The following is a 72,089-nucleotide window of genomic DNA, read 5'->3' as shown; positions in this document are numbered from 1 at the left end:
GCCTTAGAACTGCAAGGAACTGAACTCTGCTCACCACCAGGGAGTCTGGAAGGAGGATGTCAAGTGTCAGATGCCATCACAGCCCTGGCTGATCCCTTAACTTAGCCTGATGTGACCCTGTGTATCACGTCCAGCTAACCTATATCAAGACTCCTGACCCAGGGAAGCCAGGAGGTCTAAGTCTGGGATGCTCTAAGCAGCTTAGTTTTTGGTATTTGCTACACAGAATTGGAAATTGTACTTCTGTATTAGTTAGGTTTCCTGTTGTTGGGCTATAATACCCGACCCTCACAGTTTAAAGGAGGTGAGGTTTCATTTGGCTCACAGTTCAGGGGATTTTGTCCATAGTCAGCTGGCTCTAAGGCAAAAATAACATGATGGAAGGGCATGGCAGGGCAAAGCTGCCCACCTCAGGGCAGCCTGAAAGCAGAGAGAGAGAAAGGAGGAGCCGAGGAGGAAGTCATGACCTTGCTGAGACATCTCTTCCCATCAGGCCCCACCTGTCAACAGCATATTTAGCTATGAGCTCATCCATGGAGCAGTCCACTGATAAATATGGCACACCCATGATCTAATCACCTTCCAAAGGCCACCTCTGAACACATGAGATTTTTGGAAATTATTGAAACCATAACACCTTGACTGTCTTAAACCATGTGCTTATGTTGCTACTTGTGGAGCTGTTGATTTTAGCTGTCATGTGTTGCCTGTCTCTGATGAGTGAGGCATTAGTTCACTTACAACACTTGATTTCTCCTCATTTCTCCTCATTGTTAGGGTTTAACAGTGGTCTACCTGACTTCATCTTTGCCCCGAGGATGAGTCTTAATTGGGTTTTGCTGATCAAAGCTTTCTCAGTTTTATCCTTACAGGTTGGAGAGGACAAACAGTTCCATTTTCTAACCCTTTAAGTCCTGGAATTTATGATCTCTTCAAACTTTCTTTCAATTCTGCTTGCAAAGTGGCCATTTCTTTCCAGAGCTTCATTCTTTCTTACTGTGCCTGTCAAAAGTGGCCATTAGCAAATGCCCAGTGTTATGGACATCCTGTGCCTCCGCTGCTTGGCTGATGCTATAAGTTCACTTGTCACACATTCTGCCTTGCTGGTTATCACAGGAGATAGCTTTGGTAAATGCCTCATCACTGCAGAGAAAACGCTTCATATCAGTTTTCCTGCCATCTGCCACTCAGCCTGCAAGTCCATGCACATGTTCTGTATTTTATCATGGTGGCACCTCACCTCCTGTGTAACAGCTTTCCTGCATAACAACCAACACGAGAATCCCCATGGTCCATGAAAATAAAGACATCTTTCTCCTGAGGTGACTGTGGGTTAGGGGAGGGTGCTCATTCCATACGTCTTCATTTCAGGGTCCAGGCTGAGAAAGCAGCCTCTCCCTGCTGGCAAAGTGTGTGGCATTATGCATCAGCCTCTAGACTCTGTTTGGAAGGGTCACATACCACTTCTGCTCACATTTTATTGGCCCAAGTTAGTCACATAGCCAAGCTTCACATCAAAGAATCAGGCATGAATATTCATTCCTTTTTTTAGTAAGGAAGTGTCCACCTCAGACACCACAATCAGTGTCAATAGACTGGGAGAAGGTCTTTACAAGTCACACAACCAATGAAGGATTAGTTTTTCAGTATCTAAGCAATACCTATAACTCAATAAGGAAAAGGCAGGAAATCAATAGAAATATAGGCCGAAGACATCAATAAGCAATTTGCAGAAAGGAAGCCAAATGCTTGTAAGCATGTGGAAAGATGATTATCTCATTAGCAATCAGAGAAATGCAAATTAAATCAAGATATTCATCCAAGTGTCAAATGTTTTGAAGGTGAAAAATATAAAATATTGAACTTGGAGAACTCTGTTTTTGAGTGGAAAGTGCAGGAGGAGAGATGTTCTGGGAAATATTTTGGAGGAATAAATAAAATGGAATAGAGAGTGAATGAGGACTGTGTCCTGGATTCCAAAGATCTTGCTTTCTGGAATTATTGTCTCATCATCTTTCCAGTTTCACGGATCCATTCCCATTCAATACTTGGGTAGTGAGCAGAATCCCATCCCACTAGATCATAAGATACATGAGGGCAGGACAGTTTTGCTGCAGTTGCATCCCCCGCACCTACATACTGCTTGGCACCTGTTATGGATTTGGTAAATGCATGTTTCAAAAATGCACTTCTTGCTTAGGGCAGTAAAATATGAATTTTTCCCATGGACAGCAGTATTTTCTGAGAACTTTTGGAAGCTATTTTATCACCTGATAAAAACTTCATCGTTCTGTTTAATCTTTACTTGCACATAGTGACTCACACAAGGGCAGAAAGGGATCAAACTGTCCTGGTTTCACTTATTGATCACAATTTACTAAAATAGAAATATATTTTGGGAAAGTTTCTATTTGAGGTGGAAGGGAACTTTGTTAACACCAAACCTACCAGTTAGCCTTAAAGCAGTAGTTTGAAGTGGTTGAGTACTTTTAGGGAATGTCAGACAGCTTTCATACACTCATCTCTTGTTGGTTGGTCATGGGTGAAATGGGGAACTTCACAGTCAGAAAGTCTCAAAACCCGTCTGGAAAATAGTGCAGTGTTTTTAATACTGTCTTAAAGAGGAGCACTGGGTGAAGAAGAAAGTCTGCCCTGTTTGCTTCTTCACGGGAGTTCTGATCTTCACATCTCCTTGTCTCCAGTTCCTTCCAGCTTCCAGTGCAGACTCTTTTGCTGTCCAGTACAGAGTCTTCTGCTTTCCCAGACTCTGCAGAAGGCTCCAGGCCTCTGACTTTTGATTGGGTCCCCACCTCTCCAGCACCAGGGGATCATTTTGCATTCTTCCAACCCTGATTTCACAGGTGGCCACCGAGAGCGACTTTGCCTCACTCCCAGGATATGTGTTTCAGCTGCAGCTTCAGAGAATGCCCTGAAGACTGACATCTCTTGAACCTGTTCCGGTCACCTGTCTGTCTAGGTGAGGACCAGAAATGGGGGAGAACTGGCTTCATTCTGGTCAGCGTTGTGCCCATGGATTCTGTGCACTTGCCAGAGCTGTCAGCCAACTCCACCCTCACACTGCATTTTGTTTCCCCTCACCACAGGACAGCCAAGATGGAGCCAACCTACCAACTGAACTGATCACGGATAAGGTCAATTCCAGGAAGAGAATATAACCCCAGAGGGTGGGCACTGCCAGGGAGAAACAACAGAGTGGGCCAGCATAGCTGGCCCAAAGAAAAGCCCTCTTTCTACTGTAAACTTCAAAAACAGCATGGCGCTGAACCCTGGAAATGACTCCTGCGAGGGAGGCTGATTTGGAAAAGAAATCCAGTGCAGCCCCTACTGTGTTTGGGAGGGATTAATCAGGAGCCATTTGAGAAGGGGTAATTGTTTAAGACTGAGACAAAGGGCAACTACAGAGCAACTTCACTTCAGGGTTTCCAGCGTTATCCTCCCACAGTGACTGGGTGTGACAGCCAAAGAGGAAGTTACAAAGAAGAGTGTGTGGGCTACACATAGACACTCTAAGAAGTTTAAACTCAGGCCAGGAAGACACAGCGTCCCACCTTTCATGGGGAGAAGCCAGGACTGGAGTGTGTGGCTTTTGAAGTGGCTGCATCTGAGGTGATGGCATTAAGTCTGGGGATCGGCTTGACTTCCCACCCTGCTGCCTACCCCAGCACAGAGATTAGCAGTCTGACTGCTTCCCCTACCTACCAGTGTGTGCAAAGATGTGCTCTGGTGCAAACAGTTGCCACAGCCATGGTGTACAAACAGAGGGGGCTCTGGGAATCAGGGAGTCACATACCCGGAGTCTGTAAAGCTAGGGTAGAGAGATCCATGGCTTGCCGGGTTCTGTAACTGCAGATCCTGGGAAAGGAAACACTCACTCAAAAACACAGAGAAAGTTTTTTTGACTCTTTTTTTTTTTCTTTTTTTGAGGTTTGGGTTTTATTTCTTTTTTATTTTTTTAAATTTTTCTTTCAGATATGCTTTGTTGGATTTTTTCCTCATAACAACCCTGTGAGGTAGGCATAATGATTCCCAATTAACAGTTAAAAAAAAAAAACAAAGTTGTTAAGCAATTTACACTTGATTAATAGCTACAAATGGCAGCCAGACTACACTACAGAAAGTACATTAGAAAGATGATATGTACATATATATAAACACACACATTTACCCACAGGATATATAGAATTTCAGGGCTTAAAGGATTTTTTAAGAGATAATAATGTTTGTGATATCAATAGCTGTTATCAATATATTTGCAAACTTACACATTTAAAATTTCCAACTAGTTCGTAGGACACTGAAACTAAGTGAAAAATTCATAGAAATAGGAAGAAATTATTTGATAATAAAAGAATTTTAAAGAGAGCAATAATTCTATAAGTGTGATTGTTATTTGATATGCCTGACTATTTGAGACAAAAAGAATTCACATTTATTTTTAAAATATTTAAAGCAAATTTGCACATATTATTATATTACTATAAATTGTATTTTTCATGATAAAACTGATGTATGAAATGCTAAAGCTTTACTAAGTGAAAGAATTTAAATATTCACCATTTTAGTACCAAAATAACTGTCCATGTAACATTATATTGTAAGGTAATCTCCCTATAATTGACAAACCAAAATATCTGTACATTTCATGTCATTATAACATCACAATTTTTTTTAAAAAATCTGGTAAAAAAATACTTTAAATAATTTGTCTGGAATAGTTCCCTAATTTGAAAACTGGAATATTCTGTAAAAGTGAGGAAAGCAACTGACACTTTATTTTATTTTATTTTTTTTTATTTTAAAGATAAAAGGAGGGAAACATTAACAGACATACAACATTTTACAACATATCACAAGCACAATACAGACAATACAGAGTTACAAACAAAGTGGTAGGGAATTAACAATGGTGGTTGTATTACATACTGATATCTTCAAAGTGGCTTCTCGTGAAAACAGATATAGACATGCAATACTGGTCAACCAAAGACTCATTGACAGTTTCTTTCAGCATAGAAATAGAAGACAGAAGAACAACCATGTTAACTATCCTGTATATACATACATACAAAATTTCTCCTTCTTTCCCTTCTCTTTTCCCACATCCCAGAAGCCCTTTACTCTTCATTGGTTTCCTATCATTTCACAGTGTCTATCATACCTCCGAGTTTAAATTAACTCTTTCAAGTTTTACACTAGTGACACAATGCGGTGCTTGCACATGTATGTTTGATTTATTTCACTTATGAGTATGGTCTCTAGTTGTGACCATTTAAATATAAAGGCCTCGAGTTTATCTTTCTTTATAGCTGAGTAATATTCCATTATATAAAAGTACCACAATTTTCTTATCCAATCCTCGGTGGATGGACATTTGGGTTGCTTCCACATTTTAGCAATTACAAATTGTGCTGCTATGAACATAGGTGCACATATATCACTGTGATATGATGTTTTTAGATCTTCTGGGAAAATACCCAGCAGGGGGATAGCTGGGTTGAATGGGACCTCTAAACCTAGTTTTCGGAGGAATCTCCAAACCGATTTCCACAGTGGTTTCACCAGTCTGCATTCCCACCAGCAGTGGAGAAGGGTTCCTATTTCTCCACGGCCTCGCCAGCATTTGTTATTGGTTGATTTCTTAATGCTAGCCATTCTTACTGGGGTGAGGTGGAATCTTAGTGTTGTTTTAATTTGCATTTCTCGAATGACTAATGATGTTGAACATTTTCTCATATATTTATTTGCCGTTTGTATCTCCTTGTCTGAGAAATGTGTGTTCATCTCAGCTGCCCATTTTTGGATTGGGTCTTTGAATTTGGAGGGGCTGAAATTTTTTAATTCTTTATATGTTCTAGATAGAAGCCCTTTGTCTGAGGGACAATCAGCTAAAATTTTTTCCAAGTTTGTGGGTTTTCTTTTGACTCTGCTGCAACTGACACTTTAAATTATTGATTAAAATTGTTTTATATTATCTTACTTCAAAGTAATTCAATTACATAAGATCCACACTCTCAAGTTTATTAACTTATACTTTTTTTTTTTGGTACCAGGAATTGAAGTCAGGGCCTCACATTTGCCAGGCTGGCACAAGTTAGACTTTCTTATTTTCTCACCTATTTCACCATTTATTTCCTTAATTGGCCCTAATGCATTATATCTTTCTAAAGATTCTACTTGAAACCTGGATGTTACCAGAACATTACTGTTAGAAGTCTAAATACATATCATTAGGTACTTAAAAATTCATATTATTTATGCATTTCTATTATTTTTTGTTTTACAAATTTATAATTATAATGGGGTAAGTAAAAGCTTTATTAAAAGCTTTCTTAAGATTTATTCTTAATCTAGTATTTACTTCTGAATTCCATAATGAGTAAATGACTATTAAACAACTCCTACCCTTCAGAATAAGAGAAGTCCTCCTTTGCAAAACAATCAAGTAGAGCTATTGGGTATCTATTTTAAAGAATAAAAACAGTCTCAAGCAAACTACACAAATATTTGAATGTATAATTTATCAGAAACTCCATTTATTTATTACATAGGAAACGTGTTTTCACTTAATTCAAATAAAACAGAAGTCTATTCAGTAAAATGGTTATTTCTTTTTAAAATACTTTTTTCTTTTTTCCCTTTCTTTTTTATTTTTTCATGTATTCTTTATTTTGCTATGTTTTTCTTTTTTCTTCTTTCTCTTGTTCATTGCTGTTACTTTTATCTAATTCTCTTAATTTCTTTTTACCCCTTAAAAGGATCCTTTAATCTGACTTTTCTCTCCTCCTTTTCATCTTCCATGGCTTACTTTTTCAAATTTCACTTGTCATTCTCCTGTTTCCCACACCTTCTATTTTTACTATTACAACCATTAAGCTTTATGAATTGTTAGATAGTTAACTCTATGCTGATACTGTTAAATTATTTTCTATTTTTAATGGAGGTACAGTTATTGGATTCAGTAGATATTTACTATATGTCAATATTTAATTTATCTAGTGCTAATACTATAATTATAGATCTCTTTTCTGTGCTTAAGGGTGGTACATTACTGATTCTTATGTAAATATCCAGTTTGCCTTTGATGTTATGAATGTTGCTGATTTTGTTGCTGTTGCCAGGGTGGCATAATTGCTGCTATTAATTGGTTTTCTTTGTATGACAATGTTTGGGTTGCCTTTGCATGATTATCAATATTGCTGTCCATTGCTGGAGAACTGGATGGCAGACAAGTTGCAGTGCATCCCTGCCTCCCAGATTAACAGGGGCATGGATCTTGGCAAAAGTTATAGTTAGCCACACCTAGAATGCATCATTGAAAAGCAGACACTAATGAAAGAAGTCTCCATACTAGCAACAAGGTTTTTCCACTATAATCAAACCATAATCCTCAGTGAATGTGTGCACATGCACGCACACACAAAAATAGAGGAGACAATGCAACAGAAAACCTCCCAAAACTCCCAACTCTCCCATGGAGAACTAATTCATGGAGCACTGAGGGGAGGAAATCAAAAGCTGAACAACTGTATTATATGAAAGGATAAAAGAAGACAGTAATAACAAGCTGATTTAAATAAAATGATACAAAACATGATTTAGCAAAGAGGTAGAGTCCAGGAAAAGGTACCAAACAGAAATTCAAGAGACTAGAGACTTTATTGAAAGTATGGACAACAGATGTGACCAATGTGAGGTCAGAGTATCAGAATTAGAAGACAGGGCTGATATTGATGACTAATTGTTAAGAAGTAGCTTGAAAACAACAGAAGAGCATGAAAAATTAATCCAACAGCTCATAGATGATACAAAGAAGAGTAAACAAATGTTATTTGGAATTAGTAGAAAATCAGAAGACAGCACAAATGTCATAAAACTCTGTTTACAGAAATAGTGACAGAAAACTTTCCAAATATGGAGAAAGAATTTAACATACAGTAATTGAGGCAAATAGAACCCCAAATAGCCATCATTAGAAAAGAATTTCTCCTGACACAACACGGTCAATATCTCAGAAGTCCAGTACAAGTGCAGGATCTTAAAAGGTGTTAGAGAAAAGCAACAAATCATTTATCAATGTAAACTTATTAGAATTACTAAAGACTTCTCAACACAAACCTTAAAGCCCAGAAGAATGTGCAGTAAAGTGTTTTAAGCCACAAAAGAAAACAACAGACTGATATATCTTAAAGAATCTTCCAAAAATAATGGAGAAATAAGGTATTAGCATTGCAGAGAGCACATCCAAAAACTCATGATCACCAAACCACCACTTGAAAAAATTCTGAAGGATATCCTAGAGAGGGACAATGAAGTCAACAATGCCAAGAAGTCTAACAGAATGAATACACTAGGTGCAGAAAGCAGTTAAAGAGAAGAGGAAAAAACAGAAATCTGAACAGGAAAATAATGAAAGGACAAGAAAAAGTCAGTGCTTTTCAGTAATAAATCTCAATGTGAATCGTCTCAATTCCCCAGCAAAAACACAGATTAGAAAATTGGATCAAGAAACAAAATTCAACGGTTTGCGGTATACACATTTAGTCTAAAAAGAAATTCAAAGATTAAAAATTAAAGGGTTGGAAACTATATTCCATGAAATGGGCACCCCAGGCAAGCAGGAATTACTATCCTGTTCTCAGGCAAAGTAGACTTCAAGCCACAACTCGTCGGAAGAAGCAAAGAAGCTCATTACATATTGGTTAAGGAGAAGATCCAATTGGAAAAGATAACAATTATAAACAAATATGCACTGAACAAAGGTCCACCCAACTTCATAAACAAATACTAATGGACATAAAAGATTAGATAAACATCAACACAATTACAGTGGGGGCCCTCAATACCACCCTGTCACAAATAGACAGGCTGTCTTAGTTTTGTTGTTGCTGAGACAAAATACCTGATGCCCAAAGTTAAGGGAGGAAAGGTTTATTTAGCTCACAGTTTGCAGAGGTTTCAGTAATATTCAGCAGACTCCAAGGCAGGGTGGCATCGCTGAGGAGAAACAGCTCATGGTGGGAAGAATGTTGCAGAGCAACAAGGGATGACCACAATTCTTTCTATTCCTTATATCTTATGCAGGCTACTTAGGGTGGGTAGCACTCAGGCCCTTAATGCTAGTACCTTTGATCCTAGCATTGCACCATGAATCAATCCCAGTAACATACATTCTAGATCTAGCCACCTCTAAAAAACCCCACCTTTGCTCAGGAGGAATGAACAACTGCATGACAGAAAGGATAAAAGAAAGAAAGAAGGAAGGGAAAAAAAATATATATACAAGGATAGCTGGGATAATTGTACTGCTGATGCCTATTGGTTTATTGAAAGGAACAGTTAATTCTTAAAATTTTTTTCACCAATTTTGCATGCTTATATCTGGCAACCTGAGCAACTAATTTGAAGACAACAATATGCAATATAACAACCATTGATGAATTCCTACCATCTTGTCTTATAAAATTCTGCATCATTTCTAATGTTTTTTTTGTTTCATTTTGTTTTTATTTTTTATTCTCTTTAATGGTTTGATCAATCTTGTATTCTTGCATCTGATAATCTGAGTAACTTTGTCAAAAATAACAATATGTAATACAACAATCATTGTTAATTTCTTATCATCTTGTTTTAAAATTGTGTATCATTTTTACTGTTTTTGTCTTTGTTGTTGTTATTATTTTTTTCTCTTTAAAATAAAAAAACCCCACCTATGACTGTATGAGGCTTTGGGAGGACATCTAGATATAAGTCCTAACATAGGTCAGTGAGATGAACATCAACAGAAAATATCACAGTTGAACAAAATCTCTGAACAAATGGATTTAATGGATATCTACAGAGTGTTCCACTCAGCAACAGGGTGCACACTACTCAGTAGCACATGAAAATTTCTTCAGAATGAAGCACTTATTTGCCCATAAAACATGTTTAAATAAGTGCAAAAGAAAAATAATTATCATATGCATATAATCAGATCATAGCACAGTGAAACTAGAAATCAGTGGCAAAAGCAACCACAGAAATTATGCAAGTGCATGGAAATTAAACAGTATAGCCTTGAATAATCAGTAGATCACAGTAAAATTAAGGAAGAAATAAGAGAGTTCTGGGATGAAATGATAGTGCCAGTACAACATATTAGAACTTATGGGACACAATGAAGGCAGTCCTAAGAGGGAGGTTTACAGCTATGAATGCCCACATCAGAAAAAATAGAGTGAGGCACACAAGCAGAAATAAGGACAAAAATCACATGATTATCTCAACAGGTGCAGAACAAGTCTTTGACAACATCCATTCATAGTAAAAACTCTAAAGAAAATAGGTATAAAGGATCACTTTTTCTCAGTCTAATAAAAGCCATTTATGATAAACCTACTGCCAGCATCTTATTAAATGAGGAAAAGCTGAACACCTTCCCTCCAAAACAAGTAGTGAGATGAGGATACTCACTATCACCATTCCAATTCAATACAGTACTGGAAACATTAGACAGAGCAATCAGGCAAGAGAAAGACATAAAAGGGATTTGTACAAGAAAGCAAGAAATCAAATCATCATTATTTTCAGCTGATATGGAGATTCAACAAATTCCTCCAGAAGACTCTTAGAATTAATAACCAAATTTGGCAATGTAGCCAGGTACAAAATTGATACACAAAAATCAACACATTTCCTCACATTAGTGGTGGACTCATTGAGAAAAAATAGGAAAATTATACCATTCTCAATGGCATCAAGAGACATTAAATACTTAGGAATTCATCTAGCTAAGAAAGTGAAAGGCCTCTCTAAAGAAAACTACAGTACTCTGTAAAAAGAGATCAACAAGGACATCAGAAAATGGAAAGTTATTCCCTGTTCTTGTACAGGCAGAACCAATATTGTCAAAATGGCATACTTCCCAAACTGATATACAGATTTAATGCACTTCCAATCAAAATGCCAATAGCTTCCCTCACAGAAATAGAGAAAGCAATCCTACAAATTCATGTGGAACCAGAAGAGACCCAGAATAACAAAAGCAATCCCAGGCAGCAAGAACAAAGAAAGAGGCATCAATTCCAGACTTTAAGTTTTATTACAAAGCTCTAGTGATTTAAACCAGCATGGTACTGGCACAAAAACTGATATGTAGACCAATGGAAGAGAAGAGAAGGTACAGAAACAACTCCAGGCACATTTAGCTACCTAATCTTTGACAAAGGGGCCTAAAATGTGCTAAAAGAAGGATAACCTGTGTACCAAATGATGTGGAGAGTATGTGCTAGCCACATGCAGAAGATTGGTTCTAGACCCATATCTCTTGATATATACTAATCTAAAATCAAAACTGATCAAAGATCTTAATATTAAAGCAGAAACAAGCTGCTGGAAGATAAAATAAGTGGAAACCTTGAAGACAGAGGCATAGGGAAGGACTTTCTGAACAGAACTCCCATTGCACAAGAAACATCAGGAATGAGCAAATGGGGGCTGGGGATTTAGCTCAGCGGCAAAAGCGCCTGCCTGGCAAGCGCAAGGTCGTGAGTTCGGTTCCTGGTACTGGAGGAAAACCAAAAAAAAAAAAAAAAAAAAAAAAAAGAATGAGCAAATGAAATTATACCAAATTAAAAATCTTCAGCACAGCAAAGGAAATAATGAACAGAGTGAAGAGGCAGCCTACAGAACAGGAAAAATGCCAGCTCTTCCTCAGACAGAAGACTAATATCTAGAATTTAAAAAAGAACTAAAAATGAGACTCCCTCAAGTGAAAGATCCAATAAAAATGGGCAAGTGAAATGAATAGTCACTTCTCAGAAGTAGAAATGGCCAATAAATAGAATAAAAAAATAGTCTGACCATTGAAGAAATGCAAATTAAAACAATACTGAGATTTCAACTTACTCCAAAAAGAATGGCCTTCATCAATAAATCAAAGGGTCTGGGTAGAAAAAAACGTGTTCATGAGTCCTGGTAGGGAAATTGGGTCTCCAAAGGCAGACATGGTGACACACGCCTGTGATCCCAGTACTTGGGAGGCTGAGGCAGGAGTCTGCTATGAGTTTGAGGCCAGCCTGGACTATACAGCAAGACCCTGTCTCAAAAAACCAAAAATTAAAAATTAAAAAAGAAATTTGGTCTGGGAGGTTCAGAACAGAGGGTCCACCTGGGAAGACAAGAAATACAAACATAGGGTGACAGGGTAGAGTATGAGGTCTTCCCATGGCCCGAGGCAGCTAGTCAGGCAGTTGGGACCGGTGGTACTATCCCTGTGCTGGAGGGCTTCTGTTTTATAACAACTCACCCTGAGTTATTTATTCTCACGGAGGCTTTGCTGGATGCCTCTGCTCATCACCTGCACTTGCTCTGGGGGACGCTGTTGGCTCAACTGGCTGGAGAGACTCAGCTCAGCTCTGCGTGCCTCACCCTCCCCAGGCCCGGGGGCCGGTCCAGGGGTGTCCTTCCCACAGTCATGGCAGAAGCTCAAGAGGCCGAGTGGAAACACATGAGGACTCGGTCCATGCTTGGAGCTGGTGCCTGGTTTCTCCTGTGTTCTACTGGTAAAAGCACCAGCTGAGCCCGGGATCAGAGAGGAGAGTATTCCCAAGTTCCTCCACAAATTATGAAGACTCAAGAGGGGTGGAGAATCGGGTCTCTAGGTCATTCACCATAACACTCAATTTTGTGGGCACAGAGACGAAGGGACTTCCTCAGGTGGTACTGCTCTTTGGCGGCCAAGATGGGGAATAAACTCTCCCATGACCCGTCTATCTAATGTGCTGTTAAATTACAAATTTGACCTTATGAGAACAGAGGGCTGGTTATAGTTCTGTTACGGTGCCTGGTGGCAGTGAGCACTTGAATAAATCTCCAGAAAATGGATTCAATTTTTCAGAAAGCTTCAGCTGTCAAAATCTGATTTCCTGGTTGAATGAAGTGGCCTTGTTATTCAGATCCTTTGGGTCTAAATTTATTATACATGAATTTATTTAAGAAATTGATTACAATTCCCCTTCCATTTGGTGCTGCGGGTGGTATAATTGGAAGCTTAGAGAGAAGAGACAGAAATGGCTTTAAATGATTCACACACCCACCTAAAATTTGTAAAAGGGTGAAAATAGAGGAGACTTTAGATATAATAGGCTGCATTAAAATCTTATATAGGTTTAACTCTCTTTAGTCTTCTAGCATCAATGCCCATTGGGCTACCTGTCCATCCGTCCATCCATCCATCCGTCCATCCATCCATCCATCCATCCATCCATCCATCCATCCATCCATTTTGAAAAATAAACCCAAAGGGCTTTGGCTGTTTGTCATTCTTTGTCCCTTTTCAGTCGACAGTTCCTGTGCTTCAGGAGAAATCTGAGGCTCTGCACTATCTTTGCCATGCGTCTTTCCAGATGAATCCTGCCTGTCTCTCCTCGTGTCTCTTGCTGTCAGTGATGGAGACATCGATACCTTCAAGCTTCAGTGTTCTGTCAAATGTTTTTTACTTACTCAAAACCTACTAGGGTCTCCACTACAGATAAACAGCTGTGGGGATTTGGGTCAAATCTTTGGCACCAAAACATCCTGAGCACGTAGAACATAACCAGGGGCAAATGTTCCATTTGTAGCTAAAGGATAAATGAAAAACACTGGGAAATTTTGACTTAAAAGTGAACATTAACACATGTGGAATGAGCAGGAGAGGGGAGTGACCAGAGAAAGGGACATCTGTGACCCGCCGGTGTTTGAGCTGGGACACCTGGGAAGCAGTGGTTCTTTTCCTCAAGTGATCACCAGGCAGTGATGACAATGTATCTGGTTTCTGGACTAATGTGTCTCCAGGCTGCACTGCACACATGAGTTTTTCTGTTGGTCAGTGTTCTCGATTGAACACCAGCCACGGCCAGTAGTCCCTTGGCTCCACAGGCCTGAGATGCTGTCCTGATCTGAGAATGCTTGCTGCGAATGGCATGTAGCGCTGTTGGTGGTGGTGGGTGTTGCAATACAAACGTGCCTTCTGTAGCTTGCGTTCTGACCATTTTCCTTGCATCCTCACTCCTTATTCTCTTCTGTTTCTGATCCTCCCATCTCCTGGCAGGGAGCTTGTTGCTTGGCTTCTGTTCTTTCTCTTGGGTTTAATGCTCAGCCTATTCTCCTGACCTTGACCCTTCTTCCTCCTGCTGATGACTCTGCTACCATTGACTGCCTTGGATACCCAGCCCCCGGCCTGGTCCAAGAGAGATGCTCTCTAGATGCTAGTGGGGCCAGGTCTGGTGAGCAGAAAATGGACCTCACCAGTCTTTCTTGGGTCCACATGGGGCTGTCGTCTCACTGCGAGACATCTTGCACCTACAGAGATCAGCCAGGAGCCTGCAACTTCAGCGCCCTTTCCTCCTGAGGAGTCTGCTGTGCACTTCTGCTTTCACTGCACACCCTGTTATCCATACCTGTGGGTGTCCTGGACATTTGTTCCGCAGAACTAACCTCACCCAGTAGTGATTAACTGTCATTACCACTAGCTGGGAGATCCTCAAGTCAGTGCTTGCAGCTTCATCCCCTAGCTGTCCTGCACTGAATGCTCTTAATGAAATGTAATGGCTCATTTCTGTGTTGATCTGGTTGGGCCATGGTAGCCAGATATTTGGTCAATCCGGTCTGGATGTTGCTCAGAAGGTTTTTGTTTTTGGTGAGATCAATATTTAAATCATAGATTTAGAGTAAAGCAGATTCCCCTCTATAATGTAGGTGGGCCTCACTCAAGCAGTTCAGGAACTTAAGAGAGAAAACCTGATTTCCCTGAGGAAGAGGAATGAATTCTGCTCTCCGACTCAAGCTGCAGCATCATCTCCTCCCTGTATCTCCAGCCTGCAACTTGCCCTGCAGGTTTTGGACTTGCCAGACCCACAGTTATGTGATCCAGTTGTTTAAAGTAAGACTTTCTCTTGTTCTAAATGCACATCCTGGTGGTTCTGTGTCTCTGGAGAATGCGGACTAACATACGGATGAAGTACTGTGCTAAGGGCATTACCCTCCTTAGCCCTCGTGACAGCCCCCTGGGTGTGTATGATTTTCACTCGCTAGGTGGATAAACAGAGCTGCAGAAAATGTAGAGAACTTGGCTAAGGTCACACAGCTAGTAAGTGGCAGAGATGGAACTTGAACTGCAGCTTTCTTTGTGCTGAAGCCAACCATCTCCACATGAGGACTGCTGGTGCCTTTGTTGTGGCCTCTGCAGAGCACACCCAGCACCAGAGACAGAGGCTGTAAATAGGTAATTGACTAAATGAAGCCACAGACCGCTCTCTTTCTCTACCTGGTCATTTTATGAAAGATAATTTAAAAATTTTACAGGATGTGTATAAGAGCAGAGACTTTATAATATATAAAATCTATAAGATTTTGATTCCCAAATATTGCTACTGCATCTATATAAACATTTGATAAAATTGAACTGGAGAAGTCATCTGTTATAACTGAGCTGTGATTTGTTGGGTAGTAGCTTCACTATTTAGGATTGCATGAAGGATTTTTTTTCAATACTGAGGATTGAACCTGGAGCCTTCAAATGAGCTACTTCCCCTGCCCTTTTTATATTTCAAATTTTGAGACAGTCTCACTGATTTGCTAAGTTGCCCAGGCTGGGCTTGAACCTGCCATCTCCAACCTCAGTGCTGGAATTACAAACTTGCAACGCCATGCCTGGCTTTGTATGGTGGATGTTGCTTGTGTCTTCCTCCCCGACTCTGTGGCTATGTTGCACTGGCATTCATCGTGCATTCCAGCTTCTTTCTAGAATTCACCTTGAGCAGTGGCTCTCAAAGGCTCTAGTCACACAGCCGAGCCTCCCCAGTACCCCTGGCTGTGGATGTGTTGGGCTCCAGCCTTCAGAGGCTGCCGGTGAGATTTGGAGCTGCAGGTGCTGACGGGCCTCTTTCTGTGGTTATGGCTGTTGCTGCTGCCAGGCCGGTCACGGAGATGACAGGGCTTTGCTGGAGGATGAGGGAGACGTCATAGCAGGGCAGCAGCGGCTGGGAATTCCAGCTTAGCTCCTCCGGAGGAGGGACTTGGCATTGCCACGTCTGTCCCCGGCTTGGGGCAGAAGAGGCCAGTGACCCTGTGACTGCACTTCAGACTCCACGTTTCTACCCACAGAAGAGGTGGCGGTTCTCCTGGGCGTCCATGCCAGTCTCTTATTCTCAAGCTTTGTCCTGGAGCTACAGCTCAGTCTTACAACCCTGCTGACAATTTTAGAGGTGTCTGATTCCATGTTCTGCCTGCTATAGCAGTTTCTGCTTCCTGTAACTGAACCTCGACTGATGTGGTCAACTGCAGAAATATGTGGTGGATATTTGGTGGCTCATTAGTGGATTTTCCACTTTCTGCTGCTATGTACAGCTGAAGTTTGTGGCTGTTTGCCACGCTCACTGGAGAGAGCTGGGAGGGGAGGAAGCCCAAAGAGAGAAATGTTACTACAGTGAGGCTCTGAATTTGGAGCACCTGTGCCAGAGAGAATGTGTCTGGGCTGGGCCCTTTGTGGATGTTTGCTCTAAGCTTCACTGCTGTTTACTTTCATCTTGAAACCTTCTTTTCTCTCTATTTCCCTTCTTTTTCTTTTCTTTTTTCTTTCTTTTTGTCTTTTTGAGATGGGGTTTCCCTATGCAGTTCATGCTGGCCTCGAACTTACTTTGTAGCCCAGGCTGTCCTTGAGCTCACAGTGAACCTCCTGCCTCAGCCTCCTGAGTGCTGGGATTACAAGTGTGTGCTACCATGCCCAGCTGCCCTTCTATTTCTGAATATCTGCATGTTTTCTTTTAAATCTGCTAATCTGGAGTTTTCTGGTATCCAAAGATCTCTATATAAGTCCTGTAGTGCTAACTTCCAGGTACGGGGGAATTATCCCTTCAGCAAAATCATTTACTTCTCTTTTGTGTCATTGGATTGCAGGGCAGCATAGATGTTATTTTACCATTTTTATGTTTGTCATTTGTCAACTAAAAAGGTGCAGAAAAATCATTTTGGAATGAAATAAGAGTGTTATAAGGTATACTGAAAACTAAAAAGTTTAGCTCCTGGAGGGACTGTGGCTATCACACGGACTCTTTCTTCCCATTCTAAAAACAAGTAAACTGAGAACAAGGGAAATGTTCAGACACCCCTTGGTGTATGAAGGAGCTATGCCCTGTTGAACTCAACTTAAACTGAAAATATCATAAATTGAGATGAACTTTGATACAGTTAGCTACCACACATCAGGGCTCAGGGACATAGACCACTGCGCAGTTGGTTATTTCCCCTGGGGTTGTGGGGTCCCCGGGGAGCTGTAGTTGGCTGATGCTGCTCAGCACCTCACGGGGTTGCACCATAACATAGCCAGCTGGGAAACCATCAAACTTAAAATTTCAACTAATAAAAAAGGGGACCATTCAAATTTCAAGGTGCGGTTTCCACTGAATTCATATCGCTTTCATGGCAACATAAAGCTGAGAAATCAAGGGTTGAAGCCTCCAAAGTCAGGCACCATTGGTCCAGGGAAATGTCCCCAGACACACAGGGTAACTGGTGACAGAGCCAGGCTCAGAATGCAGGGCTGTAACTTTGGGGACACTTTTTCCATAGGGCAGAACTTAGAGCAAAGTCTGTGTTTTGCTGTCTCGTGTATGGCGTATCTGAGCAAGTGCACATGATAAGGGAAAGCTGGACTTTTGCTATCTTTTTACTGCATGTACACCTATTAATTGAGATGATTTTCTGATCATAAAAGAGATAGAATGTTGGGAATTTTTTAAAGCAGGACTGCTACAATGCTAAAATCACTCTTAGTACATAAACACTTCCCAGATATTTAGTACAAATGATTAATTATAGCCACTGATTTTTTTTGCTGATATTTATAGTCACCATCATTTATTTAAAGAGAGTTGGAGAGACGTCGGATAGTTTAAGAGAGCTCCAGTGTTACTTTAGTGGGTCTTGGTCAGGTTGGCTTGATTCGTGTTGGTTCTGCTCAGAATGTGCAGGAGGTGTGCAGAACTGAGCTGTCCAGAGAGGAAGCATTCCAAGGCGGTGACCATGGAACGCATCGCAAGCTGCCTAAGGGGTCAGCTCACTGTGTGGGATTTTTAGAAAACAAGAGTTTAATGAATTCCAGGTGGGAAGATATCAGTCCTGTAAAGTTGTAAGTCCTCTTTACAGAGCAGACAGAATGGTACTATAGATAATCGGGAGCTGAGGAATGTCTTTCTGATGATGCGGAGTTTTCCCAGGTTGAGCTACTAAGGCTAGCTGTAGTGGATTGACAACTGGTGGTCAACATGTAACACCCAGCTGAACTGAATCAGCATGGTGCTGGGTGTGGAGGCCCACCTGAGGATCATGTGAACAGCATAAAAGGAGAACTGGAGGGGAAGATGGTGGTGCTGTTGATTCTCCTGGACAAGCTCGTCATGCTGGCTTTCCTGATATGAACTCAGCTGTTATTAGAGGAGCTTGGGCCCTTGCTGTCGCTGAGGATGGCTGTGGTTCACTTTGGGAGGACTCTGGTCCTTACTTTGAGTGTTGTGTCCTGGCTCCAGTGCAGATCCCTCAGCCTTCTTGTACAGATCCTTCATCCCACTGGCACAGACTTTCTAGTTTCCATCACTGACCTTTGGGCCTTTCAAGTGCAGATCCTTGAAACAGACTTGCATGAGACATTGTCGCGGGCTCTTAGCCTCCAGATGGACTCGTGAGGGGCATTGCCATGGGCTCTAGGTTTTCAGCTGGACTCATGCAGGACATTGCCATGGGATCCAGGCCCTCACCTGGATTCTCTGGGTCTCTAGTGTGTGAACGGATCCCCCACACTCTTTTGCATTTGACTCTTGGAGTATAAATTATAGGTCCTGTATTAATTCCTTTTCCTTGCAAACCCTGAGTGCAGCGATAACTTAGGATGAGACACAATTCTGCTTTCAGTGTTGCAGGCTTGGCTTCCCTCCCTTCCCACTGATGGACACACATGACAATTCCATGTCGTACTCCGTTCTGGAAACAGTGCTACGAGGGCACTAACGGATGGGACCCTGATCTCAAAAACTATTCAGTTCTATTTTGGGTGATGATACTAATGTGCATGACCCAAGCAAAGAAAAATTAAATGACAATAGTTGGTAGTGACCACATGCAGCAATGAAGATTTTATGAGAGACAGAGACCAGCATGGGTCAATGGTTTTCACATTTTAGTGTCTGGAGATGGTTTTGGGGGAAAGCATGTGCTCCTGGTATTTAAAGCTGCTGTTAGACCTACAATGCACAATAACCCTCCAAACAGCAAGTGTCCTGCTCAGCTTACCAAGAGGGCTAAGTTAGGGAAACCTCAGGTAGCCAAAAGGAATGGGATTAGGTACGGCAGAGGTGAAATTTAGTCTCCTGCTTCCTTCCTTCCTTCCTCCCTTCCTTTTCCCTTCCTTCCTCCTTCCTTTTTTCCTTCTTCCTTCCTTCCTCCTTCCTTCCTCCTTCCTTCCTCTTTCTTTCCTTCCTTCCTTCCTCCCTTCTTTCCTTCCTTCCTTCCTCCCTTCCTCCCTTCCTTCTTTCCTTCCTTCCTCCCTTCCTTCCTTCCTTCTTTCCTTCCTTCCTCCCTTCCTTCTTTCTTTCTTTCCTTCCTTCCTTCCTCCCTTCCTTCCTTCCTTCCTTCTTTCCTTCCTTCCTCCCTCCCTCCTTTCTTTCTTTCTTTCTTTCTTTCTTTCTTTCTTTCTTTCTTTCTTTCTTTCTTTCTTTCTTTCCTTCCTTCCTTCCTTCCTTCCTTCCTTCCTTCCTTCCTTCCTTCCTTCCTTTCTTCCTTCCTTCCTTCCTTCTTTTTATATTTGTTCAATACTTATTTAGTCCCCAGTATCTATTTTGACCCTGGTACACAGTAGGAATGAATCAAACTAGTCCTGTAGCCATGGGTCTTATGGTTTGGAGAGGCAGGTGAGAAAAGCTAGAAAAAAATTAAAATAAAGGGTGATTATGATGATTGACAGTCCAGGGTGCTTGGGAAATAGGGAGGTGTATCTCAGCCAAAGCTCAGAATTCCCCCAAGAGAAGTATTCTTTAGAATTCAAGTTGGTGGGGCGGGGAAGGTGGACACGTAAGTACCAGCTGGACAGTGTGTATCAGGAGCTGGGGTATGGAGAGAGAGGTGTTCTTTGAGGCTGGTGATGCAGTTTGTTCAGAATTTGGAGGTAGAGAGGAAAGAAAATTTAAGTAGCTCTGGGGTATAGAATTTGGGAGCTCCTGTGCCTGGGAGTGCCTTAAATTGTGTCAAGAGTTCAGATTTTATTCTAAAGACAGCAGGAAATGCTTAAGTATTCTAACATCTTAGAGCAGTGAAGTGGCAGGATCTGACTAAGGCTTAGAAAAGTTCAGTCCAGCTGTAGTGTGGAGATGAGATGGGAGGAGAACCAAGGGCGAGGATGCCATCGTGCTGATGGGCTGGGCTGGGCAAGAGGCGATGTTGGGCCACAGAATGCAGATGTTGGGAATGGTGAAAGCAGGCAGATTTGAGAGCTATTCAATGTGCTTGGGAAATGAGAGGTGGCCCAAAGGAAAATATTCCTGTTTCTGCTTGGGAAAATAAGTATTTTGGGGTGGCATTTCCTGGCATACTAGACAGGCATACTCTTCTTTGGTGGTGGTCAGACACATGTGAATAATAATGTGGAACCATGTCGAGTTCAGTTTTGGACATGTAGGGTTGGAGCTTCCCAAGAGATGTCAGCTGGACAAGCCAACTGGTCCAGTGAGACCAGGTGGAGTGATCATTTGAGAGTCACAGAGTGGATGGAACTGTGGGATGAGGACAGAAGGAAAGTGCTCTGCAAAATGGCAATGGTTAAGGACAGAAGGGAGGTGAGGAGCTCCCAAAGGAGGGGTCAGCGTGGTGGAAGCCACGCTGGAGGAATAAGGCAGATAGAAGAATGAGTCATTTGGAGAAAGAGAGGGTGATGTTCAGGATCCTGCAGCTGACTACTGCTGCTTCTGTGCCTGTGAGGGCCTGGGGCTCCTGGATGGTGTAAAGTGTCTAGTGGAGCATTGCAGTTGGAAGCTGGGCCAAGGGAACCACGGAAAAGGGGTAAGAAAGTCACCACAAAAGCAGCTGTCACACCACCTGCAGCCAGAGGTCTATGGGAGCTGCTGAGCAGTTGGGACAGCATGGGGACACAGAGCCACCAGCATGGTGCAGGCTGATAGAGCAAATTCTGGCTGATTCCAGAGCTGGCCGTAGTGATGATGAACATATTTCCAAATAAAAAAGCTTCTTATAGATATATGTGGTATGATGAAAAGGTATAGTGAGAGTTCATATTAAAAATTTTTATTGGCATAAGAGACACATTGCTGTTGATTCCCTTCAACCTACCCTTTTTCTCTGAACACACTGATCCCATCGTCCTTGCCACTTTCTGAAGCAACTCTGAAAGTCCTCTTTCGTGAGTGTCTTTAGTTGTGTTGTGGCTCCCTAGATGTCCTGGGTCCATTAAAAATGTTTTTCTTTCATGGTTATTTAGACTTTGGGGAGGAGTCAAAGGTCACATTGGTGCCAAATTCAGGGAATATAGTGAATGAGAGCACCTCGCAGTATTTTTATTAGAGAGAAATGGCCATAAACATTTTGAATCAATTCAGGTCACTGAGGCAGCTATGGAAACACACAACTAAAGATATTCACCAAAGAGGACATCTAAAACTGCCTCAGAAAGAGGGAAGAACGTTAGGACAGGTGTGCTCAAAGTGAAAAGAAGTATTTGAGGGAGTTGAGTGGCAATGTTTCCTTACTATGATAAATCTTTTAAATAAAATTTAATCATTCACTATAGTTTTTGACCAAAATGCAGACATTCTGGGTGAAAAGATGGAAAACCTAGGACACACAGTTATCAAGGAAATTTCCGTCTCTGGAACAATGGTTATCAGTCAGTGTACCAAAAAGTCAAGGTCATTTAAGGGTGACCTCAAGTAAGATTTAAAAAAAAATAGTATTATCTTTGTAATGCAGGTATTTATACCTGTAACATAACTTGTAGTACCTCTGCAGAAAATTATTAGCTAAAAGGGGGAAAATACACTGAAAGGGTGAAGCTTTCTAAACATTTTAGATAACATATAAGTCTTGCTTGGCAAGACACTTCCATTAGCACAAAAAATAAAGGCCTTTTTTCAACAAGATGACTGTCACAAAGAAAAGCTGTAGACAGTCAAATGATTCATTTCCCCATCTGTTTGAGTTTATTCATGGGGAGATTCACCTTGTGAACTAATAATTCTCTGGGCTAAGGAAAAGCAGCAGGAGGTTTTCTTTTTAGGAAATGCCTAGTTTTTAATTTTTTATTTTTTCACTGGGTTTCTTTAGGCTTAGAAAATCATCTAAGTCTATGACTTTGATATCGGGGGAAAAGCTCTTTCAATTGCTTTAACCTTTTTTAAAAAAATGACCTGTGGAGATAAATGTGCTCATGCTGAGGATCAAGGCTCTTGCCAGTATCTAAAGTAATGGAGGCAGAAAAGGAAGCAGACTCAGTGGTTTAAGAAAATCTCAAGGTCCTGGACTGTGGAAGAGATATTTCTGGAAAGGTCAGGTCTAAGACCCATACCCTAGGAGCTGCGTGTGACGGCACATGCCTGTCACCCTAGCATCCGTGAGACTGAGACAGGAAGATCACAAGTTTGAGCTCAACCTGGGCAACTTAGAAACTCAGCCAGGCCTTGCCTCAAAATAAATAATAAAAACAGCTAGGGATGTAACTCAGAGCAAAGGCTCTGGGTTCAATCCCCAGTGTACCCCCCCACCTCCCCAGCACGCAAAGGTGGACCTCCCTGGAGGCAAGTTGTGGAGGGAACCCTGGAATTAGCTAAGAAGGAAGATTCTAGCATATTATTTTTTCTCCTTTGGGCAAAAATGTCAAAATTTGGGTCAAAATTTGTGGAGGTCAATGAGGGCAGAGAGATGTTGACAGGACAGAAAGGACCATGGTGGGCAAGGGTCAGAATACGGGCGGCCAGAAGAGTCAGAGTAGAGACCCTGAGTGACTTCCAGGTGTGGCTGCAGGCTGGAGGGTGGGAAATCAAGTGGAACCTCTGGAACCTAGTGGAACCTCACTGGATCTTCAGTATGGCTGCTCTAGATTAGCAGGTGATCCGTCTTCCCTGTGCCTTTGACAACCCTACCCTTCCTCACCCTGCCACTGCTTCTACTCCTCTCTCTGTGTGTCCTTCCTCTGCCCGTTACCCATCTTGACTCTCACTTGGGTGTGTACTCATTTTCTGTTCTTATTTTACCTCTTGTTGGGTTTCATAACCCATCTCTACTGCCTGGTCTCTGATTTTGCTCATGAATGGTTTCTCAATTTTTATAATGGTTTCTTAACATTTCAGCACCTTGAAATGGTATTAATTACAAAGCCAGGTTTTGTCTCTTCCAGGGGACTTGTATCATCTAGGAGTGTCACAAATTCTAAAATGTCTCTTATCCTACAGAAAAGGAGTCTCTTGGGGAATTGAGGGTATGTGGATAGTGGATGCAAGGAGGAGAGATGGGAGCCATGAAGCTTCATGGTGGGATCTGTGTATCTAGATCTGCTCCCTTCCGAGGATGAGACTGCAACAGCCTCCACTTACTCATGGGCTCCTTGCTTACCCCATAGGTTCCTCTACAGTTTCCAGGCTTCCTTGCAGATGAGTGTTATGGTTTATGTCTAGAATGTTCCCCAAAAGTCTTATGTGTTCAGAGGTCCGGCTTTTAGGTTTTGGGTCACGGGAGCACTGTAGTCATCCGTGGCTTAAACCATAGATGAGTTTGTGGTTGAATGTGCTGTTAGTAGGTGGGGTCTGGTTGGAGGTGGGTCAGTGGGGAAATGACCTGGTAGGGGCTATTATTGTTCCATCTCTCTCTGTCTCTGTCTCTGTCGCTGTCTCTCTTTGTCTCTGTCTCTCTCTGTCTCTCTCTCTCTTTCTGTCTCTGTTTCTGTCTCTCTCTTCTTCCTGGCTGCCACAAGATAAACAGTTTTCCTCTGCCATGACCTTAACCATGCCATTTCTGCCTTGGAATCTGCTGACCATGGACCGAATCCCCCAAAACCATTAGCCAAATTAAATCTCTCTTCATTTAAGTTGTGAGTGTTGGGTATTTTGTCCCAGCAATGGGAAAGCAACTAATCCAGCAGGATAAGCCATGGCATATGGAATTGGGAGGAGGTGCGGGTAGAGATGATTATGCTCATTTCTTAAAGTCCTTTTATCTTGGACTTCTCATCCTGTTTTCCCTGCTAAGGCATCCTTGTCTGACATGAATTCTAGGTAGTATGTATGACTTCAAGAGTATCACCAATCCATAGTGGACTCGCTAAGCAAGGAAGGGATGTTAAGAACCCCTTGCCCCCCAAGTCTGCATCTTCCTGTTGTGGCTGGCGTGTCACTTAGCTCTAACTCAGCTTATCTCTTTCAAGGTCTTTCCCAGAGATGCTAAAGAGGAAGAGCAGTAGCTCTGTATGGCTACTGCTGCTCAGGATTTGGGATTTGGAAATTCGTTTGCATAAGGATGTCATCACCTGTATCCACCATGTCATGGTCTTCAGAGCACTGCTGGGGCACTTCACAGAGGTTACACAGAAAAAGTTTTGGCTTCCTGAGAGCCCTTGGTCTTAAGGTTCTCACAAACAGCAGCCAGTGTCTCTCAGGATGGTGCTCTTTGGTGAATGCATGCTACTTTTTCACGCACTTGGCTACATGGGCCATTTCCATGAAATGCTATGCTTAGCTGTATGATGTCCAGTATAATGAAAGCAGTCAGGATGGAGTCTAAGGCTCTTCAATAGACGGGCCTTCCCAGAGGACTCCTCAAAGTCCAGGAAATTCCAAAGGTGGATTTTTTTTTTAGATAGAATCTTGCTGTATAATTCAGGCTGGCCTTGAACTTATGGTGATCATCCTGCCTCAGCCTCTCAAGTGCTGGGACTGCAGGTGTGTGCCACCATATAAGGCCCAAAGCTGGATTTTGACATCTCTTCATGCTGCTCCTTCCCGAAACTAGGGACACAGAAATCAAGGCAGTTCTATTTGCCTCCAGTGGGGATTTGGATTATATTCAGACTGGGAGATAGAAAAAGAGCATCTTGTTTAGAGTTGGCTGCTGAGTGCTTAGGAACAAGCACAGAGAAATTCTCTTAATGGAAACATTTCTTGTCCTGTCCATCTTCACATGGTAAGACCTCGAATGTGATGTCCTAGCTTTGGTGGTTTTTGCTGATGACTTTTTGGGATGGCTGTTACTGTGCTTCTGCTGAGTGGCCCCTACGGAGCTTAGCACTATCCTTAGCCTGGGTGAACGGCTACTCCAGGAGCTCAGGGCTGTGACCAAGCAAACCTGCACTGTCCTTAGCCTGGGTGGCCCCTGCAGAGCAGAGGAAACATGACCCGCACCCTCCACCTGTTTCTGCTGAAGCAGACTCTAGCCAATTCGGTCATACATGTCTCGTGAGTTCTTTTTGGTAGACCTCAGTAGCAGGTGAAGACTTCTGGATCAGCTCAAATCTGACCCCTCCTGTGGCCCTTTGCTCCTTAGTTTTCATGGCAGCAATTCTCAGAGCAGCATTGGCCACACACGAGCCATTTATGAAGGAAGCATTAATTTGCCAGCAGGCCCCAAAGGGTCCATCGACTTGTTCTGTGAGATGAAGTCCCAGCTGCCTGCCTCTTGGGTTGCTCAGTATCACTGAGCAGAGAGAGCCTGCAGGAAAATGCCAGGGTTGTGAAGTGTAGCCTGTCACCCTGTAGCTGCCACCTTGCAAGCACAGTGCCCTGAGCTGAAGATCTCCCAGGTACAGTAGTGAGGGCAATTTCCACACATCTACCCCAAGGACAAGGGCCTGGACATCCGTGGATTCTTCCTGCAAGGGAAGGGATGATCTTGTGGGTATCTTTGCTATGGTCTCAATGTTGCCATCACTCCAATATTCATACATTGCAATCCTAAGCACCATGGAGAGAGTATCAGGAGGCGGGGCTCTGGGGCAGTGATTGGGTCACATGAGCACAGCCCGTCTAAATGTAGTGCTTTCCTTGTGAAGGAGGTCTCAGGCACCTTGTTACCGCTTATTCCATGGGAGGACGCAGCAAGAAGGTGCCATCTGTGAGGGGTGGTCCCTCACCACACACTAAATCCGCTGGCACCCCATCTTGGACTTCCCAACCCCAGAACTGTGAGCAATAGGTTTCTATGCTTATTAGTTATCCACATAGCGGGAGTATTTTGCCACTGCAGCCCAAGCAGACTAAGATAGCTTGTGTCCTGAACACCCTTACATGTCACCATGGAGAGGTCTTTGTTAGCGGCTGTCATGACAATCAATGGGCCACTAGTCACGCTTACAGAAGTCATGTTTTAAATACTTTGTGAGCCTTCTTTGATGACAGCAGAGAGGCTCACAGAAGTGACCCCATGCTTGGGGTCCTGAGCAGAGGGGTCCACAGTGGGCTCTGCACTCTTGGCAGGGAGGCTGGCGTATACTTTATCTTTTATTGCATATCCAGAGTATTTTGAAGGGAAGCCTAGCCAGGGCGGTGACAACAGGTGACATGGTGGGGTCAGTGCTTGGGACTGGTCTGAGTACATTTTCATTCTGCCGGGTTTTTCTCATTTATTCCTCATAGATATAAGGAGACAAAGGTTTCAAGAAGTTACCAACTTTCTCAAGGTCAGTAATTAGCAAGTGTTGGGGACCATGTAGTATAGATCGAGTTTAGGGGACATCTAAGCTTGTCCTTCAGATAGGAAGGTGGAAACCCCATGCTGTTTTTTGGTCACAGCTGGAAGCCCCAGGGATAATGACTGCTGTGGAGCTTATAGGTCAAGGTGAGACCTGCTGAAGACACCTGGGGAAACTAGTTTTCTTATCTGCCCCCTGTCTCTTCCTGTCCTTGTCTTTGTCCTTTCAGAATGCTTTGTCCTTTCAAGAATGTTTTGATCTTCCCAGCCTGCCATACTGTTTCTGGAAACACTCACTGCCCTTCACTCATTGTCCTTGACTTAGATGCAATGAATAAATAAATACCAAGAGTCTGGGTGCCTCGCGGTCTTTTGTTCCTAGAGAGCAGCTGGTCATCCCAAATCCCTGCTATACACCCCTCTATTTTTGTCTCTTGTTCTTTCTTTCCTTTCCAGCCATGTGCAGTAACCTGGGCAGGAGACCGGAACTCACTGCAGGAGGTCTCCAATAACTGGTACTCACTGAGGCCCGAACCCATGGCGTTCTCGCCTGCCTGGGGATTTACTAAGGTCTCCAATAAGCAAGTGCACAGATACTGACTGTGGCACTGCAGTTTGGAACTTGTCTTCTGTCACCTGGGCCGAACACAAATGGCAGCCCAGGCAGTGACAGATGGCTGGCCCCAAGAACTGACTGAGGGTGCCGCCACTCTGGCAGCAGCTCACGGTTGACACTAGATACTCCTGGTCCCAATGGGAAGACATTAGTGCAGAATGTACTGGCATAGGAGCCTCAGTTACCTGATTCTCTAGAGTTTGTCCCAGTGATTAGGTGAGGCTTGGATTTAGGTTGTCTCACAGTTGCCTGAAACTGTTGTTCATGTTTGTCTTCCATAGGTCTCTCCTGATATGGCACCAATGCCAAGAAGCTGTGGCAAGGTGCTAACCTGAGCGCAGGGCTTGTCCTCAGCTCTCTCTGTAGAATCTCCCCTTGCCTGGCCAGACCACAGGACTTGGCCACTGTGTGCCATCTTGGAGTACCTTTCTGCTACTCATAGTTCTGAACACATCCTCATATCTCTTGGACTTCACCCTTCTCTACCAGGAGCCATTTGTGCCAATGCAGTTTACCACTGAAATGTATACACTTTGGCTCATTGAAAGTTTCCACGTAGCTTGCCATTTATGAGATCCCTTCAGCATGCATGGAGAGAATATACTGGCTTTGGGGCTACTCTGCTTGGTCACTTCCTGGCTGTGTGACAGCTGAGCAAGTTATTTGACTTCTCCATGTTTCTATTTATTTTGGAATGGGGCAAAAATAGTATTTACTGCATAGGGTTTTTGGAGAATGTTATGGTTTGTCTGTGTGTCCCCCCAAAGCCTCATGAGGTCTTGGGGCAGGCTTTTAGAGTTTGATTGATTATGGGTGTGAGAGCTACACCCGCCCTGGGGTGTATAGTTTGCATATGTAAGGGAGAGGAAGAGGCTGCTTGTGGACATTCCTCCCTTGTGTGTTTGTTGCTTTTGCTGTGTTCTGCCGCCATGAGCTGTAGCCCTCTGTCATGTGCCAGTCTGCCTTGTAACCTGCCAAGTATGGACTGAAACCTCCACAAACTGTAAGCAAAATAAACCTTTCCTTCCTTAATTTTGGGTGTCAGGTATTTTGTCCCAGCAACGAGAGAAAAGTAACCAAGACAGAGAAATGAGTTAGTCTACGGTCTATATTTGTTCCACAGTCAACTCAATTAATGGATTTATGGTGCTATTTAAATACTGATCTCCTAATTTGGAGTTCTTTTCCTTGGCCCAACATGATTTGCTAGTTTGACACCATAGGTCAATATGGGGAATATTGAGTTGTGGAGGATCTGGGGAAGGTGGATGGATGGGAAAAACCCATTAAAATTGGCGGGAAGAAATGCCTCACTGGGAAGCACCAAATGCGGCTGGCTGTGAATTTTCAAGCCATTGGTGGCTGGCTTGGTTCTCACCATCTGCATGTGAGCTTTACGTTGCTACTTAGCTCATCAATTTTTGAATATCTGAGTTACTTGAGAGTGATTATTTAAGGCAAAATGCTGAAAGTAAAAGCAAAATCAAGCAGAATCTCAGTGCTTTTAAAAACTTGTGGCCATTTTTTGTCTTTAAAAGCTCTGAGTTGACTTTTACAAGAGATTGTAGAATAATCTAATAGAAAATGGAAACCAAGAGCACAACCATCCCCTTAAATATTTTATGCTGCGTTGGATATGCGTTGTTCAAAGATCATTTCCTTGACATTTTCTGGGGGTATATTTCTTGAGAAATAAAATAAATATGTTTGGTTGATGCTCAGACCAATTTACTTAGAGGTATAAATAAGATAGAGATGCCTCCTGTCATTTGCACTAGAAAGTTTAAGGATCAGAGGAATATCTTCAGAGGACAGGGCAAAGGACTAATCAGAGCGTTCAGATTATACTGAGCTTAGCTGACTCTTTAAGCTGTTTAGCTGATCTTGTCACAAATTCCCATTAACAATGGGCCAGAGGGTTCCTGTGGCCAACGCCTATGCCAGAGAGGAGCCAGAGTGTTCCGAGTCATGCAGTTCATTCAGGGCAGCTGAGTGACTGAATTGGATTTTCTAGCTTGCTAGTCTCCGCAAGTCACACAACATTTCCACCTGTTCATGTAGACTATAAGGTAGCTGGATCACTCTGAGTGCCCCTGTGAGGACAGAAAGGACTCTTCAGCTGCCTGAAGTCCAGGCATTCTTCTCGAAGTCTGAAATACTTGTGTGCGACTCCTGGAGGGAGCAGGAGAGGAACTCCTTTGTTGCTGTTCCTTAGCCATCAATCTGCTCACACAGCAGGTCTACCGAATCATTGCACTGCTGCTGTGGGAGACAAGAAGGGACTGGCTTCACATAAGAAGTCGTTGGGAAGGAAGGAGCACACAGGTGTGGACAACCAATCACAGAACTCAATATGCGACTTTAGAGCAAATGGGGGAAATCCTGGAAAGATGCTAGAAGTTTGGAGAAGAGGCCACCAACTCTGGCTTCAGGGAGGCAAATAGGCCAAGCAAGGCATAGAGGATGCGGTGACATCTCCTGGCTATGGAGAGACGGCAACGTGTCTATGGCAACAGGAGGTGCAGGGGTGGGACCAAGGGAAGCACTTTCAAATACAGGAACAACCTGCAAGCCCCTTGAGAGACTGCTGGATGAAGAGAATGCATATGCACACACAATCAAATATTAGCATTAAAAAAGGGGAATTCTGCCATCTGTGACAACATGGATGAATTGGAAAGATAGGCTAGGTGCAAGAAGCTAGGCACAGAAAAGAAATACGGTGCAATCTCCCTTATATGTAGAGTCTAGAATAGCCAAACTCAGAGAAGATGAGAGCAGAGGGTTATTCACTAGGTTCTGGGAAGAGAGGAAGTCGGGGGTTGTTGCTCAAAGGGCAAAAAGTTTTAGTTATGTGAGATGAATGGGTTCTGAAGATCTAAGATACAGAAATGTAAGTATAGTTACCAGTGCTGTCCTGTATATTTGAAATTTGATTATAGAGTGAGTCTTAAAGTGTTCTACACACACACACACACACACACACATCCCAAAGTGATAACTTTGTGAAGTGATGGATGGATATATTAATTAACTTGATTGTGGTGATCATTTCACAGTGTGTATGCATAGCAAAACATCAAGTGATGCTCTTAAATGTACACCATTTTTTCATCAGTTGTATCTTAAAACTGCAGAGAAAAATACTACTAGGAGACAGAGAGAGAGAGAGAGAGAGAGAGAGAGAGAGAGAGAGAGAGAGAGAGAGAGATGGAAGCTGGGCGAGGTCAGCAGCAGGCCTGCCTCCTATGAGTTCAGGCTGGAGAGAACACGAGGCAGGGGGTGCTTTTTGAAATAAATGAAATCAGACTTGAAATACCTCATGAGTACACAATCTTTTAAAGAACTCTTATAAGTCCTTTTAAAGATGAGGAGAATCTATCATATAAATGCAGTGTAAACAATACATTTTAAATTCGGTTATCTTGTAACTTTAAATTTTGTATGTTGCTTGATTCCCTGAATTATGTGAGGAAAGTTAAACTCTCTTATGCCATCACCAAAATAGCATCACCCTTAAAAGTGCACAAGGTACTCAGGGAAGGAGAGATAAATATTTAGTAGGAGAAAGAACAGCACTGCTGTGTACTTATTTTATTTGGAGTTTTGCCTTAGAACTGAAAGCAAAGTTTTTATACCTCTTTAGCTTTTGTGTTAGTGTGCTAGGATCCAAGTCATGTCAGGAATTGGGGAGATTTTTTTATTTGCAGTCACTGGTCTGAAGAACAATACAGTGGTGATGGTTTATGAACTCGAGATGCCCAGGATGGCTGTTCTGTGGCTTGCAAGCTGGAACTCACTTTCCCTGAGGTTTTAATTCCTAAATCAGAGCCAAGCTCAGGGTCCCGTTGGACTCAGTGCCCTTGGGCAGTCACTTCCAACTCGACTTGCTGTCAAATGGAACCCACTTGACTCTTGGCTTTGAGTGCAAGACTGGTTCTTACACTTTAAAGGCATCAGAAGTGCCTGGAATACCTGTTCCAACACAGGAACACAGATCCTGGGTCCCAGCCAGTCTGATTTAGTAGATCTGTGGTGGAGCCTGAGAATTTGCTGCTGATGCTGCTGGGCTGGTAACCATACTTTGAGAGGCACCATCCTGAATTTTAACACAGCAGTCACTCCTTCTCATTGAGAAATATGTTCCAAGATCCCCAGTAGATGGCTAAAACCACAGATAGCACTAAAGATACTGTGATAAATACTATGTTCTTTCCTATAGTTTTTTTCAACTAGATACAATTGCATAGATATGTCTTTCCATAGATACATTTTATTCCATATGGATACCTATGATAAAGTTTAATTTATAAATTAGGCACAGTAAGAGAAACAACATTAACTAATAATAAAATAGAACAATTATAACAGTATCTGTGGTAAGACTGGCAACCAACATCACTATTCTCGTGCTTTGCAACCATTACTGAGTCCTGTAACAATCTCCTTGGAACAGTCACAGCAGACCTGCTCACCAAGACCTGAGTGGATGCTGTATACAGCATGGACACGCTGGACAGAGAGATGATTTGCATCCTGCGCACGGTGTCTCTCCAGAACGGTGTGCCATTTAAAACCTGTGACTTGTTCAGCAATGGAATTTTCCACTTCATATTTTGGGATGTTGGTTGACCATGGGTAGTAGACTGAGGAGAGAACCACAGTTAAGGGGTGAGAACGGTACATCAGCAAACAGCAGCTCCCTTCCCCATTTGAATGAGGTTAGGGGACAAAGAGTTTAAAGTTTCTTATGAGTTCTCTCACTTCCTTGTTCTCTGTAGTTTTTCCTTTTGATTCCCTAACTAGAATTTTTACATAACATGCTTTTTGATGTTCCTGTGACCGTAGTGCCTTAGTCAAAATTTAAGTTAAGTTTCCATAATATGACAAGAGAAGCTTGGGGTTTTAGAAAGAGCTGGTGGGTTTTCAGGGTAAAGAGGGACATGCCGGGTATTTGTTCTTCAAGGGGTGGAACTCATGCCACTGTAGCTGGTTATGGAAAGCCGAGACAATGTTAACAAGAATGACAGAAGTGTGATCAAACAATATGGTGAATATTTAAATTAAAGAGGTTGATTCCAGTACAAGATACATTGCTATTAATCCCCCTGAAATACTTCCCCTTGCTTTGAACATACAAATCCCATCATCCTTGCCACTTTCTGAAGCAATTCTGGAAGTTCTCTTCCACGAGTATCTTTGGTTGCCATAGTCCTGGCTGCTTCAATGTCCTGAATCCATTTAAAGCATTTGTCTTTCACCGTCATTTCGACTGTGGGGAAGTCAGAAGTCACACAGTGCCCGATTCAACAGATAAGGTGTATGAGAACACACTGTAATGTTGATACGAGGCTGCCTTTCCATTGGGACCACTATATTTTTGAACCTAAAGACATTAATGAAAGAGGATTTCCAGAACTGCATCAGAACATGGCAAGAGGGATGGGACAAGTGTGTTCAAAATGAGTTGGAGAATTTTGAGGGGGAATTGGCAGTATTATGTCTTTTACTATAGTAAGTTTTTAAAAATTTAGACCCACACCATAGTTTTTGTTCAGCTGTTGTTTGCTTGGGCTGCCCTATTAAAGTGCCACTCATTGGATAGCTTATACAGCAGATATGCGTTGTCTCTCACTTCTGGAGAGTTGATATCTAAGAGCCAGGTGTCTTCGGGGTTTGTTCTTTCTGTGGCTGTGAGGGGAGGTTTGTCCATGGCTTGGCCATGGCTCCTGGTTGTTTGCTGGTGGTTTTTGGTGCTCCTCAGCCTGCTGTAGCATCACCCCAGTCCCTGTCTTCATCTTCACATGGTTTCTCCCCGAGCCCGTCTCTTTTATTTTTTTGTTTTGTTTTCCGGTACCGGGAATCGAACTCATGACCTTGCGCTTGCCAGGCAGGCACTGTGCCACTGAGCTAAATCCCCAGCCCCGAGCCTGTCTCTTTTTATAACTGGAATATGACCCACCCTAGTGGCCATTGTCTTCTTTAACTACCCTATTTCTAGGTAAGGTTGTATTCGGGGTTGGAACTTTGACACATGAATTTTTGCATGCTAGGCAAGCACTTTACCACTGAGCTACATGCCCAGACTGACATAGGAATTTTCAAGGGACACAGTTCGGCCTGTGGGACCCTGAGCTTACTTACTACTAGCCTGAAGAGGCAGCAGGAGTAACCTGCAGGCATTGGTACCAGCAACCACCTCCCATGTCATTGTAGCGATCAGCCAGAGGTGCCACAGCACGCGCCTGAGGACACGCTCCCTCCATTTCCTGTCGTGTTCTGACTCGCACTTTGAGCTGTACTTTGAGATTTTACATCTCAGGCTGGCGAATCAGTTACTCCCCTCAGCTTGCAGAAAGAATTTCCTTGTGAAAAGGTGGGACCTTGTTGTAAACGATACTGCAATTAAGGGTCCTATTAACCCTTGACTCCAAGACAAAGGCTCCAGTCTTCCGAGGTGAGATGCCTGCCAAGCAGCTGCCAGGGAAAATAAAGGTAGTAAATCTGTCAGTGGTTTCAAGGTGTCTGGAGGGGCTGTGACTATTTGCAGTGCGGCTTTGATGCAGGCCAGGCCTGCCAAGGCTGGTTAGACGGCTTGTATTTTGATCTGAGGAGCTCTTGCTTGATTTCCTGTGGTGAATCTTTCTCTGTATCTGTCAAGAGGATTACCTTGTTCATTAATGTGTCACTAAAATTTAAAATGCCCCTTTTCTGCTTCTCAGGTAATTATTGCAGACAGGTTTTAGGTATATTGAGAAAAGTGAGTTTCTCAGCAGAACTAGATCCCTGAAGAATAGCGACGAGAAGTATGCTTGACTTTTAGCTCACTGGGTTCCTTAGGTGCTAGCTCATTTATTGCTGGGCGAAGATCTGCAGTGCACTTGTCTCTGCACCATTTTCTTTGCAAGGGCGTTCTGTTTGTTTTAGTAATTTCCGAGTCTGAGTCTTTGTGTATAAAATGCTAGCCTTTCATGAGGAGGGGATCACTCACCTTTGTTCCTTGAGCACCTCTTTCTTTTTGCCTCTGTCCTCCCACGTTCCCGTTCCTAGAGGTGCTGTCATCCTGGGCATCTGGTAGGCTGAGAACCCCAAAGCCCCACAGTGGTGGCCTTCTGACCTGTGACCCGGGGCTCTGCGAGCAGTGGAGAGTTGCTGACACTTGCTTCCAGCTTTTCTCTTCACCTCTTTTACCAGGTTATGACTTTCATTTTTATCATTAGACTCTTTATTATATTTTAAAGTTTCAATTATTAGAGCATATTGTACAAAGTAATGGGCTTCACTGTGACATTTCCATAGATACCTATAATTTGCTCTGAATGGGCTCGAGTCTTAATAGACTCTTTAAAAGAAATTCGTAGGATAAATAGAGTAAGTAAGACTTTCCTAGTCTTTCATCTCAAACTTTTGGGATGACTTGGAGAGCTCTATGTTGGCGTAGGTTTAAAAAAATTCCATCTTTTCATTGTACCATTTGGAAGTATTGCTCTGTCCTGCTGGAAAAGTACTGTTTGATTATGATTATGAAGTGAGGGGAACACGCTTCTCAGAAATGGCCTCCCGGGCATATCCGTGTGTCACTATTTAGGGTGGGAATGTCCCCCAAAGACCTCACAGACTCATGGGTGGGGCTGTTGGGAGGAGATTGAGTCACAGGGCATTACAGCTCCCTTGCTGTTAGGAGAGGGCACTGGAAGAGGTGTGTTACTGGGGGTGTGACCTGGAAGAGTGCATCTCCCTCCCCGGCTCCACTCTTCTCTGCTTCCTGGTGGCCACTGCATGAACAGCTCTCCTCTGCTCGGGCCTGCCCACCGTGCCCTCTCTGCTTGGGACCAGCTGACCATGGACTGAAGCTTTGGAAACGGTGAGCCGAATTCAATCTCTCCTCCTTTAATTGTGAGTGTGTCTCAGCAATGGGAAGGTGACCAAGCCACCGTATGTTACATGGGTAAGGACCCAAATCTTCTTTCAGGTGAGATGACCTAAAAGAAAGCCTCAAGATTCTTATATTCAGGTGCTCTTGGGATATGTCACCACCTCTTTAACTTCCTGCTTGTCTTTATAAGAATTCTTCAGAGAAATGACCATAAAAGTGTGTAACTCAATTAAGACCAAATTGTATCCATTTTAGAATGATTGGCACACATGGTTTTTATGGCTTCCTTGGGAAAATAGTTTAGGTTACTATTGTAGTCAATGGTTTGCAAGGGAATAGATTTAATACAGGACACATACATTTATGGGATTATCTTATTCACCCAAAAAGTCAAATGCAGAAGAGTGCAAGAGATCTTTCTACACATGAGAGACCCAAAGAATCCAGCCGAGGGCTTAGATCTTCCACAAGTCCAGCCAGACGCTTAGAGTCCAGGGCAATGTCTCCTGCAAGTCTGCATCAAGGATCTGCACCTGGAAGTCCCAAATGTCTGTGGTGGAAGCTAGAGAGTCTGCCAGGGAGAAGGCAGAGGCATCTGCACTGGAGCCGGGAAGTGACACTCAGACGAAGAGCAAATTTCCTAGAAGAGAGCAGCAGCCATTGCTGGGTGACAGCATGGACCAGAGCTTCTCCTCTGGTGGCAAGAGCCACGGTCGTATCAGGAAAACAGGCCACAGCAAAGGGAAATCAGCAGCTCACAATCTTCTCCTCCCATTCTCCTGCTATGCCATTCAGGCAACAGTCCTTAGGCGGGTCTTCCACCCTTAGAATCTCCTGACTCAGTTCACCTGGGCGTTCTCACTGAAACTGACCATAATTAATCCAGCACAATTACTGTCGTGTAAATGATTTGGCAATGATAGTTCAGTAGTAAATTAATTTTTTTGAGACAGGGTCTCACAATGTAGTCCATGCTGGACTTGATCTCACATCATCCTCCTGCCTCAGCTTCCCAAGTGCTGGGACTACAGGCATGTGCCAACATGCCCAGTAACAGTAAATTAATTTCAGCAACCTTTTCTCATTAGTAATTGATTTAAATGCCATTTAGTCAATATCTTCTGCAAACTCTTTGGTTTTAAGGAAGTGACTCAGTTGTATTACTTTAAGTATTTGAGATTTTCTTGTAAGATGCACATGGGAGTCTAGGATGGGTTCCCCAGCCATGCTCTTGTGTTCTTATTCCCTTCTGTTCCTCAGCCTTTGAAGCCCCACAGCACCATCTCCTAGGCATGTCTGCAGGCTCAGAGAGCACTGCATCTTAAAGCACAAATTATGAAACCAACTATAAATTTCCAACTCTAAATTGCATCTCACTGTCCTTTTCTGAGTTATGCATTTTCCACAACTCCTACGACTGGGATTCCATGTGAGGTCATTTGCCAACCTGGTGATTTATTCCTTGGCCAAGTGTTCATATCTGGCTGTACCACCTTTGGTGAAGGGAGAGTTCAGGTCCCCACATGCGACTCCTTCAAGCTCTCTCTTCTGCAGAGTTCAGGCATCATTTGGATCCACGTGGCTGGAATCCAGTCCGGGGTATTTGCAGTGGAGGAATGCGAGAAAGTGCTTTCAAGGTGATTTCTGCTCTGATTCCCTTTCATAAAGAAAATAGACATTCAGAGACTTTCGTTAGAACCTGCCTTCAGAAAGGGAGGAGATCATGTGCTCCAGAAGGGAAAAGAGAAGTGAAGATGTTTTTCAGAGCTGGAAAATAAGCTGTGGTGACTTAGGGTTGATAGTAGCCAGAAGCTGGCCCTCGAAGTGAAGCGAAGCCCATCTGCAAGATTGCTGCAGTCTCTGGCTGGTGATCAAAGGACACAGCCCTGGTTAGGGAGTCTGGACTCCTGCAAACATGACCATGCCACAGTAAGGGGCTCTTAACAGAAACTGTCAACCTTTTGGCCTTTAAATGAAGGGAGTTTAGAACTTAGAAATTAGAGTTAAGGGCAGTTTCCCCATTTTTGCAGCACACACTAGACCTTTGGTTTGTGTCCACTGGTGTTCTCCTTGTTTGTGGAGAATGATTTATTTCTTCATTCTGGTTTATTCTTAAACCATCCCTTGGGGTAGAGCTTGCCTAGGTGTAGACGGATCTACTACCTTGTTGGACTTCTGCTCTGGTTCCTTTGCGGTACCTGGTCATGGTGGAGATACCACAATAGAATAATGAAGTGACACCTACATTTTTCCGAGGACTGTCTCGTAGGTAAACAGTGAAATTCCTCTTGGTGTAAGCCTTGCATTGGTCCTTGTAATAAGGAACTCCAGTTTCAATCATAACACTTTCAGCGGCTCATCCTCCTATGAGATGTGCGAGGTAATTGGCTGAGGGCTATCTTCTCATTACTTTGGGCAAATTAAGAGAACACCTTGGAGAAGCCATCGCTGAGCGCTGACTCCGGGCAGAGTTAATAAGCTGTTCTCGTCATCCGTGTTCTTCCCTGCTGTTTGAATTGTGTGGCTGGTGGCGCCGGTGTTGGCAGCAGAAAGAAATATGATGTTCGGCTAATGGCTTGAGAAGGGGAAGGAAGGACTTGGGGTCACTGGTGGCACATTTCATTTTGAGCTGAGCCAAAGGAGATTAATGCTGTCACTTGCTTGATTAGCATTGCTACTCGCCTGGCTCTGGACTTCGAAATGTATTAATTCCGAGAGAGCAGCTCGCATCAAATTGTCTGGTCCACACTGACCACTAACCTTGTAAAACACTGGAGGAGCTGTGAGACCCTAGGAGCTGTTTACTGTTTTTGACAAAAGCTTTCAATATAGGGCTAAATTGCTTAAGCTTGAGTCTTCAAGGTAATTAGTGTTTTGAGTCTCAAGGTAAAGTTCTTAGCAGAATTCTAGAGCAAGCCTTCCATCTGTTCAGCAGTTTACATGCCTTTATTCATGTGAATGTGGGGAAATTTCTTGTGATGAGAACCTTCCTAAGTGCATCACTGTGATGTGGATAGGTGATGTGCTCTCAGAGTCAGAACTCCTCTGTGCTTGGGCATTTAAATGCTCAATACACCACCCCACTTGGCTCAGAATGAGCTGGGGTTGCGTGTCTTTCGGGTTGAATCATGGCTTTTCTCAGATACAGTGAAAGCATTTTAGACCACCCACTTGCGAATGGATTGAGAGTAATTCTATATTTTGGGAAATTCGTGATCTTTGGAGTTGAAACCTCTGGGTCCTAACCCCAACCACAGTACTTAGTGATTTTTTAAACATAAAAACGTGCACAAATTGGAATAAATTATAATCACTGTCACCGACTACTGGAATACATAGTTTAAAAGCCTTTTGATACGTAGAGCTAACTTTTCCCTTAGAAAGGATTTGCCAATTTTCACTCCTACGCTTGTTCTGAAACTCACTGGATATTACCATTTAAATAATCCTACCCAGTGCATAGGAAAAAATTGTTCTGTAATGTTGCTCTAATGTGTGTTTCTTTGATTACTTGTGAAGTGAAGTGCACTGTTTTCATGTGTTTATTGGTCCTGTGCTGCTTCTTCTATGAACTGTTTGTGTTGGTTGCTGGTGTCCTTGCTGCCTTGTCCTCCCTCCATACAATGAAATAGCAGAGATGATAAAGAAATCACACTCGCTTTTGGAAGTTATGGCAATTTTGCAATAGTTCCTCATTTCTTTCCATGTAGGGCTCAGAGTGTTACGTGAACATGGTGCCTCTCTCTCTGTGAATGCCGCAGTGTTTGAACGTATTATTTGGCACGTAGAGTTTTTTCTCTAATGCCTTTTTTCCTTCTCTGTCACAGGAAGTTTCCTGAGTCATCCCCATCCTCCTTTTTCTTTTTATTTGGTCAGCTCATGAGACCTTTCACTGTGTCCTATTAAAACCACACAAAGTCTGCCTAAATGAAACCCATTAATCTGTGTAAGCACTAGGTACTAATAACAATTGTGGGAAAACCCCACACCTGCCTGGCCTTTCAGCAGATTAGCACGGTCCAGGTGACAGTGGCGTTCTCCTGCAAAGACCTGGGCATCACTCTTAGGCCCGCCCACCCCCGACCCCGGGCTCGGTTCTGGCTTCATGGGGCCACTAGACAGCTGCTCCCTTGGTCTGAGTAGGAGGCTGTGGATGTTGAGAAATGCTGTCAAACAGCAAAGCGCACAGTGAGCAGGACTGAAATATAGAGAACTTCAGAAGAGGGCGTGCCCCCGAGAGGAGGAGTGTGTGGCTTTGTGTGGGACAAAAGTAGGTCCACGAAAGGGCATCATGGAAGAAGAATTGAGGCTAGATCGGAGAGCTGTGGTTTGATCAACTAGAAGAATGGGAAGTCCATGTGAGAAGTGGATCTTGGGAGGAAGGGGTGGTATTGGTCTTTGTTTTTTTTTTTTGAGACAGGTTATTGCTGTGTAGTTCAGGCTGACCTGGACTCACTATATAGCCCAGGTTGGCATCAAACTCAAGGTGATCCTCCTGCCTCAGCCTCCCAACTGCTGGGATCACAGGTGTGTGCTGCCACGCCCAGCTGGCATTGGTTTTTGGATGTTACATTTGAAATACTTAAAAATAGATGTTCAGTTGGATCCCACAGGCCACGTTTCTCAGTGTGTGGCTTTGGTACTGATCTCTTCAGGCCTGGAGGGCAGGCCTGGGCTGGCCCAGGTGGACAAAAACTTTCCTCAGTGGACCCAAATGGAATCATCAATCTCCGGTGACATGATGTAAAAAATCTTAGGAAGCTCTGCCCTAGGTCTTGCTTGCTGTAGATCTTTCTCATGACCTCTGCTTACATCCTCTCTATCTTCCTTCATCCGGTTTTCTCTCCCGTTCTCCACTCCTACCCTCCCTTCCTCCCTCCTTTCCTTCCTTCCTTCCTTCCTTCCTTCCTTCCTTCCTTCCTTCCTTCCTTCCTTCCTTCCTTCCTTCCTTCCTTCCTTCCTTCCTTCCATCCTTCCTTTGTTTCTTTGTTCCTTCCTCCCTTCCTCCCTCCCTTCATTCCTTTCTCTTTCTTTCCTTTCCCCATCCTTTCTTTCTTATTTTCTTCCTTCCTACCTTCCTTGCTTTCCTCCTTTCTCTTTGTTCTCTCCCCATCTCTCTCTCTCTCTCTCTCTCTCTCTCTCTCTCTCCCCTTTTGTTTTTTGCTTGCTGTGATTCTGGGGATGTAGCTGGAGCCTTTACACTGAGCTACATCCACAGACTCTAAAACATTTCTTTTTTTTGGTCAAGGTAATGTGGTGTGACTAAGTTGCACAGGTTAGGCTTACACTTGCAATTCTCCTGCCTCAGCCTCCCAGAGACTTGGAGTTATAGCAATGCACTACCATACTTGGTAGGAGGCCACATTTCTAAAACCAAGGAAATAGATGCTGTGCTAGGATAGTAAGAGGTCAAACTGCCGCTAGGTGAGAGGAGGACAAAAGCAATTTGGCAGAGCTGCTGAGCTCAGATAAAAGGACTCCAGAGAGAAAAGGCTGAGATTTCTGCTTTTAAGATACAGCAATGAGTACCACACACAAAGCCAGCAGCACAATAGCTTGGCAACATCTTTGCAAGAAATTTATTTGGAGGAAAGCAGGCATTGGTTATGTGTTTAGAATGCTTTATTATACTTTGCAGTTTTACTTAGTTTCACCTCTTGGTAATATTAAATACACAAACTTTAGTCATACCTTTGTAGTTATTAACTATTAACTAGCACTCTCAGAGCAAAGATACATGAAATGGAATCACAGTTTGGTATCTGAGAACCAAAATGTCCCTGGATTTCTCCCTAGATGCTTGAAGTTGCTCCCACTCTCCCTGCCCACCTGCAGGAACACACATCCTGGGTTCACAGAGCAGGTATTTGCTGAGTAGCAGGTGTGAGGAGGACAAGAGTGCGTCTCCCGTGTTCCTTCCCCAACAGGAGCAGGGCTCACCTCCAGGACACTGTGCCCTTCCCAGAGCTGCCTACCGGAAGGAGGGAACGTGGGATATGTACAGGAAGGGGGGCTGCTGCTTTGTTCCCTGGGAATCAGGTCCAAGCCCTGGGAAGACACAGAGCACTCTCATTCCCACAGCCGAGAAGACACATGCACCACCAGGTCTTCTGAAGCAACTTCTCTGTGAGTTGCTTGTCTGGGATTTGAACATCAGAATTTGAATCCTTGAAACTGGTGATTGGCAAATCTAAATCTAACACAGTTTAAACATCAGCACACAGGAATTCAAATTAACAATTAAATTTAAGAAGATCTTTTATTTAATTTACTTTTTTTGAAAGCAAAGTGGCTTTGAATTTACTTGGAAACATACATGAACCTCTTAGTTTCCCAAATCATCAGCCAGCCCAGCAGAAAATGTACCTCTGAGGTAAAGCAGATGGGGAAGCCCCCGGCCCTCCCACCTACCGGTGTTGCCACACTGGGAAGACAGGCCACGTGGTAGAGGGATGAAACCACCATCAGCCATTGGAAAGGACCTAAAGCCAAGTGCCCAAGCATATAATAAAACACCTCTGCAAGCCATTGTCTGTCCCAGATGCAACATTAGGGTAGATGGAAAAGGAGCCTTCAGATCTCAACTCCTCTCTCTTCTTCTGCTGCTTTTCTTCCACCTATCACCCTTTTCATCATTTGCTACCAAGGGTTGGTGTGACATCTAGGTTCTGTGCATGATGGACACAGTGAACATGCTCATAGGGATCTAGAAGGGCTCCTTGTCCTCAAACTTCTTTCCAGTCTAAGAAGGGCTTTTTTAAAAAATCTGTGACTCTAACAAAAAGGACAGAAATCTGCACATAGACAAGGGAGGAACAGCCAGCCCATTTGAGTCAGATAAATGTGGACCTCTGTGGACCTCTTTCTGGTCCACAGAGGACCAGACATCCTACTGACAGCGGTGCTGCAGAATTCTGTGTGTTTCTGACATCACAAGTTCAAGCAAGTGTTTCTCTTCCTCTCCAAGATGTTCAACTTTGAGAGAATTGTGGTTTCTCCTGCACCTGGAAGACATCATGCACCTAGATCCCCGTACTGTTTATCTTGCAAGGTGGGGGTTCCCTATCATAGCCAGAACTCTGACAAAGATGTAATTCACTGACATTTGTTGTGCTTTACAGATCAATGTACCATTTTCTGAAGGTAGAAAATCTCTAATGATGCCTTGGAATGCATGGGCTACAGCGATGAACAGTACATTTATGGACAGGATGATTTTGAGTGAGTGGGGGGAGACAGACACAGGGAAGCCATTGACTCCTAGATCCTATCTACTGGTACAAATCCTTCTCACTGACGGCACTGACCACAGAGCAGGAACTTCTTTGCATTTTCTTTCAGTTTAGAGTTCCCTAAAACTAAGATGACAGAGTGTACAGATGGGTAAGTGCCACCCACCAAGGTGCAGAAGGCAAAAAGGAAGCTTCCAAACTGCAATACTTGAAAAAAGAACAATATGGTTACCATGTAGTGGGAGGAGTAGAGGATTAGGAAGGACAGGATGGACAGCACTGCCCTGATGGGGGCGCCCCTGCGGGGGTCCCGGATTCCCACATCAATGGTTCTCATCTGCTGGGCATGTCTCCCCAGGGAGAAAATCAAGAGCAGAGCAGCAATGAGGAAGATAATTAATGGCACCGTAATATGAAAAATCAAAATAGAAAGTGATACAATGTCTATTCCTTTGATCTGCGTTGCATTTTTGGAGAAAAAGTTGACCAAAAATTCTTGGGTAATAGTCCATGCAGGTTTTGCCTGGATGCCAGTACTGACAGACACGTACAGCGTAGACCCCAGGATCAGCCAGGGCACCAACTTGGAAATCCTCATCTTCAGCCAGAAGAACAGTGGGTGCGGGATGGTGGCGATCTTGGTGCAGTAGAAAACACCCAGCCACGTGGCCAACCAAAGGCCCCAAATATTTACAAATATGAAAAGAATATGAAGCTCAGCAAGTACTGAATCTTTCATGAAGGAGAGAAGAACCAAGTGCACAAGGAGGTTGAGCAACTGGAGACAAATCCTGGAAATCGCCAGGCAGGAAGTGAGCAGATCCAGAGGAGCCATTTGTCTCTGCCTGATGAAGTCCACCACATTCACCACCACGATGAAGCCATTTACAAAGACCCCAGTAAGAAATTGTGTCACTGCTGCAAGAAAATGGATAATGAGGAGGTGCATTAGCATGTTGGGAGGAGGAAAATCAGTCACTTCTTTCTAGGTTTATAGGTTTCCAGACAGCTTCAGGCATTCATGTTCTCTGCTCTTCTTCAGCTAGAGCAGAACCCCTTTGAGGAGCATGATCTTAATCATGAAGGCTACGGAGTAGGAAGGCAGTGTGCATGTGTTTTTATCTCTGCTGTTTCAGTTTAGTTCTGAGACATTCAAATAAGCAAGAGATAGTTCAGCAAAAATTTGCTTCTTGCTGATGCTTTTTGCATTGTCTAGTTCTTCTTAGCTTGCACGGTTCCCATAAGCAAATACTGGAACTGGATACCTTCAGATGACTGCTAAGAGCCTTCTCAGCTGGAGAACCAGCCAGAGCTCCTCAGCCTTCATCTCCACTACGAGTAACTATTTGTGCCACACCTGAGATCAACTTCACATTGTCAAGGTGTTCTTCAACCTCCCCAGTTTTTTTTTTTTAAAGATAACTTCCACTATCATTATGTCCCATGGCCAGCGAAGTATGACTCTCATGTAGTAATTCTCTAATGTACAAAGCCTGAGAAAATCAAGACCTAAATTTCTTCCCCCCCCCCCCTCCGGTACTGGGAACCAAAAGACCTAAATTTCAAAGTAGCTATATAGTAAAATATACAGTACACAACACAGAGTATCACTCAGTATAAAAGCAAGGCAATAAGCATTCCAGGCATCAGAGACAACGGAGCAATAGCCCAGCGTGAGCCTGAATGAGCGCATTTACTGTTGGGAGATATTTAGAATTTCCATGTTCATTATTTTAATATGCATATGGTTGCAATACTCCCATTTTAAATGTCTGTATATAGGGTAGGGTCAGAAAGGACCTTCTGGAGGGTAGAAGACCCAGGTCCTTTTTAGAGGGTGGCAAATGCAGGCTTTGTGTGTGTATAAGCACCAAACTATTTCCAAACAACTTTGTGATTTTGAGCTGAAAGCCTGTAACACTTGTGTCTCTGTAAGCTACTACCCCACCTAAAATTTCTCTTCCAGTAGGTGATGTCTGCAAAATAATCTGCTCTGAAAAATTCCACTATAGCCCACAAGACTGAACCCCTAGCCGCAAGCCCAGTATCCCATCAATCAAGAGTCTCAGGAGCGGGTAGTCAGGACCCTACCCCATAAAACAGGGCTGCTGCCCCAGATTTGGGCATTGTTGCAGGTCTGAGCACCCACTCCTTCATGGGGGTGGCTTCCTAATGATTCCTGCATCACCTACAAGAAAAGTACCTTCACTTTGCACTGGCCTTCCTGGCTCCTCTTCCTCTCTCCATGTCAGAGAGAGACTGGCCAGCGAGGACGCGTCTGCTGACTGCTGACCCCAGGCCCACCGGACCTAATAATAGAAGCGCTCAGACTTGGACTTCCCAGGTGAAGTCACCACCTTCAGTCATGGCAGACTGTGGAGAGCTCCTGGGTCGGGCACTGAAGGACTCAGGTCACCCTGGACAGTGCACAGCTTTGGGGCTGCTCCTGAAATGCAAAGAGCTGTGCCTCCAGGTACCTCTTCAGGAAGGGGCTGACTCCTGGCCCTATCTGTGTTCCAAAGCCCTCTCTGGAAGCCAGGCTGACAGCCTTGACCTCCTGGGGCCCAGGGCATGGAGGCCAGGTGGACAACACAGGACATCTTCTGGCTTCAGACCAGTGAGGTCCAGGCCTGTGCTGTCCTATCTCATCCTGTCACTTTCTGCAGACCAGGGAGTTACCGGGACACATTTTTCTTGGCTCACAGTTCTGGTCCCAGGGCAGGGCTGCACCTGCTTCTGGGTAGCAGGGGAGAGAGGGTGAGAGCACAGCTGTGTCTGCTCCATGCCCAGCCCTCTTCTGAAGCCACCTGGGTTCATCATGGGCCCCTCTCAGATGACTCACCCCACTGTAAACACTCTCAAACCTTCCTTTCTAAACAGCAGAGGGCATTAAATTTTTTCCTTCTCATTCCCCAAAGTTCCGCACAGCCACCTTGAGGGACACTCAAGCCAAGTCCAGACTACAGCCATCGCCCTTACTTCCCCTCTTATTTCCCTCCTTCTCTCCTTCCTTCCTTTCTTCCTTCCTTCTTCCCACTTCCTTCCTTTTTTCTTTCTTCTTTCTTTGTCTCTTATCATTTCTTTCTTTTTTCCTGCCTATCTTACTTTCTCTCCTCCTGTCTTTGTGTTCTCTCTCTCTTTCTCTCTCTCTCTCTCTCTCTCTCTCTCTCTCTCTCTCTCTCTCCCCTCTTTTCCCTTTTTGTTTCCCATCGTTCTGTGGATGTAACTGGGGCCTTTACAATGAGCCACATCTGAAATCTCTAAAATTTTTTTTCGTGAAGTTATTGCTCTGTGGCTAAGTTGCCCAGGCTAGGCTCACACATGCAGTCCTCCTGCCTCAGCCTCCCAGAGTCCTGAAATTATAGGCATGCACTACCAGGCTTAGGTAGGAGGCCACATTAAAAGCAGAGGAATGGGTACTGTGCCAGGATAGGTAGAGGTCAAACTGCTGATGGATGAGGAAAGGACAAAAGCACTTTGGCAGGGCTGTTGAGTCCAGATAAAGTGGGCTCCAGAGAGACAAGGCTGAGATTCTTCTGCTCTTAAGATACAGCAATGAGTACTGTGCACAACATCCAGCAGCACAATAACTTGGCAACATTTCAGCAGGAAATTTATTTCAAGGAAAGCAGTCAGTGTCCATGCTTTTAGAATGCTTTATTATACTTTGTAGTTTTACTTTGTTACAAATCTTGGTAATATTAAAAGTATAACAATTTAGTCATACCTTCCGAGTTATGGTATTAAGGAGTATTATGAGAGCAAAGCTACATGAAATTGAAGCACAGTTTGATATCTGATAAACAAAGTCCTCCTGGGTTTTCCCCTGGATGCTTGAAGTTGCTCCCACTCTCTCTACCTACCTGCAGGAACACACCTCCTGGCTTCAAAGAGCAAGTATTTGCTGAACAGCAGATGTGAGAAGAACAGAGTTCTCTCTCTCTTTCTCTCTCTCTCTCTCCCCCATTCTCTCTCTTTCTCTCTCTCTCTCTTCTACTGACATATATGTAACCCAAAGGCATTTTTTTGTATGTTACAGGTCAATGTCACTTTTTGTGAAGGTGGAAAATCTATAACAGTGTCTCAGGATGCACAGGCTTTGATGTTGAACTATACATTTGTGAATAGAATATTTGCTAGGTGAGTGAGGGGAGACAGACACAGGGAAGCCATTGACTCCTAGATCCTTTCAACTGATACAAATCCTTCTCACTGACCGCACTGACCACAGAGCAGGAACTTCTTTGCGTTTTCTTTCAGTGTAGGATTTCCTACAATTAAGATGACAGAGTGTATAGAGGGGTAGGTGCCAGCCACGAAGATGCAGAACTCAAAGAGGAAGCTTCCAAACTGCAATGCTTGAAAAGCGAACAATATGGCCACCATGTAGTGGAAGAAGTAGAGCAGTAGAAAGGACAAGATGGACAGCATTGCCCTGATGGGAGCACCCCTGCGGGGGTCCTGGATTCCCATATCAATGGTTCTCATCTGCTGGGCATGTCTCCCCAGGGAGAAAATCAAGAGCAGAGCAGCAATGAGGAAGATAATTAATGGCACTGTCAGATGAAAAGCCAAAAGAGAAAGTGATACAATGTCTATTCCTTTGGTTTGAGTTGCATTTTTGGAGAAAAAGTTGATCAAAGCATTTTCGATAATAGTCCGTGCATGTTTTGCAAAGATGCCAGTACTGATGGATGCATACAGCACAGACTCCAGAATCAGCCACGGAACCAACTTGGAAATCCTCAGCTTCAGCCAGAACAACAGGGGGTTCTGGATGGTGGCAATCTTGGCACAGTAGAAAACGCCAAGCCACGTGGCCAACCAAACCTTCAAGGTGCTTACAAACATAAAACTTGTACTAAGCTCAGCGAGTATCGACTCTTTCATGAAGGAGAGATGAGCCAGATGTGCAAGGAAGACGAGCACCTGCAGAGTAATCCTTGAAGTCCCCAGGCAGGAAATGAGCAGATCCAGAGGAGCCATTTGTCTCTGCCTGATGAAGTCCACCAGATTCACCACCACGATGAAGCCACTGGTGAAGACCGCCATAAGAAATTTTGTCAGTGCCATAAGAAAATGGACAATGAGCTGATGTATTAGCATGTTGAAGGGAGGAAAATCTTCTTTAAAGATGTACAGATTTTCAGACAGTTTCAATCATTCACCCTCTTTGTTCTGCTTCACCTAGAGCAGGACCGCTTTGAGGAGCAAGATCCTAATCATGGAGGCGATAGAGTAGGAAGGCAGTGTGCGTTTGTTTATGTCAGTGCTGTCTCAGTTTAGTTCCGAGACATTCAAATAAGCAAGAGATAGTTCAGCACTAATTTGCTTCTTGCTGATGGCTTTTGCATTTTCTGGTTCTTCTTTGCTTCCGTGGTACCCAAAAGCAAATAGTGGAACTGGATACCTTCAGATGACTGCTGAGAGCCTTCTCAGCTGGAGAACCAGCCAGAGCTCCTCAACCTTCACCTCCACCATGTGCAACTTAGCTGTGTCCAGAGCTGGGACTCTATTGCACATTATCAAGGTGTTCTTCAAAAAACACTTTAAAGAAAAAGATCACTTCTGGTATTATTATGCCCCAGGGCCAGGAATGTAAGACTTCCACGTAGTTATTCTCTAATGTACAAGGGCTGAGAAAATCAAGACCTTCTAAAATTTAAAATACTTATGTAATAAAAAAATAGAACAACAGGAAGTATCACTCAGTATAAAAGCAAGGCAATAGGGGTTACATGTGTGTGTCGACACTCTCCCAGAACTCCACTGTGAGAGCAAATGAGGGCAGTTATTGTAGGGAGATATTTAGAACTGTAGTGTTCATTATTTTAATATTCAAATTGCTTCAATACTCATATTTTAAATGTTCTTATATAGTATAGCATGAGAAGGGAACCCTCAGGAGAGTGAAAGACCCAGGCCCTTTTTAGAGAGTGGAAAATACAGGCTCTGTGTGGCTATGAGCACCAAACAATTTCCAAGCAGCTTTGCAGTTTGAAGCTGAGAGAGAGTCACATTTGTGTCTGTGTAATCTACACCCCCTCTTACTTTCCTTTCCAGTAGGTAACGTCCCTAGCACAAGCTGCTCTGCAAAATTTCCCTAGAGTTCACAAGAGTGATCCCCTAGCCAAAAGCCTAATGTCCAATTTATCAAGTGTGGATGCTCAGGAGGGTGGAATAGGGACCCCTACTCTATAAAATATGACCGTTGCCCCAGATTTGGTGGTTGCAGTTCTGAGCACCGCACTCCTTCCCAGGGGTGGTTTTGTATCACTTCCTGTAATACCTACAAGAAAACTACTTTGGCTTTGCCCTGGTCTTGCCTGACTCCTCTTCCTCTATCTACATTTGAGAGTAAGATCATCTTGGTGAGGGTGTGTCTGCTGACCCCTGACCCCAGGCCCACTGGACCTAACAATAGAAGCGCTCAAGCATAGACTTGCCAGGTGATATCACCACCTTTATTCATGGCAGACTGTGGAGAGCTCCTGGGTCGGGCACTGAAGGACTCAGGTCACCCTGGACAGTGCACAGCTTTGGGGCTGCTCCTGAAATGCAAAGAGCTGTGCCTCCAGGTGCCTCTTCAGGAAGGGGTTGCCTCCTGGCCCTATCTGTGTTCCAAAGCCCTCTCTGGAAGCCAGGCTGACAGCCTTGACCTTCTAGGGCCCAGGGCATGGAGGGCAGGTGGACAGCACAGGACATCTCCTGGCCTCAGAGCTGGTGAAGTCTATTCCAGTCTTGTCCTGTCTCATCTGTCACCTTAGAGCAGACTAGGAAGTTGCCAGGACACAGGTTTTTTTGGCTCAGGGGTCTGGTCAAGGGTAGGGCTGCTTCTGCTTCTGGGAAGCAAGGGAGAAATGGGAAGAGCACACCTGTGTGTCTTACTTACTTTTCTCTCATTGATGAGACAAAATAACTGAGACACAAAATTAAGGAAGGAAAGGTTTACTTAGCTTACTTTTCATGGAGGTTTCAGTCCATACTCAGCTGGTTCCAAGGCAGAGTGGCACATGGCAAGGGCAGCTATTCACGGCAGCAGAAAACAGCAAAAGCAACAAGAACATCACAGAGGAGGGGTGGCAGGCAGCCTCTTTCCCTTCCTTACACTGTATGCAAACTATCTGCCCCAGGGCAGGTGTAGCACTCACATCCATAGTTCCAATATTGGACCATAAATCAATCATAAACTCTAGAAACCCACTCCATGACTGCATGAGGCTTTGGAGGGACATCCTGACACAAACCATAACATTCCACCCCTGGTCCCCAAAGACTCACCCATGTCCCTTTATACAAAAGACATTTAGTCCACCTGCAAGAGTTGCCAAAGTCCTAACAATTTCAACACTGCTGCAAGTCCGAGTCCCAAGTGACCTCCAAGATGTAAGCAAACTCTTAGTTGCAAGGCCCTGTACAAATGAAAAGTTAAACACTTCCAACATTCAATGGCATAAAATAAACATTACTATTCCAAAAGGTACAAACAGAAGGATACAAAGCATTGGGACCAAAGCAAATCCAAAATCCAGCAGGAAAAATATTAAGTCCTTTAGTTCCACGTCCAGCATCTGAGCCAATCTGTGGCACATTGTGAGCTCCAAAGGGTCTGCACGACTCCACCCCTATGGCACTGTGGTTACAGCTCCCACAGCTTCTCTCTTAGGCCCATTTTGCTCCCTCCTTGCAGCTTTCCTTAGATGATCCACATTCCTGACTTTTCCAAACTTCTGGTGTCTCCAGTGCACCTTTTGCTTCACACTCACAGCTTTACACACTGCCCTCTCAGGGGCACACTGCCTGGCCTCCCACGCCTTCTTCTAAAATCGAGGTGTAAGCCTTCTTAACCTCAGAACTCTTGTATTCTGTATGCACCTAAAGCGAGTGCCATTTGGATGATCCCAAGGTCTACTGCCACCTGGAGCACTACCCAAGTTTTCCCCTCTCTTGGCCATAGGGGTCAAGTGCCAGGATCACTGGGCACTCTGAACCTGATTCTGAGGAAAAAATTCTCTATGCTGCTGCCATTCTGGAACATGGTGCTCTATGGCTTTCTTCTCAAAGCAAAGTCTTTCATTTTGCAGTTCTGAGGCTGCAAAAGGTGGAGACTTGCTGCTTGTGGTGCCCTCAGGCCATCTTTTCCATTCTCTTCTTCCTTCTCAGCAATGGAGATCTCCTCAGCTCTATTTTTGCAGTCTACAGCTTTACTGGAGCTTCCTTTCTGGCCAAGCTCACAACATTTTAAATCATCCTGCTGGGCTCTTTGCTCTTGATTCTCAACGTAAATCTGGGAAAAAGCCCCAGCTATAACCATGCCACTGCCTCAACATTTGACTGCCTTGAAATTTCTTCTGCCAGATTAATTAGTCCACCGCCCTTAATCTCAGTCTTAGGCAAAAATCTCTGGGCACAAGCAAAATGCAAACAAACTTTCTGCCAAGCCATAACACTTGTCATCTGGAGTCCAGAACCCAATGCAGTCGTTCCAAGCAGAAACCTCCTGAGCCTGGTCTTTACTGGCAGGATTTCTATCGGCCTTCTGGTCATCTGAGCTCTGACCAGAATCACCCATATAGAACAACCGAAGGCATTCCAGCTCTACTCTTTCAGGCAACATCTCCAAACCTTTCCAAACTCTTCCCACAAGCAATTCCCAAAGGGTCTTAAACCACATGGTCAGGTATAGTCACAGCAATGATCCCACTTCTCTGGTGCCAATTTTGCCTTGGTTACTTTTCTCTTGTTGCTGAGACAAAATACCTGACATCCAAAATTAAGGAAGGAAAGGTTTATTTAGCTCACTGTTCATGGAGGTTTCAGGCCATACTCAGCTGGTTCCAAGGTAGAGTGGCACATGGCAGAAGGCAACAGTTCATGGCGGCAGAAAACAGCAAAAGCAACAAGAACAACACGGAGGAAGGGTGGCAAGCAGCCTCTTTCCCTCCCTTACACTGTATGCAAACTATCTGCCCCAGGGCAGGTGTAGCACTCACATCCATAGTTCCAATATTGGACCATAAATCAATCATAAACTCTAGAAACCCACTCCATGACTGTATGAGGCTTTGGGGGGACATCCTGACACAAACCATAACACTGTGTCTGCTGGCCCTCTCCTGGCCCTCTCCTCTTGAAGCCACCAGGGTTCATCATGGGCCCCACTCTGATGACTCATTCTCATGTAAACATCTCCAAAGGTTCCTCTCTAAACAGAGGAGGGGATTAAGTTTCTTTCTTCTCATTCCCATAGTGAGAATGAACTTCAACACAGGCACCTCGAGGAACACTCAAGTCAGATCCAGACTATAGGAATCTCTGTAAACCTGCTCACGCCCTTTCTGCCTTCCTTCATCACTTTCTCCCTTCCTACCTTCCTTCCTTTATAGTTTCTCTTGTTCTTTCCTTCCCTGTCTTTCTCATATTTCCTTCCTTTCTCCCCTCCTACCTTCCTTAGTTCCTTTCTTTTTCTTTTTGTCTTTGTCTTTTTCCTCCCTCTCTCTGTCATTCTTTCTCTCTCTCTTCTCTCTTTTCCTTTTTGCTTCCTGTGGTCCTGGAGATTTAATCTGGATCCTTTAATCTGAGCTACATCCACAGCCTCTAAAGAGTTTTTTTTTTCAAGGTATTGCTATGTTGCTAAGATTCCCAGGCTAAGCTCACACTTGCAGTCCTCTTGCCTCAGTCTGACAGGGAGCTGAAATTATTGGCATGCACTACCATGCTTAGCTAACAGACACCATTTCTAAAAGCACAGGGTAGGGGCTGTGCTGAGCTAGGATAGATAGAGGTCAAACTGCTCCTAGATGAGAGAAGGACAAAAACTATTTGGCAGGCCTGCTGAGTCCTGATAAAGAGGGCTCCTGAGAGTCAAAGGCTGAGACTCTTCTGCTTTTCAGACACAGCAATGAGTGCTGCACACAACACCCAGCAGCACAATAGTTCGGAAACATTTCTGAAAGAAGTTTTTTTCTAGGAAAGCAGGCAGTGGTTATGTTTTTAGAGTGGTTTTGTTAAGATGTTTTCATTCTTTTATCTGTTAAATTAAAAAATAAAAAAATAAAAAATAGAATGGTTTGCTATACTCTATGGTTTTTCTTTGTTACAGCTCTTGGTAATATTAAGTATACAAACTTAGTCATACCTTTGTAGTTATGCTATTAACTAGCACTCTTGGAGCAAAGATACATGAAATTGAAGCACAATTTGGTATCTGAGAAACAAAATCCCCCTGGGTTTTTCCCTGGATCTTTGAAGTTCCTCCCACTCTCTCTACCCGCCTGCAGGAACACACATCCTGGGTTCACAGGGCAAGTATTTGCTGAGCAGCAAATGTGAGACTAAAAGTGCCTCCTCAGTGTTCCTTCCCCAACAGGAGCAACATTCACCTGCAGGACATTGTTCTCTTCCCAGAGCTGCCTACCAGAGAGAGGGACTGAGAGATATGTACAGGAAGTGGGGGCTGCTCCTCTGTTCCCTGGGAATCAGGTCCAGGCCCTGGGAAGACACAGAGCACTCTATTTCCCACAGCCAAGAAGGCACACACATCTCCAGACCTTCTGAAGCAACTTCTGTAAGAGTTGCATGTCTGGGATTTGAAAATCAGAATTTGAATCCTTACTACTGGTGATTTGCAAATCTAAATGTAACACAGTTTATACATCATCATATATGTTCTCAAATTAACAGTTACATTGAAGAAGATCCTTTACTTAATTTACTTTTTTGAAAGCAAAGTGGCTTTGAATTTACTTTGGAAACATACATGAACCTTTAGTTTCCAAACTCATTAGGTAGCCCAACAGAAAATGCATCTCTGAGGTAAAGCAGGTAGGGAAGCCCCCAGGCCCTCCAACCTACTGGTGTTGCCACACTAGGAAGACAGGCCATGTGGTAGGAGGCCCAGTTCCTACCATCCGCTGGAAAGGTCCTGAAGCAGAGTACACACATGTAGAAAGAAACACCTTTACAAGCCATTGGCTGCCAAGTACAGTTGGCAGAGATAGAAAATGAACCTTCAGATGTCAACTCCTCTCTCTTCTCCACCTCCTCCTTTTCCTCCACCTATCAGCCTTTATATCAGTTGCTAAGAAGTATCAACTTAACAACTAGGAACCCAATCCATTGCCTTTCTACTACCATGGGAACCTTGGTAAGCTGTGTGGGTAGGGAGAAACCCTTCTCATCATTTCTTGGCCATTGAAGGAACCGCAGTGACCTACATGGGAAGGAAGAAACCCTGGCTCCTCACCATCAAGGGAACCTTGGTCCAGAGGAACCCAGGTACCCGGCCCATTCTCTATACTGCAGAATAGGAGCAAGCATAGGAAACATCTGGGACTTGGCAACTGGCTCATCTGGTGGAACCTGGGGTAAATCCACTCTAATAAGGGGAAACACTTTGCGTACAAACTCCTAATTTATGATTGGTTCTGTTATATAACTATAGACTTTGCTTCTATGGTCTAAAGTACAAAATCAATAGTTAACACAGTTTGTCAATTTCTAAATTGTGCTTGATGCTACCATTATTGCTAATTGTACTACTGTAAGTAGGATGTCATATCTGTTGTAATCAGTTATTCTCCCTTGTGTAACAATATTGGGCAGCTGTGGGGTGATAACCTCACCACAGCCCTACACAAAAGAGGTGGGCACTAAGCCAAACAGCAACCAACATCCCAGTCTCAATTAATTGGGAAGGTGGGATCTTGGGACTGACACAAACCAAGAATCAAATGTAAACTCCTCCACACAGAAGATATCCCTGAAGAACAGACTTTTCCTAGAGAGGCCTTGATACTAGTGATATAGCTACTTACTACCAAAACTCACAAGGATCATCAGAGAAAGCAAAAAAAAAAAAAAATTGAAAGAGAAAATATCAAGACAAAGGAGCAAAATGCAATCTCAGACGCTAGCCCACCCAGAACAAATCCAGGAGAGATTGGTGTAGAAGAAATTGGAAGTCACACACCTGAAATTTCTGAAATGATAGCAATTGAAGTAAAGAAACAATTCTATGAGGCTATAGAATAAATCACATCAGAAATAATCTCTCAGGTAAAAAAAGAAATGACAACAATTATGAAAGAATTGCTCAGCACATCTAAAGAAGACATAGGTAAAAAATAGAGGAACATAGGAAAATGAAAGAAACCTGTAATGAACAATATAGGAAAGCATTAGAATGCATGAAAGAGATTCAAAGAGATATCCAAGAACGTAAAATTCCACTTGAAAGCTCACAAAACTGCTTGAACAAAACTGAAGATAGTCAGACCTTGAAGACAGCATGGCGCATAGTGATCATGAAAGGAAAGATCTCTTAAAAGTACAAGGAACCAGGAAATAACAATTCAACAGTGGCAAGATGGTCTAAAGAAATAATATAAGACTGATAAGTGTGAACAAAAAAGCAGGGGTCAACACAAATGACATAAAAAGACTATTTGCAGAAGAATTTGCAGAAAATTTCCCAACCATGGGAAAAAATATTAAATACAGTTAAGTGATGCATACAGTACTCCAATTTGCCATAACCAAAATAAGTCTACACCCAGACATATAATAATCAAGATCCTAGAAATTCAGCACAAGAACATACTATTAAAAACTGTTAGAGAAAACAGATCACCTATAAAGGCAAGCCCATCAAAATCATGGCAGACTTCTCAACACAAATCATCAAGTCAGGAAGAGCTTGGAGTGAAGTATTTAAGTCCTGAAAGAAAACAACTCCCAACCCAGACTGATGTATGCTAAAAAATAGTATTTCAAAATTAATGGAGAAATAAGATACTTCCAGAATGAAGAACAACAGAAGAAATTCATGACTACCAAACCAACCCTACAAAGAGTACTGAAAGATATTGTAGAAAGAGATAAAAATGACCACAATTCCAAGAATAACAACAGAAAGAAACCACCAAACAGGACAAGCTATTAAACAGAGGGGAAGAGTAAGGTACCAGCAGCAGGAAAATAATATGACAAAGATAAGCCAATATGAAGCAGTTATAACCATGAATGTAAATGGTCTCAATTCACCAATCAAAAGAAGCAGACTGGCAGAGTGGATCAAGAAACAAAATCAATCTCAATATGCTGTATACAAAAAACACATTTAACTCAAAGGGAAATTCTTAGACTGAATGTAAAAGGATGGAAAACAGTACTCTATGCAACAGAAACCCAGAAAAAATCAGGGGTAGAAATTTTATTTGCAGACAATGTGAATGTCAAACCAAGAATGATCAAAAGAGATAAAGAAGATCACTACATACATGTTAGGGGGAAATTTCAAGAGAAAGAGATAAGAATCATAAACATATATTCACCAAATACAGGAGCACCAACTATATAAGACAAATATTAATAGACATGAAAAATCAAATAAGCAATAACACAGTTGTAACAAGGGAACTCAACACCCAATTGTCACAAAAAGATAGATCAACTAGAAAAAAACTCAGCAAAGAAATGACATAACTGAGCCAAACTTGTGAACAAATGAACTTAGTAGAACTTCATGGAGTGTTCTACCCAACAACCTCAGAATACACATTTTTCTCAGATGCACACAAGATGGTCTCCAAAGGAGACCATATACTACCTCATAGAACATGCTTAAGTTAATGCAAAGGAACTGAAATTATTCCACGCATAATATCTGACCATAGTGCAAGGGAACTGAAAGTTATTAACAAAAGAAACCACAAAAACTCCATAAACATGTTGAAATTAAATAACACTCTCCTGAACAACCAATGGGTCACAGATGAAATTAAGCAAAAAATTAAACAATATCTGCCATCAAACAAAAATGCAAATACAACTTATTGGAACCTGTGGGATGCACTGAAGGCAGTCCTCAGAGGGAAATTTGTAGCGGTGAATTCTCACATTAGGAAAATAGAATGAGCACAAATAAACAACATAATGCTGCACCTTAAGCTTCTAGAAAAAGAAGAGCAAGTCAAGCCCAAAGCCCAAAGCAGGGAGGAAATTATAAAAATTGGAGCAGAAATTAATGCAATGGAGACTAAAAAAATACAAAAAATTAATGAATCACAGAATTAGTTCTTTGAAAGAATAAATAAAATTGATAAACCCTCTAGCCAACCTTACCAAAAGAAGGAAAGAAAAAACTCAAATTCATGCAATAAGGAATGAAAAGGTTGAAATCACTACAGATCTTGTGGAAATTCAGAAAATTATCAATACATACTTCAATACATACTTTTACACTCATTGGATGGAAAACACAGCAGAAACAGACAGATTCCTAGAAACCTATAAATTACCAAAGCTGAATCAAAAAGCTGCAAAACTTTTGAATAACCGAATATCTGTCAATGAAATTGAAAATATAATGAAAAAATTACCAATGAAGAAAAGAGTGCAGGTCCTGATGTAGTCACAGCTGCATTCTACAAGAAATTTTGAGAAGATTTAATGCTAATATTCTACAAATTCTTAAATGAAATTGAAAGGGAAGCAATACTCTTTAACTCAATTCCTGGAGGCAAGTATTACTATGATACCAAAACCAGAGAAAGACCCAACCAGAAAAAGAGAACTGCAGGTCAGTCTCCCTAATGAACATAGATGTAAAAATCTTTAATAAAATACTAGCAAAGAAAAGGCAGTAAATCATCAAGAAGATTATACAGCATGACCACGTAGGATTTATCCCAGGAATGCAGGGATGGTTCAATATATACAAATCAATAAATGTAGTACACCATGTCAATAGAGCCAAAAATAATAAAATCACATGATCATCACAATAGATGCAGCAAAAGCCTTTGATAAGGTCCAACACTCATTCATGATAAAAACCCTACAGAAAATCAGAATAAATGGTCTTTACCTCAATCTGATCAAAGCCATCTGTGACGAAGCAACAACCATCATACTAAATGGACAAAAACTGAAAGCTTTTACTTTAAAATCAGGAACAACACAAGGATGTCCACTGTCACCACTCATATTCAACATAGTTCTGGAAATATTAGCTAGAGCAATTAGACAAGAGAAAGAAATAAAAGGAATAAAGATACAAAAGGAAGAAGTGAAATTATCATTATTCACAGATGACATGGTACTCTACACAGAAGACCTCAAAAACTTCACCAAAAGACGTGTGGATTTAATAATCAAATTCAGTAGCATAGCTGGATACAAAGGCAACATTGAAAAATTAATAGCATTCCTGTACACAAACAACAAACTCACTGAGAGAGAAATTAGGGAAACCGTACTCTTCACAATAGTATCCCAAAAAATGAAATACTTAGGAATCAATCTAACAAAGGAAGTAAAAGATCTATACAGTAAAAGTTACAATACTATGAAAAAAGGGATCAAAAAGGATTTCAGAAAAAGAAAGGTATTCCTTGCTCATGGATAGGAAGAGCCAATGTTGTGAAAATGGACATACTTCCAAAATTGTGGCACAGATGTAATACAATCCCCATAAAAATACCGTTAGCATACCTCACAGATCTAGAGAAAACATTCCTAAGATTCATCTGGAAGCAGAAGAGACATAGAATAGCAAAGTCAGTCCTGGGCAATAAAGGCAAGGCAGGAGGCATCACAATCCCTGACTTGAAATTATACTACAAAGCTATTTTGATAAAGTCAGCATAGTACTGGCAAAAACAAAAACAAAAACAAAAACCAAAACAAAAACAAAAACATAAACAAAAACAGACCTGAGGATCAGTGGAGCAGATTAGAAGATGCAGATACAATTACAAACACACTCAGCCACCTTATCTTTGACAAAGGGGCCAAATATGTTCATGGAAGAAAGATAGCCTCTTCAATAAATGGTGTTAGAAAAATTGGCTTTCTATATTTCAAAGACTAAAACTAGACCCATGTCTATCACCATCACTATACTAAAGTCAAAATGGATCTAAATATTAAAACAGAAACACTAAATCTCCTGGAAGAGAAAGTAGGTAGAAATCTTGAAGACATATGGGTAGGCAGAGAGTTCATGAACAAAAACCAAATTGCATGGGGAATACTTCAAAGAATCAACAACTAGGACCTCACCTTATTGAAAAGCTTTTGCACATCTAAAGAAATCACCAACATGGTGAAAAGAAAATCCATGAATTGGGAAAAAATTTAGTCAACTGTCCCTCAGACAAAGGACTTCTATCTAGAATATATAAAGAATTAAAAAAAATCAGGCCCCTCAAATTCAAAGAAAATCAGGCCCCTCAAATTCAAAGACACAATCCAAAATGGCCATCTGAGATGAATACACACTTCTCAGATGAAGAAATGCAGACACCAAATAAATATATGAAAAAATGTTCAATATCATTGGTCATTCAAGAAATGCAAATTAAAACAACACTGAGATTCCATCTCATCCCAGAAAAAAATGCCTATCATCAAGAAATCACCCAATAACAAATGCTGGAGAGGCTGTGGGGAAAAAGGCACCCTTCTCCACTGTTAGTAGGAGTACAGACTGGTACAACCACTGTGGAAATCAGTGTGGAGATTCCTCACAAAACTAGGATTACAGATCCCATTCTATCCAGCTATTCCCCTTTTGGATATCTTCTTGGCATATTCCTCCTTTGGGCAGGGTTTCCCCCTTCCCAGGAGGCTCACCGAGGTTTCTGAGGCTCACCATGGCTCACGTGGTGGTGGGTGGGGGATGGGGGTGGGTGGGCCGGGTTTCTGCCCTCCTGTCTGGTTCTCCATGTCTCCCTCGATGGTGGCGGGATGGTGGGCCACGTTTCTGTGGTCATAGGGGGCAGGGTTTCAATCCACTTTAAAATAAAAATGAAAAGAAAAAAAGAACTTGAATTTCTCATTTTGTATATGTGATATCTTTTATAGGTACCTTAAATAAATCTTGGTTATATTCTTCAAGTCTGTTACAGATTTAAAAACATATATGTCTATATTTATTCATTCATTTGATTTATAATTGCTAAGTGGGGTATGTGAAAACTTCCCATATGATTATTGATTTCAAATATCCTCCCATGTTTGTGTCATTTTTGCTTTCAATATTTTGAGTCTATTTTATGAGTTGTTTATACATTTTAAATTGTTGTAGCTTCCTGTTAAAGCTGTTATTTTGTTTTAACTCTATGCTTACAAATGCTTTTATATATAAATCATATATATGTGTGTACATATATATTCAAATATCTATTTATTTATGATGTGTTATCTACCTAATCTATAAAATACCCAGTGAAATGATAGCAGATTTCTTTGGTTATTATTTTCTCGATCTTCCTTCCTGTTATTTTTCTTTTGAACTTCCTGAGTCTTTTTATTGTATAAGTGCCTTTTGTGAAATGTATGTAGTTGGATTTTTTTTTTCTTTTTTGGTCTTTTTTGAGACAGGGTCTCAGTATGCAGTTCAGGCTGGCTGTGAGCTCACTTTGTAGTCCAGGCTGGTCTCGAACTTGCCACAATCCTCCTTCCTCAGCCTCCCAAGTGCTGGTATTACAGGTATGCGCCACTATGCCCAGCTTGTAGTTGGATGTTTAAACCCAATCTGGCCATCTTTGTCTTTAAACTGGAGGCTTCAGTGCAATTATGTTACCATACCATACACTGTACTTAGATAAGCTCATAACTACCACATACTTCTGTCTGTGTTTTCTCTCCTCGTTCCTTTTTTTCTTATTCTGTTTTCCTTACAGCTAGTTTAGAAGTTCTATACCTTTTATGCCTTTGAAATTTTAGCATGCAAGTTTCTGTAGTTAACACTTTCTTCTCCCTTCCCTTTTTCGTTGAAGAAGTATTTACTTTTCCAGTTTCATTAATGCGTTTAATAGGAACTTTAAGTCTTTCTCAATATTTTGTTTCAGTGGGAGCACTGACCAAGGTATCCAGTCTTGTATATTTCTTAAAATGGAAGACCTAAATGGATTTTGTTTTCTTTTTAAAACATATTTTTCATTGTTGCAAATGCAATAGATGAACATCCTGGGAAATTAGAAAATACATAGAAATAAAATTAAGAAAATTAAAACACTTTATTACTACTCTAAGATCACTTTTCACAGTTCAGGTGTATTCCTGAGTGCGTGCATGCGTGCGTGCATGTGTGTGTGTGATATGATGTAACTGTAAGATCATACTCCCTATGCTAAGTAGTAAGGCGTGTTTTCCAGTGGATGATCTTCGCTCTCTGTGTTTGTTTTATTTATACACAGTTGCCATTTAGGATTTTCCAGCTTTCTCCCAAATGTCCGACTTATTTGGCTTGTTAAAGCTGAGCCTCAGCCCAGCTTCACCCATGTCCTGGCTGTGGAATCCTTATGTCTCTTTACAGGCACTACTGTCTCTTTCATGACCTTGACTTGCTGAGCAGGCCAGGCCTGTTTTCCTACATGATATTCTACTTTCTGGATTTGTTAAATTTGTCCCTCATGGGGTCATTTAGCTTGACCTTATTTTTCCTTTGTATCCTATAGAGATTACTTCTATAGGTTTTATGGGTCCAATTTGTATATTTGTGATTAGAAGCCATAGGTGATGTTATTTATGTTACATTGCAGCAGGGCACATAATAGTTTGATGACATCATTAATGAATTTGACCAGTAGATGTGCCTCTATGATTCAATTTGTATTGGTCAGCTTTCCATTGCTGTGACAAAAGACCTGAGAAAATCACTTTAAAGAAGGAATGGTTTATTTTGGTTCATGGTATCAGGAGGTTCAGTCCATGGCTGGCTGGCTCCATTGCTTTGGGCCTGAGAAAAGGAAGAACATTTTGGGATGGTAGAGGTCTACTGGAAGAGGTGGATTACCACATGGTGGCCTGGAAACATGAGAAAGGGCCCACATTCTGGCATCTCCTTTATCAGCACACCCCAGTCCACTCACTTCCTTCCACCAGCACCTGCCTGTTTAACATTCCAGCAGCTTTGATAGCACCATCAGCCAGGGATCCAACCTTTAACTCACAAGAACACTTAAGATCCAAACCAGAGCACAACTATCGATTTTCCCTTGTTATTAGAAAAGAAGTTGGTGGTGCTACTTTGGCATTATGTAAGTATCTGGTTTCCATCAGGTGTGTAAGTGCTAAATAGTTTCAACACCCTGTGAACATCCTTGCCTGGGCCAGTGGCTTCACAAGATGTGCAGAGTGCTGACCTTCTAATTCCACTGGTCCTTGTCTCTAAAGCTGGCATTCTTGTCATCAGACCTCTTCTTTGTCAACCACATAACTGATTTCTCTGGAAACCAGTTACTCTTTTTACTGGAAAGCTTGACCAAGGCTTAATTTTTTAATTTTAATTACTAATCTCAAAGTAAATTATGAAAAACTGTGATATAACACATTCTTCTCTTTAGTGTCAGTGTAGTCTCATGCATTTTGATTGATTCATTGTGTTCAATCCACTGCAAATGTTTTTAATTTCTCACGGTATCACAGCTTTGGATAGTGAGGATTAAGTCTTTCAGTACTCACAATAGAAGATCTACAATTTTACAAAACTAAGACATGATTCACTGTTTGGTGCAGCCTTATTTTGTGTAACATTAAAAAAGTAGATCCCAACCAGTGTATGCTGCAATTACCCTTGATTACAAGATAAATCTGAATTTCAGAGATCTTAAAATGTAACAAAAAAATGTGAATCTTAGATTTGGAGGAATCCTATTTTAAAACCTCAGGAGCTTGTATTTAATAGTTTCAACTTGATTTCAGCAGTGGGGCCTATGCTTTATTTCTTTGATTTCTACAATTGCACATCTTTCATATTACCCTGCCAATGTTAATTCTAACATCATTACATAAATTTTCCATGGCTGCTGTCTTGGGTTACTATAACTTGATGATTTAAAACAAAAGAAATGTATTATCTCATGGTTCTGGAGCCAGAAATCTGAGTCAGTGTCACTGGGACACAATCCAGGCATCAGCAGAGCTGCAGGGTCTCTCAGCGTTCTAGAACCCAGACCTCGTACATTCTGGCTTCTGGAGGCTGCTAGTCTTCTGTGGCTCACGGTGACGCCTCCCCAGGCTATCTCTTGGTCACATTGCCTTCTCCTGTGTGTGCCAAACCTCCACCGGCTTCTCCCTTATAAAGACGCACAGGGTTATGCTGAGAGTCCATCTGAGTCTGAGACTCGGACTCCATCTGAGGCTCTGTCCATCTCAAGAGCGTTCACAACCTCTGAAAAGTGATTGTTTTCCATTTAAGGTAGCACCCACACACTCCGGGATTGAAGGATGATTATCTCTGGGGGCCCTTATCCAACTGAAATCATTGTTAACACAGTTACTTATCACTTGATCACGTGAAATGAACAGCCTTAAACTCACAGTGCAAACCTTAGCACAATTCACAAATCTACTGAGGAGTTTAATTTTTAAAACATCTTGTACAATTTACTGTTTTTCTTTAATATGTGTTTAAAAATCCTTTTCTGTACTGAAATAATAAAAATGTACCATATTTTTTCTCAAAATATAAAAATGTTTTGCTTTTTGAATCTGAGAAGTTATTTTTATGTATGAAATTTAGCTTTATTTATGAACGACACATTTCCCAGTACAATCTACTGAATAGTCCATGCTTTATCAACTGATTTGTTCTAGTATTTTATTTATTTTTATGTATTTATTGGGGGGTGGATAGTACTGGGAGTTGAAGCCAGGTCTTTACTCTGAGGTATATCCTTAGTCTTTTAATTTTTTTCTTTTGAGACAAGATCTTGCCAAGTCAGAAGTTGCCCAGGCTGTGTTTGATCTCACAATCTGTCTGTGTTACCTTCCCAGAGTGCTGGGATTATAGCCTAGCTTTGTTTTAGAGCTTTAAACGTGTAATTCTTTGGCTCCCACTGTTTCTGTTGAAAAGTGGGTATTACTCCTTTGAAGGTGATTTTTTATCTTGGCTACTTTTTAAGATTTTTTAAAAAATCTTTTTTTTTTTTTTTTTTTTTTTTTTTTTTTTGGTGAGGGTACTGGAAATTGAACTTAGGACCTCATCAATACCAGGCAGGATTTTCAGCTTAGTTACTATAATGTGTCTAGATATAGAATTGTTTTTATTTGTTCTCATGAGACTTTCTTGATTCTATGCTTAGACTTTCTTGGGTCTGTAACTACATCTTTAGTTTGTAAATACAGCCTTTATAGCTTTATATTGTCAAATAATCGTTCTGTCTTATTCTTTTCCTTCCCCATCTGTGACTCCATCTGAACATATATTAGAGCTTCTTACTATTCTCTCTCTCTCCCCTCTTTTGGTGCCTATTAACTAACTTTAACCCACCATTTCTTTTGTCTTTCAATTCAACCTATAAGAAGTGTACTGCAAACTCCCTTAGCCTTAAGAGGCACCTTCCTCCATATTTTTGCGCATTTTCTGTTTTTGCTTTCAAATTCAGAATTGAAAAGGATGAATCATTTTAAATCAGGTAACAGATTTCACGGTTATTAGCTGGGCAGCTGGCAGAGCTGGGAGGCAGTGCGTCCTGCTCCTGGCTGTCTTTGCCCGCTTGAGGCTCCTCCTTTGCCCTCAGCACCCTGTGCTCACCAGGATGTCTCTGCACAGCTGAGGGCCCGAGGCTGCTGCTTCCTGTGTTGAGCACCATCTGGCTTTCCCTTCTTTTCCTTCTTAGCCTTTCTGCCCACGCTAAGGCCGAACATCCCCATTCTCCCTCTCAGCCTCTGCCGTGAGTGGACTTGTGTAACTTTGCAGAGGCTGAGGCTGGGGATGAGAGGGACCCTGGGAACACATGGAGTTTGAGTTTCCCACTAGGGTTGTGGGTAGTTTGTTCATCATTAAAATTCCCCAGGGCTGAGGACAAGGTGTTCTTGCTTTTGCACTGGAGGAACTAAGAGTGACTTGATTCAGCAACTCCAGAATCACCTCTGCTCTGTGTTGGTTTGGGCGTCATTTGGTTCCCAAGTTCTCCTGTGGGGTAGGAGTAAGAGGTGGCAGAAGCTTTAAGGGGTGTGCTTTGGCGGCACATTGTCCAGTCCCAGGGGTCACACCCCTTGGAAGGGATTAATGTAGCTCTTGGGGATCCTGGTCACTTTCCATGAGAATGAGAAACCCTTACAGAGGGTGAGCCTGGCACCAGAGTCTCTCTGGCTTCCTGTATCACCTGATGGTCTCTTCTGGACATGGTGCTCCATGGCGATGTCATCTGTTACAAAGCTATTGCCAGAGGCCAGATGGCTGGGGCCACTTGACCTTGGACTTTTAGTATTTATGGGATAAATACTATTTTAAAGTGTTTTTATTGTCAGTATATATTTGCAGTACCTAATAAATACACTCATCTTGGGGATTGGTAATAGACGTATCACAGCTCAATCACTTTTGCTTCCCGTCTCATTCCCCTTTTACCCTTATCCTCAGATTCCCTTCCCATCTACAAAGTCTACCTCCCTGTTTCCTACATCTCTTGTTTATTTTGCTTGTTAAATTATTTATACTTGGGGTTTATCATATAAGAGAAACCATGTAACAGTTAACCTTTTGTGTTGGACTTATTTCATTTAATGTTATGATTGTGAGATCTATCCATTTTTTAATTACATTTTCTCAAGTTTATCGTTCTTTATGGCAGAGTAATACTCCAGTGTGTAAATGTACACCTCATTTTTCTTTACCTGTTAATCTATTGGTGGGCACATAGGCTGCTTCCAAGATTCACCTGCTATGAGTTGTGCTGTTGTAAATACGGGTATGCATATATCACTGTAATATGATGTCTTTAACTCAGGAAGGTATCCAGGAGATGTTTAGTAGGATAAAACCGAATCTCTACTTTCGGTTTTTACAAGAAACTTCCATACTGATTTCCACAGTGATTGCACAAGTTTGTATTCCTACCAACAATGAAGAAGGGCTCCTTCCCTCCCAGTCTTATTAGTATTTGTTGTCTTTTTTTTATTCCTGATGATGGCTGTTCTTTCTGGAGTAAAAGGGAATCTCAGTGCTGTTTCCATTTGTTTTCTTCTGGTGGCCAAAGAGGCTGAATACTTTTCATGTGCTTATTGGTCATTAGTTTCTTTTCTTTATAAGTGATCCAGCCTCAAGAATTTTGTTATAGTAACAGAAAGTGGACCAACACATCCTGCAACATACACATGTCTGTCCTTTGTATTTCTCTGCTGCTTTAGTTGCCTTTATTTTTGTACCGAATCTCACTTGGAGAAATATCAAACTCAAATATGCTGAATTAAGGTACAAGGGAGATCTTTCACCTGGTGAGGTGACTATGAGAGATGTAGGTGGTTCCCAGAGGGGCCACCTTCAAGCTGGAAGCTCAAGTAGTGTGCACCTGGGAAAAGGCCAGTGAGTGGGAGTTCTGAGGCTCATGACAGGTGTGGCTTTTTGTGTCTTCATAGCCCATGGTGGTGTTTTATGCTGTACTACTTTGCTCACATGGTGCTGAATCTACTTTCTTAAAAGCACAAGAAACTGAAGGTAACAGATCTGCCCTTGTGTCTTTGTGTTTGTTGACTTTGTATCTTGTTTCAACAAACTAAGTCTTCCAGGGAAATTTAATAGAATTTAAACAGGCTTGTCTTGATTGTATGACTTAGAAAAGGAAATAAGACCACAGACAGGGTAGGATAATTTATGTTATGGGAGCTCTGGTTATTACTAAGACATTCTTGAAATTACAGTTACTGCCTTTAAATATTAATTCTATTTCCTGAAAGAATGAGCTAAAGAATTCAAGCAATTCTAAGGTACATGGAGGAGAAACTAAGTTCTCAAGAAAAGAAAATTGCTGGAAGGTGAAATATGCAGTTTGACAGCATGCATACATTATGTTGTTACAAATGCTTCAGACTGTTTAACATCAAGCTGTGGGATGTGTTTTGACTGAGTACAGTAGTTTTGAAGACATGACAAGTGATTAATGTAGTGCTTAGTGGGGTAGTTTCTAAGAAATGAATTAGATTCTTAGATATAGAAGTAGTTTAAGCTGTGTATTAAGTATTTCAATTCACTAGGGTAGCATTTAGTACATTAAAGCAACAATGGAATTAGACTTATAGTGAGTCTAAATAATTAAAATTCCAGAGTGAGTTTATAGGATGGAAATGTTCCAGGAATTGTTTATCAAATCATAAGGTATACACAATAGAAAAAATTTTGACATGCGTGTGACTCATAACCATTTCATCTTAGTAGTTCTGTCTAATCCACTCTTTCTTGGTGGAAGTCATTCTTTTCCCCTCATCCCACCAAGAGCTCTGTATGGGTCCTCTGTGATCCCATCCCTCCAGAAAATTATCTAGTGATAATTTAAGGTAAACATGGGATCTAAATTGGTGTCTTGGTGTCTTGTGTTGATAGCCACAATGATAGTTGGAAGAAGGGGCATTTATCAAAGGATGAATTTGTTCTGTTTTGCTTGAACTTTCCCAAATTTGAAATAGAAAGTGCCATATTCTAGGAGGCTCCTTAGTTCTGGGAAACTGGGACAGTTCTTTAGCCTGCATTGAGCCCAAGCTGGCCAATCAAGAGTTCTCTGCTGGGAGATTTAGACTGGAAAGAGAATCTGTCTCTTTGCTACAGAAGTGCAGATGACAATTCAGAGCAGTCTAGGACTGGAATTTACTTTCCATCCCAGGACTTAGCTGGTTGGAGGTAATAAAGTCCACTTGCAGAGCAGAAGAAACAGAGTCCCCAAGCCATTTGTGTCCTCAAGCCTGTTTCTCCTTACCTTCAACAAGGACAGTGTACTTAGCTTGAGTCCACAGACCTCCTTGCTGTGTAGCCCAACCCATTCCAACTGAGTTTCTGTCAACAGCAACTGAAGAATCCAACTCTAGTGTGTGCCCCAGACATGCTCAGTGGTTACTATTTAATCTTTTTAGTTATCAGTTCTCTCAGTTTCATTCAACTTACAAAATAGAAATAGAAAGATTTTATAGTCATCAGAGTTCAAGTTGGGAGGCAACTTAAAGCTTAGAAGACTCAAAGAATAATCTTGCAGAGAGAACAGAATTCTTTCCCACAAAATGCCTGGAACAGTTTGGTAAATTTCACTTTTCTGTGATTATCAAGCCCTGTTTCATGGTAACTTAGAGGACATTTGGTCCCAAATGGCCTGCAGATCCAGGGCCTGGTATGGAGATTGATACAAAGAAGTGCATAGTTCTTGTCAATTGACTTACTGTTGAATGGATGCATGTTTAACTGGACTTACCTTAAGTATAATGGCCTCTGAATATCAACTTTACATTTGGGTTTTGGAAAATAATCTTAAAAAATTATAGAATCAAATTAGTAATGATCAGAATAACATGTAATGACAGTGTATCATTCTGTTATAGAGCTCATATAATTGTTGAAAACTTCGTGTCTCACATTTACTCTTTTAAAAGTTTAAGTGACTTTATTTTAATATGATCATGTAGGGTATTTGATAATCATGTCTGTTATGTCTTATGTTTAGATGTCCCCCTATGCAGTCATAGGTGGGGTTTTTCAGGGGCTGCTAAATTGAGAGTGTGAGATTGATTCATGGTGCAATGCTAGGGTTAAGGCTACTAGAATTAAGGGTGGGTGGTTACTAAATCAGTCCATTGATGTGTTTGGTACCACCCTAATCCTTGTAGCCTGAATACATAAGGGACAGAAAGAGTCTTGTCTTCTCCTTCCCTTGCTTGCTTTGGTTGTCTTCTGTTTACCATGAACTGGTTCTCTTCTATGTTGTCTCTCTGTGAAGCCACCCTCCCTTGGAGCCAAATGCTTATGACCTGAAATCATTTGGAGCCAAACGATTATGGCCTGGAACTTCTACAAACTGAGTTGAATAAATCTTTCCTCCCTTAACTTTGGGCATCATGTATTTTGTCTCAGCCATGAGAAAGTAACTAAGACAGGATTTGGTTCCAGGAGTGGGGTCTTTGATGTGACTGTACCTGACCATGCGACTCTAGAGTCTTTGGAAACTCCAAGGCAGTATAATGGTGAGGCAGTGCCTTTTAGCCAGATTTATGTTGAGATTAAAGAGCAAAGAGCTCAGCTGAATGATCCAAAACATTGTGAATTTGGCCAGAAAGTAAGCTCTGGTAAAGCTGTGGGCTGCAAAGATGGAACAGAGGGGAAATTGGTCACTGAAAAGATTGGCAAGGAAAAGCCAAGAATTTCAGAAGACAACAGAAAAGATGGCCTGAGGACATCACAAGAACCAGCAGGACTTCAACCTTTGCAGCCTCAGAGTTGCAAAGGTGAAAGACTTTATTTACTTTGAGAAGAGAGCCCTAGAACATCATATTCCAGAATGGTGGTGGCCTAGAGAATTTATTCCTCAGAATTGGGTTCAGAGTCCTCAGCAATCCAGGCACTTGACCCCTACAGCCAAGAAGGATCAAGCTGGGAAGCCAACCTACTGCCAACCTACTGCTCCAGCTGACAGCATATCTTGGCGTCATCCACAAGGTGCTGGTTTTAGGTGCATTTAGAATGCAAGAATTGTGGGGTCAGGAAGGCTTCCATGCAGATTTCTGAAAAAGGCCTGGGAGTCCAGGCAGTATGCCCATGAGAGGACAGTGTGTGAAGCTGTGAGTACAAAGCTGAAGGTGCATTGGAGCACCCAGAAGTTTGGAGAAGCCAGAAAAGGTGGATTGTCTGAGGAAAAGTGCAAGGAGGGAGCAGAGCCAGATGAAGAGAAACAGCTATGGGAGCTACAACTACAGGAGTGTCATAGGGGCAGAACAACCCAAGCCACTTGGAGTTCGCAACTTGCCACACATTGTTGCAAATGATGGACACAGAATTACAGGAATTAACACTTGCCTTGATGGATTTTGGACTTGTTTTGTTTCCATCCCTTTGTATCCCCTTATTTTTACTTTTTGGAATGGTAATATTTATCTTGTCCCATTAAATGTTGGAAGTATTTCACTTTTCATTTGTATTGGGGCTCACAGCTAAGAGTTTGCCTTAAATCTGAGGAGGCTTTGGACTTGGATTATTCAGCAATGCTGAAACTGTTAGGACATTGGCAACTCTTAGAGATAGACTAAATGTGTTTTGCATGAGTCTTTGGGAGGTCAGGGGTGGAATGTTACAGTTTGTGTCTAGATGTCGCCACAAAGCCCTATGCAGTCACAGGAGGGACTTTTTCAGAGGTGGCTGAGTCTAGAGTTTCATGGTGATTGATTCATGGTGCAATGCTAGGATGAAGGGTGCTAGGATTAAGGATGGGGATTACTAAATCAGTCCACAGATTGGTAGTCTGAATGCAATATAAGGGACAGAAGGCAGCTTGTGTTCTCCCTTGCTTGCTTGCTTTTGCTGTCTTCTGTTTGCCACGAACTGGCTCTCTTCCATGTTGCCCCTCTGCCGTGCCACCCTGCTTCAGAGCAGCCAATTGTGGACTGAATCTCTACAAACCATGAGCTAAGTAAACCTTTCTCCCTTTAACTTTGGAGTATTTTGTCTCAGTAATGAAAGAACAATAACTAAGTCAATGTCCAAAGTTCTTTTTGGAAAGGTGACATTTTCTGTTTTAATAGTATACTGCTGTTTTTAAAAAAAATTTTTTAGATATATATTTTTTATTTTAAAAATTAAGAAACTGACCAAACAGCAATGAAGACAAAATCAAAACAACACAAAAACAACAAAAAATGATACCTGACCTCAAAACAAAATGATAGAAATTTACAATAGTTGCTATATTAGTTACTGTGATCTTCAACGAAGTTGCTCAGTCCACTAGACATGAGAATGTAAGACAGATCAAACAATCAAAGACAGTAACAAGTTAGAGGAGTTTGGAGCCTCCAATCGTCTTACATTGTGTCTATGAGATGGATGATTTATCACTGGAGCCTTGCACTTGCAGGTAATAGAAAACGCCGCCACCATTGGCCTCTACAAAAGCAAGGAGACTTCTGTTTCCATAATGGAAAAGGTCTCCCAGGCTGTAGGACTCGAATGCTCTTACCATGCCCTGCCTTCTCCCTCCAGTTTTCAGCTCTACTTCCTCAGAAATACTCCTGCCTTGCCCCACAATGGCAACCAGTCTGACCCTACTCGGGTTGCTGCAGCTGGAATCTGTCATGAACCCATGTTCAGGTAGGGAAGGAAGGGAAAGAGCTTGTGTTTCCCCAAGAGCAGTCCCAGCTAAAGCCTCCCTCCTCCCCCTGGCTGTGGCGTGTCTGTGTGAATGTCTTCTAAAACCAGTCTCTGTAGCCTGTGGATTGCAATATGCTGATGATCGCTCTAAGCGTGGGCCACATTCTCCACCCCAGAGCCAAGGTGAGAGAGAATCCCAGAAAGTGTGAGCACAGGTTTCCTGAAAGGAGGAAAGAGGAAGTGTGCCTGGCAGGTGGAGATACAAAAATGTTTCCTACAAAGGACATCTAGCCAAATAGCAGTTCAGGTGATGAGAGCTTTTGCTACTTTAAGTGTTTTTGTAACTGGGATTGATTCCAGGGCCTTTCACATGCTAGATAAGCACTCTACTACTGAGCTACATTCATGGCCTCCTTTGGCCTCTTTATTGCAAGGGATGTGTTATGCGCTGAATGTTTATGTTGCCTTCACTGCCTCCCATTGTTCATATGTTGAAGCCATGACCCTCAATATGATGGTGACCTTCAGGAAGTAGTAGGTTTAGATGAAAAATTGAGATCTCTCCCTCTCTGTCTGTCATGTGAGGGCAGAGCTAGAAAGTGGCTATTTGCCAGCTAGGTCACACAGAGAACCAAAGCCACAAACAACTTCGTCGTGGACATCCAGCTTCCAGAACCATGGGAAATGAGCTAAGAGTGACGCATCAGTGCAAGATAATAAACCCTGCACTAGTGACCTGCTTGCCCCTCTGTGAGTCCCCACATTCTGGGAATATTTGACTTTTCAGATTTTAGCTAACGAATGTTGCAGCTCTGTGGGAAGCCCCTTGCCCACTGAGCCCTTTCCTTGTAGGTATGGCAAAGGAAAAGATGGCAGTATTGGCCAAACACTGGGCCCTCCCTGCCCAGATGCACAGAGGCAGTAGTTCAGAGTATTTTATGTAAGTGCCCACAAGACTCTGAACACAAGAAGAGTCAGGTCCTGTCAGCCTCATTTTTTTGCACAGCCTTCCCTCCTCCTTGCAGCCTGGCATGCACCCACCAGCCTCAGGATCCAGTCTTACATCACTGTCTGGATAAAGCCTTTCCTGCCTCTCAGGAAGAGGGAACACTACCTCCTTGTAGTGCTGTAGAATCATGCTCATGTTTGTGTATGAACATTTTTCATCTAGTATTCTATTGATGTATGTGAGTCAGTTTCCTTGGAAGATTTAGAGAGATTGCGGATGCAAACTGTATCTTCTAATTCCTGGTCTTTGGGGTGGTGGAGAATTGGAGGATTTCAGGGAGATGAGAGTGGTGTGGGTTGGGGTCATCTCCAAAGGGATAGGTTTTGCATGGCCAGGGTTTCTTGGACCCAAGAAATACCAACATTTTCATTCTATATACATTTCCATTTAATGTTTACTAGTTAGCTTTATACTTATGGGACACAATACCTGGTACTATAGACTCGAGGCTTTTATAGGTAAATGGATACAACTAGAGATTATACTTATAAATGAAATAAATCAGACCTGCATGTGTAAATTTCATATTGTCCCCCCAGTGTAAGAAAGTGAAAGAGTAAATAAGACCC

At 42.4% G+C, this 72,089-nt stretch overlaps 2 protein-coding genes across 2 annotated transcripts; both read right to left on the bottom strand.

Annotated features, from left to right (window-relative positions):
- Positions 1–31,732: 31,732 nt before the first annotated feature.
- LOC102028109 (taste receptor type 2 member 1-like) lies at positions 31,733–43,394 on the bottom strand. Its single transcript, XM_005407099.2, has 3 exons — positions 42,515–43,394; positions 39,197–39,373; positions 31,733–31,977 (listed from the first exon to the last, which is right to left on the bottom strand). The coding sequence occupies exons 1-3, from the start codon at positions 43,392–43,394 to the stop codon at positions 31,733–31,735; spliced, it is 1,302 nt and encodes a 433-aa protein (XP_005407156.2).
- Positions 43,395–46,648: 3,254 nt separating this feature from the next.
- On the bottom strand, positions 46,649–47,545 carry LOC102027764 (taste receptor type 2 member 1-like). The gene has a single exon (XM_005407098.1). It carries the CDS (start codon positions 47,543–47,545, stop codon positions 46,649–46,651), a length of 897 nt encoding a protein of 298 aa, XP_005407155.1.
- Positions 47,546–72,089: the final 24,544 nt, after the last annotated feature.

Source organism: Chinchilla lanigera, unplaced genomic scaffold (genome assembly GCF_000276665.1).
Source record: "Chinchilla lanigera isolate Chin_1 unplaced genomic scaffold, ChiLan1.0 scaffold00103, whole genome shotgun sequence".
Lineage (NCBI taxonomy): Eukaryota > Metazoa > Chordata > Mammalia > Rodentia > Chinchillidae > Chinchilla > Chinchilla lanigera.
Note: the sequence above shows the minus strand (reverse complement) of the source record. Positions and strands in the feature narration are given on the sequence as shown.

Coding starts and splice junctions, on each gene's coding strand:
- LOC102028109 (XM_005407099.2), bottom strand. CDS start 43,394: ATGCTAATGCACCTCCTCATTATCCATTTTCTTGCAGCAGTGACACAA. Junction 39,374..42,514: donor AAAGAAGTTCCTGCTCTGTG/GTCAGTGCCGTC, acceptor GCTGTTTGACAG/CATTTCTCAACATCCACAGC. Junction 31,978..39,196: donor TCTGCTGAAAGGCCAGGCAG/GTGTGGGGTTTT, acceptor TTCTCTCCTCAG/TCTACTACCCATGGTCAACC.
- LOC102027764 (XM_005407098.1), bottom strand. CDS start 47,545: ATGCTAATACATCAGCTCATTGTCCATTTTCTTATGGCACTGACAAAA.